Genomic DNA, 72089 nt, shown 5'->3' on the forward strand with positions numbered 1-72089 from the left:
TGAGTCTCCTCCTGTCCTTCCTGACTTACTGAACTGGCAATGAACTTCAGGACATAATGGCAGAACTTTAGCTAAAAAGCATAAATGCAAGCTCTAGGTGCTGCAAAAGGCAGAACCTTACTAAAGCTGTACTACACAAATACTAGATTCATACTATTTGGCTAAAGAAAGTATCAGGTTAAACATTCAAGGCTAAACAAAAGCTAGGAGGCAAATTTGAACAGAGCCCTGATGTTCCTCAGCTCATTCCTCCTGCAACATGTGTACTTTTCTCATACTTTATTACATCTCAGGTTAGCTTCTTCTTGCTTACTTGTTACTTCACCAGTCCCAGCTTCCTTCTTTACATTACAGGCTTGAACATAACCTGTTTAAGACACTACAGTGTTTATTGATTAAGCAACAGGTTATTAAGAAACTAATAAATAATCTGAACACACCAATGTTAGTAATTTATTGTTATATCACTTTTCACATTACTATACACAATAATACATGATATTTTACACAATAACATTTTTTGTCACTCTTTAATTTGATGATTGTTTTACTTTACTGAAGTAACCATTCTTTGAGGCATAAGGCACTATTGCTGTCTACTTCCAGTTGCTGCCTCCAGACTCCTCCAATCATCTCCTGTTACTGCTGGCTTGGACTATTTGGCCTCTGTTCACGTATTGTTCAGGATAGTACCACTTGCTCGTTCATTTATGGATGGCAGTTTAATCATAATTTTTCTGGAATATTCAGGATAAACGGAGTCACCTATGCTATTTAGGTTTATTCTGGCAAATATTTGAGCACTGAGTAGCGTGTGATCTGCCCTGTTACCCATATTATTTTTTGAAACAAATGTAAAATCTACTAAAAGTTTCATGTATTCCACATAGTTTCTGCTTTATATAGCATGTGCACAAACGCACAAGAATCTGAGGATGTGTGTTTAGAGAATTTGTCCCACTAGGTGACTCTAGCAGTGGAAGTTACTACAGCCTGCCAGAGGTGAGCAGCATGATGGGCCAAAAGTGGCACAGCCAGAACCTCAGTGAGAAGTGACCCAAGGATTGTAGCCCAAACACTAATGTTGCAGTAGTGATATGCAGAAATTGTTAACTTGCTTTTAAGGTTCACCAGCTCCAGAAAATGTACAGAATGCAGTTGATGGCAAGAAATCTGGATGGATTATACTAGGAAACATACAGAACAGGGCTGCTTAATGTGCCAATGCTGATCTAGCCTGGGCTGAACAGAAGCATTTCTGGGGTTAGAGAATAAGACTCACACAATAAGTCTAACATTAAATGTACAGATCCAGACTTAGCACCAAAACTTACAACATCAGACTGTGAGGCATCACAGAATGTGAGTGGAGGAGTCCCCATTACACACATTGATTATTGTCCCCTTGAGAATAAGAATGGAGAGTTTGCTTGGGTTCTCCTGAATGGTGTTGTGGTCTCCTATTTCCAGCTGCCCATTGTAATGGGTGAGAGACAGGAATAGGAAGGTTTTTGAAGCAAACTCCAATTTACACACAGACACACATGTATACCTTTAGGGAGTTAAACCTGTGGAAACAGAAAGGAGTCAGGCCATGGGACAGACCACTATATTACAAACTCTGGAACAGCAGGCAAGAGAGAGACTTCAAGGCTGTAATGCCTTATTGTGTGGACGTCCTTTGAGGACACCCTCTACCATGGACCAGGGGAATGGGGAGTCCCACCACATACCAGAAGAGGAAGGCTATGCCACACACAGTAGCAAGAGAGCTAACAAGCTCAGAGCTGTTGATATTGCAGTAGTGACAGAACTTGTTTCTGAGGTACAATTGACTCAAAACTTATAGGAATTTATAGATTAAAGTTGGCATCATGAACTGACCTGCAAGCAAACTAGAAGTCTTTGGGAAAAGAGATAATGTATTCGTTATAGACAGCAATGCTAATCAGATAAGAAATTGTGCTCTGAACTACTTGCATACTGTTAGTGGACTTCAAAGCAATCTCAGAAAGGTCTGAAATCATTCAGCAGAATTTATAATGGAAAGAATAACTGCACAAGGTTCATATCAGAGCAATGAGAATAAAAGCTACAACCTCTTAAACAAATGGAAGCAACTGGAAATCTCTGCTACCTTGCAATCCAGGAACAGCTGTGCTTTGCTAATTCTGAAATTCAGGGTGGTCATATGCCTTCAAAAGAAAGGAAAAAAAATTGCAAGGTCTTCTAGAAGTTTTCAGCTGATATACATCTAATATTAGGTGTGAATCTACTTCCATTCACTGCTCATAAAATGTTCAGTCCTAGAAACCATTAACTGCTGATAAAAGCAGTTACAGAATCAGGCCCCAGATGGCTCTGATGACCTAGAAAGTCAATACTGGTTGTGAAATGTTCTAAATGTCAAAGTTAATCTTAGCATCCATGTCAAGTAGGACGTCCTTTTTCTTTACAGAGACATTCTTGAAAATGTGAGCCAATACAAATCAATGTAGACTGATAGTCCAATTAAAATTTGTCGCTTCCCCGCCCCCCCACCCCCTGAAATTTGTGGATTATAAAACTGGTCTGTGTAAGGCTGTGAAACTCCTAACAGTTCCTCTATTATCTGAGGAAAAAGGGAATGCTGGGAGAGACAAAAAGAAGAGCTGAGCAGCAGAACACCAGACGAATTGGTGTTTGTAAAGGAACTGAGATGTCCAGGAAGCCATTAATGATGTTGAGGCCAATGCACCACCCCTCATTTAGCAGCCTGCAGCTGAGCAACACTTTTCCCTTCCTCTGATACAAAGGGGAAAGTTTCATTCTGAGAGAAGAAGTGCAGACTGGGAGCAAAGGTGGCCACTCTGTAGTCCTTCTCCCACTCCTTTCTAGCAATTCATTACCTCTTCTCCATTGCCAGAAGGACAGAAAGCAGAATAAAATTTTGGAATGCTCTGAAGAGAGATTGAGAATTTGCAGAGGGCAGAGAAAAAGAATGGGAAGAAAAAGGAATTGGTGGTGCACATATGAGGATGGAAGAGGTGACCAGACCAGGAGTGTGTGAGTGGCAGAGAAAGTCCAGGAGGGAGGAAAAGGACATTTTTCAGAAAGAAGAATAGGAACAGGACGGTCTTATAAAAATGTCAATTAACTGGGTCACTCCATCAGCACAAGAAAGCTGTGGGGTAATACTAACACCATCCTCAGTTAACATTTCTGCTGCATTTGAAGACTTGGTGGAGAATGGAAAAAGATGCAGTCATAGGATTTCTCCACTGCCTATTCATTGCTTGCTACAGTTTCCAAGCATTCATTAATGTAAAACAGATATTCATGAAAAAATCTGCATGGACTCATAGCACAGACATTTATTTGTTCCAAAACCCGCATTGATAGTACTTTGTTGGTGGTTATTCACTATGCATTTGTGTTCTCTTGGCTTTCAAACAATGAGAAACAATGCTATGTGTCACTGACAAACAATTATTTCTCAGAAATACCTGACAGTAAATAAGCAAACAAGTAATAGGAACCTTTCCGTTTTAAAGTATTCTTTTAATTCTCTGTTCTGTTCTTACTCTATTGGGAGTCAGTAAATGGCACATTTACAAATACTTAACTAAGCACACAGATGATGAGACTTTGGAGTATGTCCACCGAGCTCCATGTGGTGTCACCTGAGCTAACTCTGAGTGGGCACAGACCTGTGCTGATGTGTGTGCAGTGTTTCTGATACTTTAACTGGCTTCTTCAGAGATCAGTAAATAATTTAAAATTTATAGGAGCAAAAGATGAAAACCAGAGGAAAAAGGTTCTTTAATCTGCTCATTGAAGAGCAGAGGAGATCATATTTCTAGCTCCTTGACCAACCACTATATGAAGCATCCATGAAAAAAAATGTGTTTATAAGCCTTGAGGCAGAGATTGCAGCCTGTTTTTCTTCATCCAGGTCAGTGACCCATCACTGAGCTTCAGAATCATGTTTCTTCCTGTTCTCACTTTCTGATTTGGCACATCTCTTCTTCTCAGTTGTACATCTTCAGCAGAGTGGCTGGAAGTTGTATACCCTTTTCCCTTTCCCATTCTCCCACCAGGGTAATAACAGCAAGGCAATAGGAACTCTCTGATGGTACATGGAAGGTGTCAGCTCGAGTCTTCTCAGGTGCATCTGGGCCAAGCCCTGTAGTCTCTAGGTTTGTGTGTAACACGTACCTGACAGCAGCATGATGTGGTTTGCTTTGTTTTCTGCTGGTTTTGTTTGTTTGTTTTTAATAGGGACTTCTGCTCTGCTTTTTCATAAAAGATCCATGAGATCACAGTGCTATTACTCCCAGGGAGACTAAAGTGCTTTTTCACAGCCATAGCTAAGGAATCAAAGCTGTGAACAGGGAAAGGACTAAAGACCTAATAGTTTTCAGGTACTTCCCACTCAGGAACTCTACGCATCTCCTTGATCAGCATGCTGCTGCAGGCAAACATTATTATGGTGGACATGCATTTAGGATCATGTGTCTCACCTCATCCCTGCAAGCTGAGACACCTAACCCAGGGTTCCAGATTTTCCTCACAAAAAAATCAAAGAGTTTTGGAGGACAAGATGTAAATCTGCTGTAATTACACCACTTTACTTGGATCTAGCCCTCATTGTACTTAATGATCATGCATATTCAGCACACAGTATATAGAGATATTCAACAACATGGAACTCAGGAAACCTGCATTTGATTTCATGTTCATTTCATGTGTGTTGTTTAATCTTCAAAAAGTCACTTTTCATGCCATTTCTGTTTTCTCCCCTTCCCTTCACGAGTATTATAGATTCTAAAAGTTTTGAGGCAGACTTATTTTTTATTATTATGTTTTTATGGTGGCAAACATGCTATGCCTTGATTCCCACTGGGGACTGTAATGCTAATAGTATCTCTGGTGTTGTTCAAGGCAACCAGAACCACAGCTTTTAAAGAAGGGACAACTAATACTGCCCTGGTACCTTTCTGTATCCATCATGAATGTACTGAGGAATACCCTGAGGGCCACTCTGGCCCTGTTCATGTCAGTGATGCACAGAAGCTGTTAAGCTTTTTATTCAGCCAGCTGCACAAAAAACTGAGCAGCAGCTGGCTCTAAGACATGCTGAAGAGATGCTCTGTGGCCAGAGCATCGCTGTACTCCAGTGGAACACACATCATATGACAGTCCTGTAAAAAGGGCCATGCATCCTCAGATCAGCTCTTAGGACCCCAAGATATAGGAGCTTGAAAGATGGTCTCAAAGTCATAAACCACTCCCAATAGGTGCACTGAACAGAGATTCTTCACAAGCATCTGCATGCAGCAATACCTGCCAGATCCTCAGCTTTTTGGATGTTTTTTTATATCTGCTTTTAAATTGATACAAAAGTGTGTATTTCAGTAAGGTATAGGTCATATAGTCAACATTTAGGCATTACTTCACCAGGAAAATGACCTCCAGCACATTCACATCAGGGTTCAGTTCACCTTTGCAACATAATCAGTAGCTATCAGTCAACAGAAATGTTAAGCTAAGTTGTAGGACTGACCCTGGTATTCAGTGTTTATAAAAGTGCTGTCCCAAAAATGCAGCTCTGTGACACATCCCATATAAGTTTTTTTGCCATGGCTCAGTCACAGGAATCAGGAACTGAGGATATTTCTCTTTTTCTTAACTAATTGAACTGATAACAAGGAAATTAATACTCATAGCAATTAGTTTGCAAGTTTCTGCTTCAGAGTTTGTCTCCATATCCCTGCATTACCTAAGCAAAACAAAGTGGATATTGTCTCAGATATTCAGCATTTCATACCCAACAAAAGCTTGCCATGGCTTTAAGTTAGTTTCACAAGCTTAATGTTGTATCAGCACACTCTTTTGTCTGTGAATGTAATAGCTCTATTACTGACATATTGGGGGGGGGGGGGGGGGCAAGCTTCTTTGTGTTTGTGAAAGCCTGCAATTAATCAGTTAAACATCTAGCTGCAAAGTCATAATTTATTGATGGTTGCACAGAGGATGCTGAAATGGCAGTATTAGTGAGTTGATAGATTTATACAGATTATATGTGTTCTATATGTTCATATGTATATTTATGTATTCACAAGCACTAGACACATTTTGTCCCTGTAAGTTTCTGAATATAATTGTATCAAGTTGTTTATTTAGCAGTCCAAAACTTTCTTAAGAATAATAGGGGGTAGTGGGATTATCATAAAAGGTAAATATTTATACTACATGGAAAAACATGCTCGTTCTGTGTTGGAAGTTTTCTAAAGATCTTGTTGATGTTGGCAGATTAATTGCATATTTGATTGAATTTTTTTAAAAAGGACAGAACAAACCTAAAAAAACGGAAGTAAAGTACAACTTAACTATACTCAATGTTTAGCATTCTGCTACTAAAGTAAATCTGCTGCTCTATCAGTTTGATTCCTAATTATATATGATTCCACTACCACTAACAAGCCACAAGACATTCCTGCTATTGAAAAGAATATAGTTTGTGTATGACTCCACTTAATTCCACTTCAGTTCTCTCCCCCCTCCTCATTTCTTTTCCATTTTGTTTCTATGTCATCATAACATGAATTGAAAGACATTAAAGGATTCATAAAATTATGCTTCATTTTTAATATATATTTAAGCCCAAGAATTCAATTTTCAACAGTATTTTGACTGTCTATAAGTAATTTCCAGTGCTCATTTTCTTTTCTATAGAAGCACTTTTGTTAATTGGTTTGAACCAATTGGGTTTGTCTTAGGTACAATTTTATGAAGCTGATATAAATTTTGTTCCTGTAACCTGACATAGATTAGAAAGCTATTTCCGGCTTCTGATGAAAAGTATTCTACTGACTGTGATATACTCAATCTTGTTACTTTCTGGGAAAAAAAAAAAAATCCTCATCTGTAGTGTACATATTAGACAGGAAAAATGTTTAAGTATGTGGGGTTTTTTCTCATATGAAAATTGGACTGACCTGAACAAAATAGCACCTTTGACTAAGGTTTCTGCCACAGAACTCTGTAATGAAACTTTTATAATAGGTGTCCTGATTTAAATGAATAAAACTACATATACTGTAACCTCGCTGGCATCAATGTAATTGATCATCTGAGTAAAGATTTGTAAGTTTAGGCCCCAAAAAGCAGGTTTCTGCAGTTCCAGACTGTCATACTTGACCATTCCAGATAATCCTATTAATCTCAGCTGTGTTCACGTACATTCAATCATTCATTTTTCTTCCATTGAACTATACTGAATAGGAGTAACTCACAGCAAGAAAAGATAACAGGAAGTGAAGCTGAAACACGTTCATAAAACAGAAGCAAGTTGCAAGAACATTTGCCTAATATCTGCTTGTCTTTCCATAAAGACCATGAAATCATTGCTCTGTTATTTCCCTAAATCAAAGAGCAGCCCTTCTGAAGTACGTAGCTGTGTTGCTTTTTGAGCTCTTACATTTAGGGAAGACTCCAGATGCCAAATGAGTTTAGATGCAGCCAACCTGTACAAACCAAAACACTTCTTCCAAAAGAAGGGAAGACTGAAGTCGACAAACAGATCAAGCTGGTGACTTTGAGAAAGTCCTTCCTTCCTCTTCCATAAGAGTTCTTAAGAGTAGAGGCAAGATTTCACCCAGAACAACTAAAATTGGTCCTTTGTGATAATAACAATGTGTGAGAAATACTGTAAATGAATGAAAGGTGACAGAGGTTCAGGAAGCCACCTACTTTATATGCCTGCCTTCAAGCCTACGTGTCAGGGCATTTATGACAGTGGACTTAAAAATAGTCAAATACTTAACCACTTTATAAACAGAGCTCTTAAGCCCATAGGGAGTCCGCCTGCATAATAAATAACCTTAGAGTCACAGGTCATTTATGTGTACTGTAAAGTACATAAGAAAGAAAATACTATCAAAAATCTTGTGGGTGTTTTCACTTCATAACTGCTTGCTAGTAGGCAGAAGCATCTGTAAGCTTTGCAGATCTAGTTGGATCATAAATGAAAATGTATGTAAAAATATTTGGGTGTATGTCTGCTTAAGTATTAAAGCTGATGCCCCAGTATAATCTTGCACACATGGCTACCTTTGTAATGCACACATTTATTTGCCGGAATGTAAAGATGCAGAGACAGTGTTACTTTGATTCTTAAGGCTGAGAAATCTGTCAGGATGTTGCAGTATAAATCAACCACAAGCCTCCCACTGATACTATTGGCATTAGAATTTCACCCTTTTTCACTTGAAGGACAGTTCAGTGTATCTGTAAAATGGGTATAATGATTATTGCCTGCCTTACCATGTTGTTTGGCTAAAAACTTTTGACTGAGTCCTGCAGATCCCCTCTGTGCACAGACATCCATAACTCCTATCCTATTTTTAAGGACTGAGTCCTTGAGGCAGCAACTGTGCTGAGTCTTTGAGACCCTGAGAAATCAACAGATGAGCATAGTATTATCGTCATCATTAAAGCCAATAATTACAGCCGTGTTACAAAGTATATTCTAAAATCATTTTCAGTGGTGCTTCTAAACAAGTGCTTCATGCATCTGGCACACTTATTTTTGTCTTAACATGTTAGCCATTTGCTCATATTTTGAGTCATGGGTGCTCTAACTGTTCATGTTGGTGAAGCTCCGCCAGGAAACACTGCCAATTATCTAACAGAGATTTGAGGGAGAGGAAGGACTATTCTGCTTATCTATTCTCACCTCCTGTCATAATTCCTGCAATAAAGCTGTTCTTTTCTTTTCCACCACATAAGCAACTGTTGTCTAACCCAATAGTTTCAGTATCAACAGAGTAATATTTATAGTGCAGTCTAGAGAAAGAGACAGGAGGTCTGAAACAAATAAGGCTGACCCCAATTACCTTTAAAAATCCAAGTATGGCAAAATATACATGCATCATAAAAACATTCTTATCTTGTCACACAGAGGTGGAAGATGTTTCCTTGCAACATGTGGTGCCAGCATTAGGGTTTCTAATGTCACACAGCAAATCAATTTCTAAATTAAAAAAAAAAAAAGTAATTTCAGGTTTTAAAAAATCTGATAAGAGTTCTCCATCTGCCATGTGCCACAGTTGACAGCTGCTTCCTTTTGCATAGCTAAGATCAACCTGACCTTAGCCAGTCAGTCTGTGTAGGGTATACAGGCACTGTTGAACATATTAGTGGAAAAGTATTAAGGCTTGGCAGAATTTTTATTCTTTGCCTTCTGTCTTTTGCTCTGATTAATACCTATCCCTTTCTATACTGTTCCTGTCTGTCTCATATTTCTTCTCTGTGGTAGATGCCTTTTAAGAGTAGCTTGATTCAGCTGTAGTTGACCTTTTATGGAGCAGTGCTGACTCACATCAAGTTTTTATAGGCCTGCTAGTTTCTGCACATATGCGGAGCAGGGGTCCTCTTTGACCTACAGGAGTTATAGAGAAAGAGGGAGATTTTTGGGGAGGGAGGTTTGGCAGGGGAGTACTTTCTTTTGAAAGAGCAATGCTTTCTTAAAAACAAAACAAACAAGCAAATAAAAAAAATAAGCATTTTCTTTTGGGGGAGAAAGAAATCCTATGCAAATCCAAGAGTGGCAAATAACTAAACAATTACAATGATACAATGAGTATAAACATAACCATGTTTTGTCAAATGTATTAAGACTGACTGTAGCCCTAACAGAAAAATATTTTTGAGAGACAGATTGGAAAACTTTTGCAGTTGAGTGCCAAATCATCATCATCAGTGGCAGCATCTGATTTGTCACAGTCTCAGCATCAAACACAGACAGACACAGCATCTCCAAGAAAGAAGCTCTATTCTGTTTTCCTGCCCTGCCTCCATCTTCCCTCTCTTCATTCCTCATTCTGCCATGCTCTTCTATATTCTTTTTGCCATCAGTTTCTTTCCTTCTTCCTTATTTTCTCAAGTTCATATGGCACTGCATTCAATTTCTTCAACATTTCTCTCACCTCTGCCCCTCTGTGGTTCTACTTATTCCTCCATAAATTTTTGCTTTTGCTTCTCCTACACTTACTGCCAAGTTCATCCTTTTTTATCTTTTCCTTAGCCCTCATTCTCTTTACTGTAATCACTCCCTGCACACACATTTTGGCCTACCACATGGCACAAATGCATATGGTCTTCAGATCAGATCATATCTAGCCTCTTTCCAAGGCCACTCATTCATTTTGGTGTTCTTGACAACAGTGGGAATGACACGGCCTCTTTACTGATTGCACTTGCAGCATTGCTCAGAGTATGTGTCATGAAGTATGGTCTTGGGGCTAGAATGCATTTACTGACCTGCCTCCTCCAAAGAGTTTTTCTTTTCTTTCCAACCTTTCATGAAACCAAGTGGACCAGTGCATAACAGACAATATGCAGAGAAACTGGAAAATCATCATAAAGACATCCAGTTTCCTCTGATCTGTAGTTCATATACATTGTATGTCAGATAGGAAGTTGATACCATTTTAAAATTCCTGATCTGCAAAACATATAATTGGCCCTGAAACTGTTAAAGTATGCACCGTACTTGCAAGGTCTTCAGATGCTGAGTTCACCCTGTACATGTTTGTTTACACAGGAAAACAGAAGCTTCATCACACTATGTGGATGCAAATAACCATACAGGCAAAAATACATATTCTATGGAGAAAGACAATAAACAATGACAGGCAGCTCAAGCTCTTGCTACACTTACTCATGATACATTTCTTTTCATGAGCTGGGGCTGAATGCAGGATTCTGAGCAATACAAAAGGAAACCACAAGTAGCTTTAATAATGATTATGCGCTCCATATGAATGTCACAAATGTGTAACACATGTATTCGTGGTATCTATTGCATTAATACTCTGATTGTCTTTCTGTCTATATACATATATAACCCAATACCACTGTATTGTATGATAAACCTTTCATCTTCGTACGTAATGGATGGCACATGTCCCACTAGTGGGAAAAAAATGCTAAGCCGTAAGTATGTTGTGCGTGCTTCTTCTTAATGTAAGATTTATGATTTATTGATGGCTTTTATTTACCCCTGTTCAAAACAGAGACCACTGAACAGTGGACAATACATAAAATTCACATACACACCCCTTTCTTTTGCTTTCATGCATGAGAAATGATTGTACAAAGGGTCACGGTCCATCTTTAATTCATCCATCTAACATGCTGATTGCACTACTTTCGCTCAGGATTCTCCTATTTTTTATGTAGCCACTTTAACAAGTTTGTGTCTGCAGTTTTGGAACTTGCAGGGTTGGCATTATGCAAATGTTGTCAAGGATTTTTTGGTTTGGTTTGGGGTTTTTTTATTATTTTTCCCTGTTGTACTGAGGCAGTCTGTCCTCAGAACAAGTATAATAAACTGTGTGCATTGCAGGGATATTCATGTGAGCACACCGAACTTGCAGTATTTATGTACACTGAGTTCTAACTGTTCCCTGTTTAGACTTCACCTCCTTTTTGGGTCTCTTACTGCTTCTCTGGTCATTAATTTTGCAAGATTTGTTTTCAGGATCTAAGCAATAATAGCTAATTTAAAAGGGCATCATTTTGTGTTTGCACATATCTACTCTCTTTGGCTAATTAACTCGACCTCTCTAACCTCCATGCAGATATCCCTGTGTGTTTGTTTTTAAAATGCATATAATCTCTCCCCCCCCCCCCCAGGTTGCGGCTGTGAATTCTACCGTGCTCTTTTGGGAAGCAATAAATATACCTTACGATGACCAAAGACGGGTGGTGTATCCTCTGGTAGGTCTAAAGCAGATCACTGCCCATCAGACAAGTAATCCACTACCAATCGCCAAACTTAATTTCTTCTAGTGGCTGTACTCCTTCATTTATTTGGCGTTATCTCCCCTTCGCTGCGGTTATTGCGCCTTGTTGGGGGGGGAGGGGGGGGTGTCTCTCGAAACCCTGTTGAGAAGGTCAGCAAGGCGCAGGGGAGGAGAGCGAGCCTCTCGGAAGGACGAGCGGGCAGTGCCTCCCGCACAACCATATTCGAAGTTGGTGAGAGATTAAAGACGTCGCTGCGAGCAGGGGTAGGGGAGAGGGTGGCGGTAATGAAAGCCTAATTGCCTCTGAGGGAAGGCGCCTTCGCCCAGCCGGGAAGAGCCCTTTGTACGGCAGCTGGTGCCTCTCGCCCCGGGAGGGGCTGCAGCTCTCTCCCCGCCGCCGCCTCTGGCCCCTCGCCTTGGCCCCGGGGCGGGCGGCCCGCGCAGCCGGGCGCCCCCGCGGAGCGGCGCGGAGCGGGCAGCGCCCACCCGCCGCCTGGCATGCGGAGCCGAGCGGAGCCGAGCGGAGCCGAGAAGAGCCGCCCGCTCTCTGCCGCCCGGCCAGGCGCCGCGGCCCGCGGCAGAGCGGGCCCGCGGGGGTCCCCCCGGTGCCCTCCGGCCGGGGCGAGGGGGGGCAGGAGGCGGGCAGCCCTCTCCGGCCCGCAGCCCTCCGCAGCGACCGGGGGCCCCGGCAGCACCGGCCGCCCCCCCGCCCGCCCCGGCTGCTGCTCGTGCTGTTGTGTTACTGTTACTGGTGTTGGTCAGGAGGATGTTATTAATAATTGGGGGGGGGGTGTTTTGGGGTGGGTTTTTTGTTGTTGTTTTTCCCCGAAACCACGCTGCAGAGCTGGGGGCCTGGGCTCTCCTCTCGGGACTTGAAGAAGCGACCGTTGCAGCAGCACTGGTCCGGGACGCTGCCGGAGGTTATTTTGTCGAGGAAAATTTCCAGTGGGAACGACACTGTTTACGACGGGGTGGGAGTGGGGTGTCGCCCACGCACACTGGTGACAAGACAGACTCGTGGGGGACAGAGTTTTCCCACTGCCCTACATCCCCCCTCTCCCAACAGCTGGTCCCCGGACGTGGGCCGGGCGCCCTTTGGGGCCGGTGCAGGGCTGGCTCGGCTCGCTGCTCCCCCCTAACCCCCGCACGGCGCCCCACGGCCCGCGGGGAGAACCAAAGGGCCCGATCTCCGCCCCGGCGGGACCCCCGCCAGAGCCGGGACTGGAGGCCGCCAGAGCGGGCCTTAAACTCCCTGGCTAGCCAGAGATTTCTGCTCACCCCGGAGACAAAATCGCCGCTGTATTTCCTGTCCTCGAACACTTCCTGACACGGGAAAGATAACAAAGGGGAAAGTTTAAAGCAATAAATATCCCCGACCCGCCGAGCCCCCCGTGTGCGCCCGCGTCTGCTGCTGCTGAGGCCAGGCGGCACTCGGCTGAGGAGAAATTGGGCTTTTCCAGTCCTCTTTCGGACCCCTCGGCCCGACCTGGGCTCTGCCACATTCTTAACGTCTTTGGGGGTTTTTCCTCCCCTCCAGAATTTTGGGGGGGTTATTTCCCCCCACCTGCCAAAGACCTTGCCTGCAGTCCCCGTTACAGTGTGCCCATTTCCGACCGTTTTAAAGCGGGGCCGGTGCCGCTGGCCAGCCCTGTGAGACAGTTAGTGCGACCGGAGAAGGCTCTAGGAGGGAAAGGATGGGTTGGGGGTTTTTTTCTTTCTTTTTTTTTTTTTAATTTTTTTTTTTATTTAAGCGGTGGCGCGATTTAATAAGCCAAATTGTATTACTAAAGCCACGAAGGTTTCCTGGGCGCGGAGAAGCCCACTGACAGGTTTTCTTGTGTTTTGATAGATTTAGTGCTGTTACGGTACACTTCTCCCTCGCATGCAGTAGCTAAGACTTGAAGATTAAAGATCGCACACCTCTAGATGAGTCAAAGCCTACACCCCGGAGCAGCTAATACATTCCGTGATTGATTTCCCCGCTGCGTTGTTTCCCGTTTCAGCCTTGTGCGAAACTCCTTTCCCCTCTCGCCACATTGCACGGGCTCAGCCCCGGTCTCCTGGTTGCATTCCGCAAGGCAGCGAGGGGAAACCTGAATCTCTGGGAGCCCAAACCCGCGTTCTTCTTGCAAAGCGTCTTTCTGGTCCAAAGCTCCTCAAGAAAAGTTTTAAGCCGGAGCTGACTGCAGGAGCCTTTCTGCGTGCCCGACCGGCGAAGCTGCGCTGAGCCACCGCGGTGCAGTGGGGCAACAAGAGCCCCCCCAGCCCGAGTGGCTGGGGCGGGGGGGGGACACGACACGGATCTGGCTGCCTCCCGCGGCCAGGTCGCCGGCTCTGAGCCCCGGGACGGTGACGGGGGCCCGGCGGGAGGGCTGTGGAGGCCCCCCGCTGCTCCCTTCGCGCCCGGGGCTCGGCCGCCACAGCCCGATAATGCCCAGCCCTGGCCGGCAAGGGCACCTCGCCCAGCCGCTAAAGCTGCCTCCCCTCCGAAGCCAGCACCACCTCTTTAATTATTTCCCAAAGCTGATTTGATTCTACCACCACCACCTTTTCTTTCCCCCGGCGAAGCCGTCCTAGTTTTCGCTAGTAAGCAAACTCAGGACCGAATTTATAGCTGTTCTTTACGGGACAGAAAGGGTTAATCGCCCCTGTCAGTTTGGGGGTTGGTTTTTTTTTGGAGGGGGTGTCTTTCCCCCCCCTTCCCTCCCCTCGAGTGCATATAATCTCATTTAAGCCCCTCAACGTGATGAAAGCTATTGATTGCTGGGTAGAGCCACCGACTCTTAGCAGGGTCCCCCAGTCTCCTGTCCCCCCCAAAAGTAAATAAGCAAGAATTATTTTTTTTTAATGGAAAAAAATAAAATTAGCATATATTTTCGGAAGTGTCTCAAACATGTACAAATCCCGGTTTATGTCTTCCCATTCACGTGTATATTGATACCATAAAAGAGAAATCCTTCAGCAGGGTTTTTCTCTAAATACGTTATTCATTGAAACTGGCAGTCCCACTCATTATTCCACTCCCTTAAACCCGATTCTGATGCTGGCTAAATATAGAGCTTCTCCTTCCTGGGAACGCGAATCGAATACACAGTAAGCAAATCAGTAGCACAGGAGGGGGAAAAAACCCTTGATCAAAGCCCTCCTTTTCTTCCCAAACCTGGTTTGTTGGGGCGGAGACAGGTTTCTCGTTTATTGCACATCATTTGCAAAGATCAAGCCCAAAATGCAATCACCTCTCCCAGAAGTAGTAGTTAAAACCCCCAAAGTTAGGGGGTGGGGGTAAGCAGAATTAAAACCAGATTGTATTGCTTTCAGACAAAGGTGCACCGGTGGAAAATAAGGTGCGTTATTTCAGAGCTGGGAGGGGGTGTATTTTTATCAGGTCAAATTTTTAAAAGAAATACAGAGATCCATGGCGAAAAATGCAGAGGACGCAGCACGGAAAAACACCTTCCCCCTTTCAGTCTCTCCCATAAAATCCGCGGATTTTTTTTCCTCCGTCACTGGGATGACTCTTTTTTTAATTTTTTTTTTTAATGACTCGGATCTTTTGCCAGCTCGCAGCCCGTGACGTCACCCGGGGGGGGGTGTGTGTGTGTGTGTCTCGGCCTGCCCCGTGCTGGGCTGGGGGAGAGGATGATCTTCGCAGAGTCCTAGACGGAAAGGCACAAAAGGTCCGAAACTCGCCCACCGCGCGGGGCCGCGGCCGATCGCCCCTCGGCCAGCAGAGGTCGCCGCGCCGCCCGTGGGCTGCCCGGCGCGGGGAGAGGCCGGCTGGGGACCCGGTGGGGGTCGGTTCCCCGTGGAGGGCCATCCCCCGCCACGACGGTGCGGCCGCTGCGCACGCCAAGCACCGCAAAGCCTACGGCCGCCCCCCCCCCCGGGGGGTGTGGGGGGTTTTGGGGGAGCGGCGGGGGCTACGGGGTGCGCGCGGCCGGCCGGCTGTGGGCCGCGGGGGTACGGGGAAGGCGGGGGGAGTGGGGGGGCACGGGCAGGATGGGTGCACGGCGGTGCTCCCGCGGCCCGGGAGAGCGGCACATAGGGACGACGCCGCGGTCCGAGTAGATTTAAGTGAAATTGGCCATTACTAAAGCTTTGCCCCAAACACGTGCCAGCCTGACCGAAGCTGCCAGCATCAGCAGTAATTCCTGATAACTGCTTTTTGGTTTACTCAGCTGACACGCAGAATTATAAAGTATAGGTATACTCGGTCTCTTTTAGATATATGCATGTCCATGCACACCCCCACATATATGTATATCGCCAGTGTCTTGGGTTTAGAGGTGATCAGCTAGCAGAGTTGCATTTCCCACTGTTTCTTTAAACGTCTAGTACGTAAAGGAACTGTGTGTGCGTGTTTACAACCATATCTTTACCTCCTGACACTATCTTGAGATCACTTCAAGAAAACTTAGTTATCTCTACAAGTGGCAACGCTGGGTCCCACTTCTTGTTTGAAATAAAGCTGGAGGGTGTGTTTGCTCCCTCAGCTCCTGAAAGGAAAACCCCTTGCAAACCAAGTTAAGGTTCCGAGGAGGTCCGTTGATTCGTAGGTGTCTCACCAGCAAATGCGAGTTTCAGAACTTTTTGCTGGACGTTTCATTGCAACCAGATTTCCCCGCGGGAAGATATTCCGCGTGTATATGGCTTTGCCTCTCTTTCACCCGAACTGGGTTGCCTTTTAAAAAAAGTAGGATTCGAAAAAATATATTTTGCTGATCAGTACTGATTGGAGGGCACTTACAGACTACGTTGATGAAGGCGGTGTAACAGCCCATATGGAACGGAACGCAAAAATGGGATCTAAACAAACTCAAAGGGGACGTTTAAGACGGGGCGGGGGGGGATTCAGCAGGGTTTGGGGTGGACACGCTCGGGAGCGGGTACAGTTTCGCGCACAGACCGAAGGAAAGGCACCGCGTAGCCTAAGCGGAGCCTGCCCTTTGAAAAACATACACAAAGAAATCCGTGCCCACAGGAAAGTCGCGTTTTGCCTGTCTGGGAAGCTTTCAGATAACCGCCCGCTGGAGCCCTCAGCCCCGCGGGGATCGGTGCCCGGCGGAGCGGGCTGCGCGGTGCCGTGCGTGGGTGCGCAGCCAGAGCTGCGGGTACCGCACCGCACTGCACCGCCCCCGGCTCTCGGGTCTGGGCTTCCCACATCGCCTCCAGGGAGCCGCGCCGCAGAACCGCGCAAACGGCAGAGTCCGCGCCTTCTCCCTCTTTTGGTTTTTTTTTTGTTTGGGGTATTTTTTTTTCCCAATTTAATAGGAATTTTTAGGGATTCTTCACGGGGAAGGGCAGAAGTTCTTCACTTTTCTCCGCGAATCTCCATTCCCGGCCAACCTGCGAAACCATCTAAACACAGGATGCATTTCTACTTACAGATTGGGGGGGGGGGGGGGCGGGGGGAGAATCTAAAGGGTATGGGAAAACATAAATAGAATGTGGGGGAGTGTTGCCAGACAATTTAAGGCAAACATTTGCACCTTCTTCAATCTTGTGTTTAACAGAAATACATGAAGACTTTATCCACGATTTTAAGAGCGAAGGAGGCTGGGGGAAAAACATAAACAGTCCCACCTCGTGGCTGGGGCCATGCCCAGCCTGCCTGCCCTCCCCGCTCAGGGCAGCTCCGTCTGGGCAAACCCGAGCAGTGGCTCCCGCCTAGGAAAGATAAACTCTCGGAAAGGAAATAATTGGATTAACACCAGCCCCCCCCCCCCCAAAAAAAAAAAACCAAAAACAAAAAAAAACCCAAACCACAAAACACATTGTAAATATGGCACGGGAAGCCCGAGAGGGGGAAGGGGTGGAGGAGCCCGAGCGGGGCCGGGAAGGAAAATGAAAGGTGTGACGGGAGATAAGCGGCGGGGATGGAGGAGAGCGACAAGAAGAAAGTATAAAGGCAAATACAAATGAGGAGCGAGGAAAAGTTGCCTCCGAGAGCCCGAGCCGGGGCCGCCGCGCCGCCAGACGCTGAAATATGATAATCAGAACAGCTGCGCCGCGCCGCCGGCAGCCAATGGGCGCCCCGCAGGCGTGACGTCCCCGCGGCATGACGTCAGGCCAATGGCGAGCGGGCTGAGTTGGAGCAGAGAAGTTTGAGTAAGAGATAAGGGCGAGGCGAGTGCCCGAGCCGCCAGCGCCCAGTTCGGCACCGCCGCGCCGCCGCACCGCACCGCACCGCACCGCACCGCGCCGTTCCCGCACCGCTCCCGCACCGCACCGCGCGGCCGGACCCCGGCGCCGCGCCCCGCACCGCGCCTCGCTGCGCGCCCCCTTCTCTCTTTCCGCAGCCCTGACAGTACCTCCCACGCCGGTGGTGTTTTGGTTTGCCTTTTTTTTTTTTTTTTTTTTTTTTTACCATTTCGAGTCTTTTTGTTGTTGTTGTTGTTACTACTTTTTTTATTTATTTTTATTTTTATTTTTAGCGACAGCTCTCAAACCTACTTTGGGGTCTTAAAACGAAACCGTACACCATTTCACTGTGGACATTACACCCTCTTACAGATATGGGAGACATGGGAGACCCACCAAAAAGTAAGGCGGAATTTTTACCGTTGTTGGAATAAATGTGCTGTCTATTGTAATCGTCTCAGACAGGCGAACTGCTAAAGAGCTGAACTTCATTTGAATGGTAGAGAAGGTGCCTTTGTTGCCATGCCTGCATGCTTGCTGTGTTTTAACCTCGTAGCCTTGCACGTTAATAGCCTGGGGTCCTGCTCTCTGTTAAAAGTTTGGGGAGCAGGCAGGATTTTAATGGGATCTCCAACCACGGAGCCTTAAATGCTCCTCGTGCTAGATTGCGGTGAGGCTGTCTCACTGCCCAGCACCTAGTCTGTCTAGGGGAATTAGCATTAGACTTGCAAAAGAGAGCAAGTGACAATCGTAATGATGCTTGTTCTTGCTAGTAGCCTCGAGTCCCCTGTTCTGTGGCAAAGGGCTGAATGGGAAGCGCACCTAGCCACGCATTCATCTTTTCCAGTCAGAGCCTCTTGAAAAATGAAATCAAACATATAGGGGCTCTCCCCGTAAGACAAGGAATCCAAGCAAGCAAACAATAAAATAAAAATAAAACAACGAGGGAGTTTGGAGTTTTGATTCCGTGCAAGGCTTGCGAAATGAGGACCTTCACCCCGAAGACTGTTCACGTCTGCATTTTAATTTGTGTTCCGCCTCCTTTCTAAAAGAGGCAAGGTTTTGATGGCACGCTTCAATTACCATCCAAAGGTGTAATACTCTATTAAAAAAACCAAACAAACAAAAAAAAAAAAAAAACAAAAAAAACCCCAAAACCAAAAAACCAACAACACTCCCAGAGTACGCCCTATAAGGGAACGACACTAAAAGTGTGTTTATCTCTGTAGGAGACTAAACGGTTAGTCAATCATGTATTTATTTTCATTTCAGAAAAACGCCTGATTTCCCTATGTGTTGGTTGCGGCAATCAAATTCACGATCAGTATATTCTGAGGGTTTCTCCGGATTTGGAATGGCATGCGGCGTGTTTGAAGTGTGCAGAGTGTAATCAGTATTTGGACGAGACCTGTACGTGCTTTGTTAGGGATGGCAAAACCTACTGTAAAAGAGATTATATCAGGTACGCCATTTACGTTGTTTAATTCTTCTTTGAGTTTTGTTTTTTTTTTTTTTTAACTTTATAAATCTGACAGAGGCAGGAACAGGAAAAATGGTGAGAAAGAGGGTGAAAAGACAATTGTAATGTTTTTAAGTGATTCTTCTGTAGATAGACAGGCGAGGAAAAAAGTTAGAGGCGTCAAGTTTTTTATTCCACAGATTCAAATGCAAATTTCTGTACAAACAAAACTACGTTCGGGAACAGCTAGCGACTGTGTGGGACCCTCCTGAGGACTTTCACAATGCATCCTGTGATTCTAACAAAGTGGGAAATCGTACGTAATGGAGAATATTTTCAATAGTGTAGGTATTATGAGTAACACGGATCTGATCGCTTTTTAACAGAACCTGAGAAATGCACCTCTCTGTGTGTTTGTAAAGGCATAATGGCATTCATAAGAATGTATGTATGCCGTAAATACACTTCAAGCATGTATGCCGTAAAAATAAATACACGGGGGGGGGGGGGGGAATAACCAACACCAAAACCAACTATTTAAACTAGGCCTATCAAAAACAAAAAAGCCAAAGAAAAAAAACAAAACCAGAACCGACGTGTCCTTCAAAATGAAGGATCCTTTTATAGAGAGGTTAAAACCTAGATCGAAATGTTTCTTCGCTAAAATAACTGACATTTAATCTTTTTAAATATTAACCCCTTTGGTGATATCTGACTGCCTTTTCTTTCTTATCTTATCTGTACTGATGAATTAGACAGAGCAGATCAAATTGCCCATCATCTGTTCGCGAACAATTGGGTATATTTAGATAATGGAACCGCTTCCTTCCTCACATTAAAATCTGGTAACTGATAAAATGTGAGAGTTGCCAATCCTTACACTACAGAGAAACCAAACCAGGAATTTTGAGTGTGTTTATTATTTGTGGTCCTGGGTCATGTTGATCAGTTTCAGTGTCGCCTACTGGGTTTGCCAAACCAGAACTTTGTATGACGCTGAGGCATGGACAGTATTTTTTTTTTTTTTTTTTTTTTCTGAAAGTTTTGGAAGCAAGTACCTACCTAGCCACCTGAGATAGCTTTTCTAGTTTCTTTGTAATTCTGAATTGAAATAAAGCACTTGAGTCTTTCCTTCTCCAGTGCACAATCCATAAACAGAACATTCCTTCAAGCCACGTTGTGAGATTATTCTCAAAGTTTTACCATGGCAAAAACCAGCCCACTCTTTTTGGTTTTTTTTTTTGTGGGGGTGGTTGGTGGCGGGTTTTTTTCCTCCCTTTCTTTACTTTTAAACGCACTTTGGAGCCGTGCTTTCAAATGTTGTCCCTTCACTAATTTCAAAGTAAAGGAAAACGTTTGCACTGAGATGGGCTCACTTACCTCCTGCTAGAACTCAGCCGTCGAAATTTAAACAAACAACAAAAAAATGCAGCTCTTTAAAGTTAATACGCAATACCTTGCATTTGCTACAGTTTTAAAAGTAAGATGTACTATGTGTAAGTCGACTTTAAATTAGACCGTGAGCCAATCTATAATTGCCAGACGTTTTGGCAACACCTCCCCCCCCCCCCCCCCCCGCCCCAAGTTTTCTACCTATTAATTCATACACTTTGCGATGGCTCTGTTCTTTTGCCGTTTAGCTCTTTGGGGTATTTTTGTTCTCAAAACCTTCAAATTCGGAAATATGTAGCTCTGAATATAGAATTAGCACACCTCTATAGGTGTCCTAATATATATAGCGGCTAAAGATGTGTGTAAATAAACATCTCTACCCACAAGCATACATTGCAGACTGTATCCCTAAGGAAGTGTACTGGTGAAGAAATGTATGGGGATGAATATTAGCTCAGTCTTAGGATCAGCTTTTACAGTTCTGCGCACGGCGTGCCTGCATATGTGCGCCTATCCTCACATTTGCGGGAGGATGTTGATTTTACTTAGTACCGAGGAGGCTGGCTAAGGAGCACTCGGTGGGAGCCGAGAGGCTGCTCAGTTCTAGACACCCGAGTTGGAGCATTTTCTCACCTTCATCTACCGATGGGTGAACTGTCCCCCTCTCTTCCACGGGAGAGGAGGAACCCGCCACCTATTCCAGAAACCCATTATTTGCCTTGTGGGGCTGTCAACGGGCAATTGCCCTTTCACTCCTGCCGGGGGGCTTGAGCCCCGGCTCAAGGTGGGAGCGTCAGCAGTAGGGGAGACGGGGCAGCGAGGCTGAGGGGGGGGCAGGCTGCAGAGCCAAAACACCCAAAATGCCGTGTAGCAGGCGGCGGGGGACGAGAGTCACACTGCTATAGATGTGTGTATATATGTAAGGGGGGGGGGGGGTGTATGCATGCCTATATTGTATAGAATGAACCTGGTGAGAGGGGAAAAGGGGAAGACCCGCGGCCGCTGGCAGAGCCACCCCTGCCGCGTCCCAGGGGCGAAGCTGCCGGCAGGCCGGGCACGCATGAAGCGGCAGAAGTACTGAGTGGGTTCCTCGCAAAAATAACACCATTTGGTGAGGCTGGCATGTTTGTGCGTGATGAGCGGATGGCAGCTCCGCCAGCCTCGCCCTTCCCCGGTGTACCCGGGCGGTCCGGGCCAGCCCCGGGCCAGGCGAGGTCAGGTCCCCCCGCCGTGAGGAGGGAGGCAGAGGGCAGGGGCGGCCCCTCGCCTGCTGCAGCCCGGGCGCAGGGGCCGGAGGGAGAGAGGTCGGCATCTCCTCGGGAGGGAAGGGGGTCGGTTTTTTGTTTCTCCTTCCACCTCCGCCGCCCCTTCCCTCCCGCCTCTCCTTGCCCACCGGTGTGTCCGGGTCCCCACCGACTTTGACGGCGTGGGTAGCAAGGCACCGACATCAAACGAATCCGTTTTGCTCCTTTCCTCTTCTGGCTTCTGTGTTTTCAAGGTTTGTTTAACTAGTGGACTGCGTGTGCCGCGTCTACGCGGGGCCACGGGGCTGCCCACGAGCGGGAGTGAAAACCTCTCTCTTTCTTTTCCCCCTTCCTTCCCCCCCCCCCCCGCCACTTCCTTGCCCTCCCCCTTCCCGTGCTCTCCCTCCTTCCCTCCCTTCTCCTTCTTTCTGGGCTGGGCCCTGCTCAGGTTATACGGCATCAAGTGCGCCAAGTGCAGCATCGGCTTCAGCAAGAATGACTTCGTGATGCGCGCCCGCGCCAAGGTGTACCACATCGAGTGTTTCCGCTGCGTGGCCTGCAGCCGCCAGCTCATCCCCGGCGATGAATTCGCACTGCGGGAGGACGGCCTCTTCTGCCGGGCGGACCACGACGTGGTGGAGCGGGCCAGCCTGGGCGCCGGGGACCCCCTCAGCCCCCTGCACCCCGCCCGGCCGCTGCAGATGGCAGGTACCGCCCGCACCCGGCGCCTCGGAAGCCCGCGGGGTTTGGCAACCGCCCGGCCCGGCGCCAGGCGGGGGGTGGTGGGTGGCGGGGGACGGACGGGACACCCGGCCGCTTGCAGCGGGGTCCCGCGCCCCCCAGCAAAGGCGTCCCCGAACGTGCGCGCCCCGCGGAGAGGCGGCGGCGCGCCCCACGCCCGGCGCCGCCGCCGGGAAGGCCCGCGTACGCGGTACGCGTGAGGCGGAGACACCTGCGGAGGGGGCCGCGCCCCTCCTGCTCCGGCCGCGCAGCGGGCGCGGGAGTCATCCCCCGGGCCGAGCCCCGGACAGGCGGGAGCCCGGGTCGGGGAGAGAAGGGAAGAAGAGCCGCTGCGGGGAGCGCAGACCCCTCTGCCTCCCGAGCACGTGGAACGGCTCTTCTCAGCGCTGGTGGAAGCGGGGGCCGAAAAGAGATAGACTTCATAACTACAGGCGAGCACTTAGGCTGTAATTTAAAACTGTCAACAAGCTAATCTTCGGTAATTGCCTTTTAAAGTGACTCTGCCTTCTTGAAACGTTTTATGTGATTCGATGAGAATTTCACCTTAAAACTCAGCATTGCAACTTCAGGGTCGCCCCGCCTTACCCCTTTACTTACACTTTTAGTTCTCGACGGGTACATCAGATACTCGGAGACGCTTGGGTCTAGGAAGGGGCACGTCTCTGAGGCAAACTAGGCTGGGCAATACGAGGTTGGCCGGCGTTATTGCTGTGCAGGTAACTGTAACTCAAAAGGCTATTTACAAACACAGCTGTGTTCAAACGGGACCGTTTCCTGCTTCTGAGCTGCTTTCAGGTGACAAATCTGTAAATAGGGAGAAATAATCCCGTAGCTGATCACGGTAGAATTTTAGAGAGATTGTGCCTGCTCCCTATAGCGTGTTTGTGCATGTCTCCGAAAGGCATATTGTGTCGGCAAGTACAATACTGCTACAGATTTGAAGCCTTCCTATTGTCTTCATCGCATTTGCTGATTTATTGTTATAACCAGAAAAGTCGGAACCTGACTGTACAAAAGCAAGCACTTCTTAGCTAACCAGACTTTTAGCAAAAAAAAAGAAAAAAAAAGTGTTTTTATTTTTCCCTTGACTAGGTCAAATTACATCTAGATAGCTACAGCTACACAATACACAGAAGAATAGCAGAATCACACGAATACTTTTAGCTCTTGATGTGACACTACCCGTAGGTTTGCATTTCTTGGCGGTTTCCACGAGTTGCTAGGCTTGTTCGCCTTTAAAAAAATTGGGGAAACATTCATATTTTTTAAGTATTCATCAAAAGTCGACACAAATTCACCTAGCACCTCTGCTTTCTAAGATACACCCCCGTGTTCCGAGCTCTGGGATAAGGGGCTCTCACGGGATTTTCCTCCACGGTCACGGTGCAGGGGATTTGGCTTGTTTTGTTTTAATTTGTAAACATCAAACTGCCGAGAGCTGTTGCACGTTATCGTGGCCTCTGGCTAAACTGAGCTAGATTCAGTATACAAGAAGCAGACCCAAATTATGATTAATTTAAGAAGTATTCTTTCATTAATTTTTGGGCCAAAAATCTGTTTTGGTGGTTTGTCAGGAAATAAATACTTAAAACCTTCCCCCTCCTTTCCTGGCGCACGCACACCTTAGCGAACTCTCCCTCCCCTGTCAAGTCTCACGCAGGTTCAAGCTCCTGTCATTAAGGGTTTTAGGGGGGTGGTTTGTTTTTGCAAATTAATTATCTGTGGAGTCAGAAATGTCAGTCCTGTCACTCCACCAGCGCATAAAGCAGAGGAGGCTGCAGGAGCTCCGATAGATCTGACTGCTTGAATGGCCTTTGAAAGAGGGTTCATCACCCGCCCCCCCCCCCGCCTTCCCCTGTCCCACCAGTTTAGATTCATAGCCTCTGCAGACTCCCTGCTTCCTACTCATGGGGACCCTGTTCCTCCCTTCCCGTTCCCTTACAGCAGAACCTATCTCTGCCAGACAGCCAGCTCTGCGACCCCACGTCCACAAGCAGCCCGAGAAGACCACCCGAGTCCGGACTGTCCTTAATGAAAAACAGCTTCACACCTTGAGGACCTGTTATGCTGCCAACCCCAGACCTGACGCCCTCATGAAAGAGCAACTGGTAGAAATGACTGGCCTCAGCCCGAGGGTCATCAGGGTTTGGTTTCAAAACAAGCGGTGCAAGGACAAAAAAAGGAGCATTATGATGAAGCAACTGCAGCAGCAGCAACCCAATGACAAAACTGTAAGTGGCTTCAGCCTCTGACCGTGCACTGCCTTCCTTCCCAGGGAGAAACGCCTGGGCTATGTCCAGCCCGGCCAGCCTCTGGGGACGGTTTGAAGCTTTTGATTTTGTGGGAGCTCCCTTAAAACAAAGAAAATTATACCATTTAACTATTACTCGTTTCTGCTGTCAGTGCAATTAAAACAGACCACAGCGAGAAGCCGATATAGGCTGCTCAAGGGAACATGTCTTTTTGCGGGGATGAGGATACGCAGTGGATTAGACTAATTTCTCTGCAGCATGAATTGCAACCTGCAGAGTTTATGGGGTCTAATAAGCCCAGCCTTGTGTAATATTTATATTTCGAATGCAAAGGAGTCCTTGAAGGGGAAAATGCCACTTTCACTCTCTTCAATGGTTTTACACAGGAGTAAACCCAGAAGTAAAACCCATGAGTAAAAGGGATATTTGATGTATTTTCTTAGCACTTTATAAACTACAATGTGTATGTGTGTGTGTTTGTCGGTGCACTCACTATAGAAAAAGACAAATGCAATGCAAAGTTTTTGGAATTAGCATCGTGTTTACAGGTTACTTAATATACATATATATATAGTTCTCACGCAGAAATATATTGAGGTTTTGTCTGCGGGCGTATGCACGTGTGATGCAAACAAGAGGAAAGCTCGGTTCAGCAGAAGCAAACTGGCTGTCTCCATTTTAAGCCAACTTTTTTTTTTTTTCTGTTCTTGTTAGTCCACTTGAAGAAGAGTCTGTTATTCTCCCTGTGTATATTGACTGACCTGAGAATGACTATTAATTCATAAGGCTGCCTAGTTAAGTGGAATTTAAGGAGTTTCATTTTACCCTGTTGGAATGCAATAAAACACGATGTTATTAACTCGCCTGAACAATCTATTCGTCGAGGCTTGGAGTTATTTTGTACACAGTGCCTGCACCACAGGCTGTACTGGGAGGGCTGGGGTTTCCTTTCATTTTATTTTTTTTTTTTTGCAAAGAGCGCGGTACTGACGTACCCCAGGTTTGTCGTGCAGTGGATATACGATCCAGTTAAGGTCACGCAGAACAAAAACAGCTCCGATGCGAAATAGAAAGGGAACATGATTAACCGTTTCTTGTGCCGAGCCGCGCATCGGCAGCCAAGATACAGAGTGCTGGTGTTTAAGAAAGCTTGGGGGGGCGGAGGGGGTATGCCTTAAGAGAAATAGGAGGATTAAAGGGAAAGAAAGTAAACTTCCACCGTGATAAATGCAGCGGGTAGAAATAGGCTGACCTAGAGTAGAATAGAGTAAGACATTCACAGCAGATTAACAAAGCAAATACAAGCGACTGTATAGATAAGATAGAAAGCAGTTTATTGACTCAGCGCTTATATACAATAAAGTTAACCAAGCTCATTAACATCTTTTGCTGGGCTGTTTACAGAATATCCAAGGGATGACAGGAACTCCGATGGTGGCTGCTAGTCCGGAGAGACATGACGGCGGTTTACAGGCGAACCCGGTGGAGGTGCAGAGTTACCAGCCGCCCTGGAAAGTACTGAGTGACTTCGCATTGCAGAGTGACATAGACCAACCTGCTTTTCAGCAACTAGTAAGTGTCGGTTCCCAGCCGGAGGAAGCCAGCCTGTCCCCGGGGCAGAGCAATGGGGGATTCTCTAAACGTGCCGGATGCCCTCAGAGAGATGAGCAATCCAGACTGGCCGGGCTTTCCTGAAAGTGCAAGGTGGGCATGATGGCACTCTCTAAATGCGGCGAACTGAATTGATTTAATAGGGCTTGGTGCAAAATCTACCTTAGTGCACAGCGGTGCTCTTGTCGAGTTGCGTGGGAGCTGGATAAGGCCCGACACTTGTCTGAGACTAAGTCAACTCGCACACTCCTGAAAACATCTCTATCCAGAGAACTAAACCATTCTTCACATGTCATTTAATTGTATGTACATTTGTGAAAGCAGTTTCTAAAATTTGTCCCTCCCTCCTTCGGCCAATTTTGCCTTTATGCTATAAGGTGGATTTTAAATATACGATTGTAATGTCAGCCTGTACCCTTTTTTTTGTCACACAAACATGAATAGCTTAACTAAATTTTTGAAGGCCTTTTTTTTACGCATGTACCACTAGATATAGCTTTATATATCTCTATATACACAAATACACACAAATACATATATATATATATAGCTTAGATTAAATGTTGTTCTTTGGAAAGGGAATTGTTAGTATGTATTCATGTGAAAAATTCAGACAATATAGTAAACTGCCTTAAGCCAAAAGAAAACAGACCTTTTGGAATAAATTCTGTTCTTAACTCACTTCCTTATGCCTACATCATTTGGCAGCTCATATGGGACCATATAATCTACAACACTTAGGCCCAACAGAAGTTCAGCCTTACAGTTCAGCCTTAACTCAATTTCCTGGCCTAAGTGTCTTAAAACCAGATCTTTAAAATAATAAGGTACGTTGTGTATGGTTTTTCAGTGATTCAGAATAATACTTAATGATGAAAAATTAACATATAGACCCTTTTTTAATTTGTTGGGTATTTTTTCAACATGAAGTGACGGATGATGAAGGTTTGTAGCCATGTCTAGAATTGTTTGCAGACCTCTTCAGTTTAGTATCACACTCTCTTGCAGGATCAATTTTCTTTTGCCCAGTGGCAGGCTGCAGCGTGCTTCCCTCCCCTGGCACACTGTGCTCGCTCAGGAAGCTGCAGCACAGCAGCAGAGCTGTTTGCATCATCTTACCTCTAGAGCAACCACTGGTTTTCCTGCTTTAATCAAGCTGTCAAGCAGACACAAGAAAAATTGATCTCCTTCGGCTGCCTCACTTATTGTGCCTTAACAGAACAGGAGACTTTAAAAACCTTTGATGCAGTGAGTTTTTGTACGGAGTAGTTAAAAAAAAAAAAAAAAAAGAGGCAGAATGGAAAATGGATAGCTCAAATACACACGTGCATATAAGTAGATAGATCATTAGGCAGACAGATGAATGTTGATATATATTGGACATAATGTCTGATACTGAAAAGAGTTAAAGAAATGTGGATGGAACAGGCGGTTCATAGACCGTTCAAGGCACGTCTCTAATCTGGAAGGGGCCTTAATCACAGCATCGGCCAGCTAAATAGGTGCCAAAGAAATGCTTTTGGATTAGCAAAGCTCCACCCTTCAAATCATGCCTTTTCCCGACGCTGCTCCTAAACTAACGGGAGCCGCGGGGCACATTAGGATGGAGAAGCGTGACCTTTTTTATCAAACCGACTCTCGTTAAAAAGAGATAGCACTTGCTTCAAATCACAAATGAAAGAGGATGGTTTGTTTCAAGTGCCTTCTGCTCCTGGGTACTCCTTCCAGGTTTATTTTAGTATGTGCACAAAAGGGGAAAAAAGTAACCTTGCAGTTTTGTGTCAAAAAACCACATGCACTCTTAAATAATTGACTAGAACATCCTGTTGGGATTGCCACTCTTGCAAGACAGGGAAGAAGGCCTAATTAATAAGTTTGTTTGTTTATTTGTTTGATTTTTCAGTCCTTTTTTTAAAAAAGTTTTTTTAAAACCTTTTTTTTGGTGATTTGGTCGAGGGCCTGAAGAATATTCCTTTAAAGTCAATGGGGAAGCTAAACAAAGAAACACAGTGACACAGCCTCCTGTGGAGATGTATCAGGCTGTTTGGCTGCATGCCTGTGTATTTATTTTTGCGTTCTTTGCTATTTTTCTTTGATTGTTACAGTTGTTAACAATGCATCTTTTCCTTATTTCTCTCTCCCTCCTCTCTCTCTCTCTCTCTCTCTCTCAGGTTAATTTTTCTGAAGGAGGACCCGGTTCCAATTCTACTGGAAGTGAAGTAGCATCAATGTCCTCTCAGCTGCCAGATACACCCAACAGCATGGTAGCCAGTCCTATTGAGGCATGAGGAACATTCATTCAGATTTCTGTTGTTTCTGCCCTTACCCTCAGCCCTGTTGGAGAGAGTGGGAAAGTGATCACATTGGGACTCCGAAATTTAGGGGGAAAAAGTATTTCACAACCCTGTAATGAACCTAGCAAGGAACCGCTCCATGAAAAGAACGGAGTCATGTTTGAAAAGACAAGGTAATATGGTAGCAACACTGTGAAGACAATCATGGGATCTTACTATAATAAATACTACAAAGAAAAAAAAAAAAACAAACAAAAAAACCCCCAACAAACCCTGCGCTATTCAATGATCAGAGGAGGATCGAAAAGACGTTTTCAAAACGTAAAGGATTTGTACTCGTGGATCTCAAAAAAAAAAAAAAAAAAAAAGAAAACAAAAAAAAGAAAAAAAAAACTTTTCATTTGACTGCACATCTTGGGGAGAAACCAAGGTAGAGGGATTTTCTATCCAGTCCCTCCCAATCTGAATGGTGCTGTTTCTATTTTGGTGATTGCCTTGCCAAAAGGAGCTCCAGTAGGTTTTCCATCATCAGGAAAGAGACGATTTAGCCCTGCATTGTTGAAAGATTCATTGCAGGAAGGTGGAGCTGCATTGGTTTGCAATGTTGTTTCTAGTTGACTCTTAACAAGGGGATGTTTCCTGGGTCTCTTCTAGCATGTACTGTAGCGGGGTTTTGATTTTGTTTGGTTGAGATCCACTGTCTATCATGTCTGAAGCGATTAAAAATAGGTTTTTGAATTCTTCTTTAAAAACCAGTTTATAAAAGCATTGCAACAAGGTATACCTCTATTTTGCCACAAAGCGTCTCGGGATTGTGTTTGAAATGTGTCCGTCCTGGTACCTTCCCCTCCCCTAAAACTGTGTGTAGTCATTGGTTAAAACGACTGTTTTTCTCTCTCTTTCTCTTTCTCTTTCTCTTTCTCTTTCTCTTTCTCTTTCTCTTTCTCTTTCTCTTTCAATAAAGAGAAAAAAAAGTAAAAAAAAAGAAAAAAAAAGGAAAAGGAAAAAAGAAAAAAAAACCCACCCTTTTTGTTTGCTCTTGCATTGCAAAATTATAAAGTAATTTATTATTTATTATCGGAAGACTTGCCACTTTTCATGTCAATTAACTATTTTTTTGTTTGCTGAAGTAAAAGAAAAAAAAGAAAAAAAAGAAAAAAAGAAAAGGTTGTACCGTGGTCTTTGAATTATATGTCTAATTCTATGTGGTTTTTGTCCTTTTTTTTTCCTTAAATATTATGTGAAATGAAAGCGCCATATGTAGAATTATTATATCTTCAGGACTATGTCACTAAATAAGCGTTTGGAATAGAGAAAATAATAATAATAATAATAATATTAATATTAAATAATGAACAAAGTTCCCTCTTTTAAATATTTACAAGTTAGCAGCTAAAATACCTGAAATAAAATATTGCATGCAAAGCAGGTCGTTAGTGAATGAAAGGAGTGTGATATTTTATTGCAAGTATTAACGACCAGCTTGTAAATTTCCGTTTCAACAACTATATCAGGGCTAGTTGGATGCCTTAGCTTTCAATCGATAACGTTAGAAACTCTCTTGTTCCCCACCCCCCCATCCCTTGCCCTTAAAAGTTATATTACTCTAGGCATGATCTGACATAACGTTAAGACATCTAAAGAACTGGGAGCTCAGGCTTTTTGCTGAGTTCTGTTATTTTTAAAAAATAATAAAAAGAAAGTGCTGTATACCAAAGCCTCGTTGTTGAGATTGTTGAAGTGACCTGTACTTTAAGTATAAGCTCCTGATAAAAGGGTCGCTTTTTGCTTAACAAGTCAAGTATGACCATTATTTATCAGTGTCTGCTGTTAAAACGATTGAAAAATGCTGCAAAAGGAATAGTTTGAGGGGATATTGCTGTGAAATTGCACGAATGGTGTTCCTTATTTTCTGTCGACTTCCCTCTCTTCACTCCCTCTTTTCTTCCTTTTTTAATTTGCGGGGAGAGGGTGGTGAAAGCTAGAAACGTGGGCGATTTCTTGGGGATAAGTAGAAAGAAGAAAAAAAAAAACCAAACATAGAAAAGGGTTGGTTTTGCTCCAATCCAAGTGCTCCCGGCGAGCACAAAACAAAGGCTCGCCTTAAAAAACCCTTAACAACTGGAATATACAGAGATTTTTAGTCTGACAAAGACAAGTTGGTTTGCATGACAGTTACTCCAAACCCTAATATTTTCTTAACATAACCTTCTTTTTCCTCCCTCCTCACCATCTCAGCCCACCCTGAGCAAGCTCAGCTATGGAGATAAACCATTTCGACAGAATCTAAAAAAAAAAAAAAAAAAAAAAAAAAAAGAAGTTTAAAGTCTAATACAAGGATTTCAATCATCCTGATTAGAAACTGGATTCATTTTGTATGCTCAAGTGTAATACAGTTTTGAGTACTTGATAAATATTTAAATAAATATGAAATCTACCTTAAACTGTGTGATCAGTAACCGTTGTGTTTTCATGCAGGATTAGAGGCTCGGTACGACGCTTCGGGGGGCGGGAGGGAGAAAGGGTGTCATTTCTGCCCGGTGGTCTAACGTGTAAGTTGTTTGAGTCGCCCTTACTGACGGGAGGGGGAAAAGGGGGAGTCTGGAGACCGAGTCTCCCACTCGGGGGGATCTTTAATTGCCGCTGAAGACCTGTAAGGTCAGGGTAACAGCGGGCCTTTGCGTTCGCCTTTTATCGCCTGCAGGCTAACGCGTAGGTGGGAAGCGCGGCCACACCGCGGTGAGAGGTGCAGGGTTACTCCGGGGCGGGGGCATCCCGCGGGACAGCAACCTGCGCGCCGGGGCGTTGCTGAGAGCCCCCCCCTAGCCCCCCGCCCAGGGCAGGACCTTCGGGCCGGTGAAGGTCTGTCGTCTCCGAGGGCCACGCAGGAGGGAAAGGCGAATTTTGGCTGTCGCTCCTGTGGCTCCCTGCTGGGGGGGAACCCCCCCGTCCCCCCCGCCCAATCCCTGCGCCGGGGACCCCCCCCCCCGCCCCATCCCTGCGCGGGGCCGGGGCTGCGCTGCGCGGCGCCCCGCGGTCCCGGCGCGCCCTGCCGACGGCTGGGGCTGCCGCAGAGATAAGCGGCCCTCCGGGAGGCAGGGGTTTGCGTTTTGGCTGCCAACGGGGCGTCTTCCTCCTCGAAACACCCAGGGCAGCGTGTCGTCGGAGAGCTGCAGCCGCGCTCCGGCTCCTCGGTTCCGCGGCGGGCTGCGGGCGGGAGCCCCGCTCGGATGTGCCTGCACCCGCAGCTACACCCGGGCTCCTGCCTGCGCCCCCACGGAGGGCCCGAGTCCCCCTGTGTGTCCCCCCCCGACCCTGCTGGGAGGGGCTGTGGTGGCTTCTGCGGCTGCCGCTCGGGGGTCTCTGCATCCCCGCGTCCCCCCGGCCACCGCCACCCCGCTCCGGCCCGTCCCTCTGCGCAGAGCTGCGGCCCCGGGGTCACCCCGCAGCCTCTCCCCTCGAAACTTCAGTTAAACAAACCTCGTCGTATCTTAAGATTATTTCTTTTGCGGGGCGGAGGTTTTTGGTTTTTTTTTATGGCCTTTGGGTCCCTTTTCCATGTCCTATGTTTGTGGCATATTTCTTCCCTCCCCCAGACCTTCGAGTATTATCCGCCGTGGAGCAAACAGAGACAAACTTTCGAGCGGTCCCTCCTAGTGCCTTCAGGAGAACACCCTTCCTGAGCTCAGGCAGCAGGATTTGTGCAAGGGAGAAAAAACATCCTCTTCATGAAATGCATGTCCTTATGGTGCTCTGTGCAGGTTCCTGCTCTGGTTCCTCTTTCCGATACGGCCGAGGGCTGCAATTAGCAGTCCCAGGTCCGCCGTTTTTCTTTTTGCTGCAGCCTCTCTTAATAATGTAAAACAAGGTCTGCTAAAGCCTGTTGTAATTTCTCTGAGACTTTTGTTTGCACACACAGAGACCAATATTCAAACTCTTCTCATTTCAATATTTGTACCAGGTTAATTAGCTCTCAGCATCTCCAGCCAAGGTAGCAGTGAGACGCAGAAGCCGGGGACGTGAATTCCAGCGTTGAGATCAGTCGAACATCTCAACAGTAAGTGCTTGCCTTTACATACATATGTATACATACATATCTTAACAAATCCACGCTGGGGTCACCCAAAAAATGGGCAGCGGGGAAACGACGAGGCCCCCCCGGCGGTGCCGGCCCTCGGGTCGCCGCAGTCCCAGCGCAGCGCCCGGGACGGAGCCGGAGCCGGAGCCGGAGCGGGTTCAGGGTCTGCGGTGCCGGGCGGGTTTCACGAGCACCCAGACACCCTCGCCCCCTCTGCGCGCCCGAAACGCCGGCAGCGTTTTACGGTGCGAGGTGCGGCTGCTGGGCGCTTTGCGTGCTGCAGCGGAGCTGTGAGTAGTTAATAAAGGGGCTGGAAAGAGATCCTGTTTACTGATTGTTCTTGATTGTTGTTTTCTTGATAACAGAGCAAGCCACTGAATGACTGTTTGAGCTCAGGCGCCACAAACATAAACTTAACAGCTCCCAGTGTGCCGGCCCTGCCGGAGGATCACTCCTCACCTCCCGGGGCTTGTGAAGTGCAGGCGGAGAAGGCAGCTCCCAAGGAGGCAGGCTCCGGGGGGGCGGGGGAGGCTCGCCTGTATGGCCGAGCTTTCCATATTGCACGGTATCTGCCGTCATTAGCCAGGGGAAAGGGGTGTAAAATTAATCGGTGCCTTTCCCCGAGCCTCCTGCCCGTGCCGGAGGTCGGGGCGGGCTCCGTGCCTGTCTCCGCAGCATCCCAGGCGAGAGATGCAGCTTTTACATCAGGCTGCTGTTTCCTTCGAATTTCGGTGAATTTTCTTGCTGCGGCCAAGCGCCACGGAGCAAGTGCCCTGGGCTTGTCAGGGGCCGGGGAGGGAGCGCAGCCTCGCCGCGGCCGGCCCGCACTCCTCGCCGGGCCGGGTCTCCCGGGACCGGCCGCACCGGGGCAGCAACGCGGCCGGGCGGACCGGCCGCTCTCCGCCGCCGCCGCAGCTGGGTGAATTTTACCTGCAGCTCTGGCTTTCTTCTTGGGGTGTGTGGCGGGGGGAGAGAAGGAGGGAGGAAGGTTGCAAAACAGGATTTTTGCTGGAGCGTCTCTTTTTTTATTATTATTTTTATTGTTTTCTTTTCTCCTGGCAGACAAAACAGGGCAAGGCGTGTTTGTTGGAGAGAGAGAGGGCGGAAAAGTTTTCCAGAAATAAGTGACACGGACCAAAGCAGAGCTCGGCTCCTATCTCCGGGCAGACCTCGGGCGGCAGTGGGAAGAGGAAAATAGGGTGTTACTGTGGCTTTTCTTTAGGAGGGCTGTTCAGGTCGGTAGATCTCCAAGGCTAATCCAAACAACCCGTTTGACTTGTGAGGTCCGGAGTCTAGACAGAGCTGGTGGCTCGGCGGCTCCTTATCTGGTTTTGGAATCAGCCAAAAGAGACTTTTCTTAATGTCCACAGCAGCACTGGGATCTGCCGGGGCCGGGGAGCCACCGCACCTCGCAGACAGGACAACAAATACACCCACCACCTGGAGGCTTTACAGCCCGCTTTGTTGTTCCCGGGCCGGGGCGGCTGCGGCCCTGCCTCCCCCCGCCCCCGGCCGCCGGGCAGGGGTGACCGGGGTGCTCCGCAGCAAAACGTACACCCCGCTGCTTGCCACCGCAGCTGCCCCTGTTGCCCCCCGGGCACCGAAGGGCCACCTCCGAGGCTGGACGTGGCAGTGGCCACTGGAGCCCCGCTTGGGGTCAGGAGTGCCATTTTTTTCCTTTTTTCTGCCCCCCCCCCCCCCCCCCCCCCCGTGTGTGTGTGCGTCTGTCTGTCGCTACTGGTACTTCTTTTTTTTTTCCCAGTTGGAAGTTTTGCGGAGAATGCGAAAAAAATACCCAAACTCCCTTTTGTTCACCAACTTTAAAGAATGATCGGAGCAAATCAATTAAGAGAGAGGAAGTCAGTTTAGATACAAGATCTTACTTGGGAGTAGAAAATTGCCTTCTGTATTAGTCCCTTTATGCTGGGTTTGTGGATATTGCAAGCTGTAAAGCTTGTTTGAGGCGGTTGGGATCAATAAAAGCATTTAACTCAATAGCAAGCAGCATTTTGGAAGGTAGGGAGAAAGAGGCATCTTTTGGTTGGACGTCACTCTTTCTATTTATTCACTTGTTTTCTTGAGCTTTCAAACTGCTGGCACGTTGGGCGGCTGGATGGTGGTTTTCCAGGTTTCTGAACCGCACATGAGCCCACTCACCGCCTCTGCTGCTTCTCTACTGTAACGCAAAACGGTTTGCTGCGAATCTATGCGATTCCTCTCCGAACTCTGTGCTGTTTCTCAGTGCAGTTGAGTTCAGGGCTGTGATAGCCCATTTTGGAGGAAAGCAAGCTGATCGCTGTAACTGTGATGCACTGATATGCTATTTGCAGCGGATATTGTAATTGAGTCAGCTAATGTGGAATTATGAAATTTGCCAGTGGGTAGGACTCTTTCTCTGTGCAGTTTAGAAGGTTTGTGGATAAGTGCTGTTTTCTAGATTTAGTAGTTGCAAATTTCCTTGTGTACAGAGCAAATTATACTGCAAGGCTTGTGTAATAACTTTCCATCAAACACATTTAAACCATTTTAAACTCCCAATAACTCAGGGAATTCAGGATCAAGAGAGCAACATTTCCTAGAAGAGGAATCTTAACCATGATCCTGGTACTCCTTTTTTTTTTTTTTTTCTCATGGGTAAAACTTCATGTTTATTTTTAACTGTCACAAATACAAGGTGTTGTTTGAAAAGTGTTAAACTTAGCAGGTATATAGAGATAATACTGACGTGTCACTGTGCATGATAAAGTAAAATATGGTGGGAATTAACTTGAAAAGTTTATGAAGGTTTTAACTACAGCCCATAAATTAACCTTTTTTTACAAAGATACGATGATATGTAGAAGATCTTACAATATATATGACACTTAAGAAAATACTCTAATATTTGGAGCCCAAACATTTTTTTCTCAACTTGAAGGCACAAACTGAGGTCCTAGTCCTCGAAGAGCTTACTGTAAGTAATCTGAAGTAATTAATATTAGACCATTCTAGTGAATCAGGAATTGCAGGAGCAAACTTTCTAGTTTACACAAGGCCTTCTGTGAAGGTAGTGAAAGATTTGCTGCTAACCTCTAGCGAAGCAGGAATGTGTAGCTCCCAAGGCTCAAGTCCAATTTTCACTGAAGTTAGTGGCAAAAATCCTCTATACCTGTGTGTATAAAACCAGTACTGTGTCTTTGTAGGGAAAAAAGTATTTTCCTTTCCACCACCCTCTTTTTTTTCCATATTTGACCTTAAATGACTGTGTAATTTTCCATTATAAGAGAAAAAATATCTTAAGCTATTGGTGCATCAGTAAAAGCATCTTGCTTTGTGTAGTAATCAGAAACAGGAGACTATAGCTCATCTGAATGTACAGAATATTATAAAATAAAACAGCCACTCCCTGTCTCCCTTACTGCCATCTAAAGGAAATTTCATACATTGTGAATTCTGTGGTAGGAGACTACATAGAAATTACTTACATGATATTTTACAGGAGACAACTCTTAGCAAAACTTAACAGAATTAGCTCCACACCAGCTCTAAGTTCTAATTAACATGTATTTCACCTTTATGATATGAATCAAGGAAGGTTTTGCAGAATTCGGCCCTACCAATGTGACTCAAATTCTGGCTTGTTCTGAGGCAGGCAACTGCCCAATTGGCTGTTGCAGAATGATGCCAAACTTCACACACAGCACAGTCAGTGGGATTTGAGGTGTGCTAAAGATGCAGGGTTTCCTTTAGTGAAAATGAATTGAGAATACTGAGGTTCTTTCTCTGCAGCAAGGATTTAATGATTTTAACACTTGAAAGGCTAGAGTTTTTTTAGTTATTCAAGGAACGTTATTCAGGGCTGGGCCTTTTACCATCTGAAAGCTGTGGGTAGTTTTGATAATTAAGTCAGGATGAGCAGGATTGAGCACTTAATGGCCAGAGACCTCAAATTTTTCTATCACTTTGAATGGAAGTGCTTTAGTCCAGCATTCATTCCAGATCTTACTGGTTTACTGGTTAGTGTAAACTGGGGAAACAACTAACTCCCAGTGTTCATACAGGAGCAGTATATTGAAGACATTAAACCTGTTTGCTTCATCACATTTTTTAAATGCTACATTTTAAAATCTGTGTTCTTGTGGTTCACTGTTTTTCTTCTAATGAATTAATTTCCAAGGCATCTTTGCCTGTCATTCCAGTAAGCACAGCTGTTTTATGCCCTGATCTTAATTTTTTTTCTGAGTAAAGCCCCAATGGACTTTAAGAGAGTCACGTGTTCTCAATTCAGTTGAGCCCATGCTGTTTCAAAGTTAGCAATCTCTGCCAATTACATAGTGGCAAAGGCAAGAAGATTTTTGCAATGAGCACCACATATACTTCTTTGTGGTAACAATACTATTATAAGGTATTTCGGAACAGAATAATTGTCCTTAAAGTAGTCCTGGAAGTGAAATTTCACCATTTGGGATTTTGGTTCTGTAGTATGTTGGCTCTTCAAAACCGGCTACATTAGGGAAATGGCTTTGCAGTTTTGATTTAACCTACTTAATCATTATCACAGAAAAAAAAAAAAGCCCAGATGATTAAGAAAGATTAAGAAAGGCAGATACCACTTCTTACAACTATCAAATCAAAATTATTCTTTGGCAGTTTGCGATTTTTCCTGGTGAACATTTTGTTTATAAAAAGACATTTCTTTCTGAAACCATTAGGTCATTCAAGCAGGGATTCATCTGAGGGTGCTTATGGCTGTTCCACAGTTGTGCAGCATCTAATAGGGCCATGCTCCTCACAGGTCCTTAGAGCAATGCTGTAACCAACATGGTCAATAATAGTAAACAAAAGAACATGGTGACGTTAATACAACTCCGCAGTAATAACTGGCTAATATAGATGTAAAGCCTTGTGTCTTATAGGTGCTGAATTCCCACAAAATAATTTTTCACCACTGCTTTTATTCCTGTTTCTATGGCAAAATTTTTGCTAACTTTGACAGGAGAATTTGGTCTTTTAATTCAGCAAGTGCCTCAAAGAAAAAAACGGGAATTAAGAATGAAATAGCATGACAAGTAGCACTGCAATTAGCAGTACAGATTTTATGCTGCAAGGACTGAGTCTGGATGGAAAAACACCTGAAAACTGGAAGTCTTGTACTGCAGGATCAAATGTTTGGTGGACTATTACAGTCACTAAACCAGTATGTTCATTCTTCAGAGTTTTATCTGTCTTCAACTATTTAGCATGATAACTCTGTATCTTATATTCCAGAAAGTATTTTTAGTTTTGATATACATCTGCATTTATTGCTGGACCAAAGACAGTCATTTAAGAAGCTGTTGATCAAGCAGAGAATGCAAAAATTTAACCAGTCAATGATCAATTAAGTATGGCAAGTTATCTGCTCCAATTCTTAATCATGTCTTTTAGTCAGGTGATGTTAATCTGATTTGCCCTTTAGTTAATGATTGTTTTATACTTTTTTTTATATTGTAAGATATTTATTATTTGGGGATAAGAGTGAAAAGAGTCAGGGGAGGTACAGACTTTTGTGAATATGGAGTCTAAAAGGAACAAATAATTAGTGCTTCCAATTACGTCAGTGAAACTCCCAGGGGCAGCAGAGTGGTAAATGCAATTGTGAGGGCAATGGAAAAGGGAGAAAAGGGGAGGATGGAGGCGGTTCATGTCTACCTGTGACATGACACAGAGCCTGTAACACCCAGATAATGCTCTCTAGTACTGAAGCCCTTTTTTCAAGGTGCAGTGCAGCCTCGGGTGGGCTTGTGAAGGGACTCACAGCTAGTGAGAGGCTGCAGAGCTCCTCTGGGAAAGTACAGTTTCCCACTTCTTTGACAGAGGCTGAGGAGTCCTTGGTGGGGATAGTTAGACAGGTACTCTCTTCATAGGAGGGATGCTGAAAAAAGTTGTGGCAGAATAGTTCCCAAAGCACAGAGCTGCCTCAAATTCACATCTGCACAGGAAGAGGCACTGACCACAATGAGAGCTGATCTCTTGGTGATGGATAGAGATCAGGTGTCTCTGATGAACTTCCTCATGCCTTTGTTACAGTTGAAATGAAGTATTGGTAGTTGGTCTGCAGAGATTACAGGGGAGATGTGGGCTTGTGTTTCAGTCAAGGCTTTGTCCCTCCCTGTGAAAGCCCCTCCAGAGCAGTTGCAGGGAGGCCACGGCAGCGAGCTGAAACTTGCCTGTTCTTAGGAGTGTGGCTGTCCACCCTTACGTTAATGCATCACTGCTCTTCCTCTCCCTGCACTGCTCAGGCCGTGACCTGGAAGTCTCCAGAGGTGAGAGAGCCTGGCCCTGGCCAGCTCCTCGCCCCGAGTTCCCACACTCCTTGGTCCTGCCTCCAGCAAGGGCTGTTCTTGCTCTGGCGGTGCAGCCCCAGCTGCGTGCAGGGTGCTGCAGCCGCCTTGGGTGAGGCTTCACCTCAGCTACCTCCGTCTCCTCAGCCAGCAGGGGATCCATACACGTGCTTCAGGATGGGATGTAGGCCTCTGTCCAAAAAGCTGGGACATGAGACTTAGCACACGGCACCCGCTGAGTAAAGCCTGTGACAGGAAAGGGCCAGCGTGCTTTCCGCAGGTGTCCCGCCCAAGCACCGGGCTTGTGAGGAGGTGCAGTCTGGGGCCATAACATGACTCTGCCGCCTGCTGCCCGGAGAGGAGCTGCAGCTCTGTGCTAGTGCCATGCTCGGCATGCCTGAGACCCTGCACCGCCGCCAAAGCTTGGGAGATATCACCCTTCGGGTGTGAGCTTTGGTGGGGCAGAGCATGTGCTGCAACAGCTACTTTTGGACACCTGGCTCTCTAATGGAGTACAGTCCATGGAGCAGCATCTTGTGCTGTGGTGGGTGGGTGGGGAGAGCTGAGTGCTAATGACTGGGGTTCACAGAAAAACAGCTACTGCTTATTATGCAGAGGGATATATCGCAGATGCTACCCTTCTTTAGGGCGTAGGCCCAAGTGCTACTAGAATTCATCTCTCTCCTCTCAGAATTTACAGCCCAGGCACTTTCTTAATAGCACACACTTATGTCTTTTGGTTTTTTCCTTTTTTTTATTTGAGGGATTCAAGGTCCTCATAATTTTTAGCTTTCAGAAGATGCCTGGAGCAGTAGCTTCCCCTACTCTAAAAGTGATCCGTGCCTTCAGCATTTACTTAGGACAGGACAGACCTGGGTTCAGATTCCCACCACGCCTGAGGGGATGCAGCCATGCATCCCTCCCCCGGCCAAGGCAGCCCTATGTATGTATAGGGCTGGTGCGTGTGTGTGTGGCGGGGTGTTTCCATCCTGCCCACTGAAGCTATTCTACAGCACAGGGAAGACTGGAGACAAGAAATGAGAGTACGAGGGTCGAAACCTGTGTCACGGGAAGCAAGTTTGAGTCCATTTGGAGGATGGGTTTTGTTTGAGGTGTGTGGCCTGTCAGGAACAGGCAGGCCTGGGCATACATGCAGGCAGAGCTGTGGGTGTTTGAGAAACTCCAACATAGAAAACTGAGGCCTCTCCAGAGGTCAGTTGCCTCTGGGAATGGTCATCAGCGGAGCAAAGTTTTGAGTATCCCAGTTCTGGGCCTAAGTGCTTAAATTGCACCTAAGCCTCATGCTGGGCACCTCAGCACCTCTTTGGAAGGCCGCCATTGTGGGGGGTGTTTGCAGTGTGCTGACAACACCAGCCAGAAGGGGCCCAGAGCCTCGACAGGAAGAAAGATCTGGCCAGCTTCCATCTTCCTAGGGTGTCAGGGCGGTGTGGTGGGGGTTGCACGAGGGAAAATGGAGACCCTTGATCTCTGCCTCATTTAACTTGCTCATTGCTGTCAAATGCCTTGCCCAGTGTGTGGGTGAGACTGAGAAATGGCGGAGAGCTCGCTGGCCACAGCTTGGTCTGCATAAGACTTAAGGCAATGCCACAGGCTGGAGGAAGCTGCCAGCAAGTGGGACAGAGCTCGTACCTGCCCTGCTCACGGGGGTGTCTGCCAGTTGCCAAGCTAGAAGCATTACTGAGGCTTTGGATGCTGCTAGGTGATCCCATCTCAGCAAGTGGAAGGCAAGCTTCCCTACAACACTCCCCCATCATCTTCTGGTGAGACATTCATTATTAATACTTTTGGATGAAGACCTTGCTTTTGTGATCCGTGCCCTGGCACCTAGGTTCTTGCAATGGTTTCTGTTACAGCACACACATCAGTCTGTGCTACAACTTGATCATAGTGCTACCTCTGCTTACTAAGCAATGTATCTCACTGGGAACACGAGACCAATGTTCCCAGAGCTCTGCCTAGCCACTGGTTGGTCTCTGGGTGGAGTTTTAAAGTACAATTTTGACCTGTGGAGCGTATATAGCCTGACTATATGAGAACATGGCCATCTATCTGCACAATCTGTCCACAGCTGCAATCTGCGCTAGTTGGTGCTAAATCAGAGCAGCCACAATATGAAAACAGAAGAGAACCATCTGCCAGCCAGTTTCTCCAAGTGTCTGCTTCTAGGCCTGTTCTCTGGTCTTGTCTGTTGTCAATGTAGCCAGAATATGCTGACCTGCAGGACATGACCAAGTTTTTTGGGAGGGTGAGGAAGAGGGGATTGCAGAGGAGGAGGCATATATTTGAGAAAGATGGGTATATATAAGGTTTTGAGCCCATCTTTGGGAAGTTATTTCCTAAGTTAGAGGTGAATCTTTATTTATATGGTTTTAAAAAATACTATATTTGTATCTGTAATAGCTGTAATCCCAGAATTTCTCTTCGAAGACTGAGTAACCATTGTATTTCTTCCTAGAGTACTAGTGTACAGGGTTTCCTCTTCTTGAGCTCATCAGAAACTCTCTGTCCTATTTATATTGGGGATACCACTGTTTTATTGAGAAGTTCCCAAACTGTTGTACTTGCTATGCAACTCTTCAGTGCAGTGTGTGAACAACAGAGCAGTTCCTGTGCAAGAACTTGACCTTGCACAGAGCTCTAAGGTACTCTGACCTCTTCAAATTAAGTTTGGTAATCTTTGCTTTATTCAGTTCTACAGAGTGAGTCAAACACCAGCAGCGTTAGACAAGCAGACTTGTCTAAAAGCACATTGTAAGTATAATTTGGATAGTAATTGTAATTTGTAATGCAGCTGACTCCATGAATATAAGGAGACATCTCTTGGCAATGGAAGGCTGTATCAGAGAGTGCAAAAGAATCTCAGCAGGGTTTTTAATAGAAACTGTTGCTTGGATCATTTAAAATGATCCTTTAAAATTTGATGGAAAGGAGTGGTGGGGTGTGCATGGTCACTACAAATATTCAGCTGCATGTGGAAAGAAATGCTTTATTTTACTTTTATTCATTCAAAACTAAAGCAACAAAAATAGGGACCGGGATGGGCAGAACAGAAGAGCAATGTCATGGGTTTTTTCCGGAATAACGAGGTTTTAATGATTATGAGTTCATTCTGATCATATTTTTTATCAGCATGTAATAGATATGCTATGAAATAGTTCAGTGTCATCTAAAACAGGGTTTGAAATGCAAATGAGCAAACCATAGCAGTTTTCCTTCCTCTTCTCATTCTACCTTGATTAGGTACACTGTTCTTTTTGACTTTTGTACCACACCCACAACACAAAGAGGTTGGGTCATGGTTTGAAGATCTGATCCAGGATGTTTAAAAATACCATGTATCTAATGACTAAGATAACCCTCCCCAAAGACATTTTGAAAGAATTTATCTTACACTTATTCACCAAAATGTTCATTCTGCTTGCCCCTAGCAAGATTCAAGGTTGTAAAGAAAAAGTTAGGGATTTTCCCACAAGAAGGCTGTCTGTCTGAGGTTTCAAGATTCTACCCAGTATAGCATTATCCAGCAGCATATCAGAGTATAAGGCTTTGTATACTTTTTAAAGAATTGAGTTCAACCCACCCAAGCTGCAAGGCTGTTGTAGGCTTGGTTGTGTTTCTCCTTCTCTTTAATATTAAATAAATTTGTAGTCTTTCCTTCTTTCAGCTAACTTGTGTGCTCTCATTTGAACACAATGTTTGGTTTTTAAAAAATATTTACAGTGTTTCTATCATTTGTCAGTGTTATGAGACTATTAATTCTTTGTCATGATGTGTTAGACTGCAAGTTTACTCAAATGTGCAGACTAACTAAAATGATATATTTTAAATAAAACTACATAATCAAATATATTCTAGTTTTTCTGTGTCTGGGGATCTACCAGAGATGGATGGTGACTTACTACTCTCACTTTCGTACTGCTCAATTCCACTGGTTTGAATACAATTTGATGGGTATAAATCAGAATTTGACCCTGAAGTATCCCTTAGCTGTCTGATGCAGTCATATTTGTAGGAGTGTATAACGTAAACCAAATGTCCATGGAGACTTCTATTTCATTAAACAAAATGCTCTTTCCCTCAAAAGCAGCATTTCTCTGCCTCTGCCTGGAGCAGGCAGCAATCATGCTTCAGCTCCATACAGCAGCAGCAGAACAAATCCTAGACCAGGTGAGTCCCAGTACAGGTAGCAAAACAGTAAGAAAGTCACTGAAAGAGAGCAGCCACACACTGGTATGACCAGTTACCAGTACACTTCATACATCCTCAGTGAACTGCTTCCTTCTGTTGGGGCAGTGAGACCTGACATAAGCTACTGCTCTTAGCAAGAGTGATAGAGTACCAACTTGCCACCATTTCTGTTCCACTTTGGATGATCAGTTATAAACATGATCTTACACAATGTCTCACTGGAAATGGGACCCCCTGTATGTTCCTGAGGAAGAGATGAATGAGTACAAGCACTTGTGCTTCACTGAAGTCCCTTATGAAACTGAAAATAGCATTTATGTTGTTCCCCATTGGAAATACCTGTAAAAGTAGAGTACATTTGCATTCTTAGCAGATAAACAGGTTCTGTGCCTATGCTCCTGTATGCTGAAGTTTTAATTTTAACCCACTTTTTGCTTTAATAGGGTTTTTTTCTGTAAAAGAAAGTAATAGTGTACTACAGTACTGTGTGTAAAATAAAAAGCAAAGTATGAAAGGTCTGTTTTAAAGACCCAGAATATTTTTAGAGGGAAACTACATTTATCTCAGTAAAGACAATAGTTCCTAAAATATTCTTATAGAAGACATTGAGAGCTCCTCCACCATAAAATGATGGGCTCATTTTATGATATAGGATAAAGATAAAGACTAAAAAACCTATTCAACACTTGAGCTACTCCAGTTTATCAGGCAGCAGGTATAAAAGCAAATAATATGTAGTATTTTTTCAGGCAACATATAATTAATAACTATGCTGTGCTCACTGTCACATGATTTTATGGGTGCTGAGAGGAAAATAGATTCCAAAAGCAATAAAATCAGTTCACACAGACAAATTTTGGCATCTAGAAGAATCTGCCAGGATGGGTCACTCTGTATGTATCTTGTTTTCTTATGCTTTTGCCAGAGACAGGATAGAAGGACCTTGTCTGGTGTGGTGCTGTAGTTCTTAACATGGGCAGGACTCAGTCTTGTCTCACTGAATGGTGCGGAATTTCAATCTACTGACTTCACTGCCAGGATGATTGAGCCCTTGCTATTTGTAGGCTTCAGCCTCTTTATTAAAATAAAGTTTTGACTCATTTGTACAGAAGTGGTGGTACTTGACATCACCCTTTTGTCTTTCATTGGAGGTGATGGTTCTTGACATTTCTTCAAAGTTCTCCTCCTTGAAAGACTGGATCTACCTTTTTACAGACCATATAATTCCAGTTTATTTGTTCCCAATAAGCTATACAACTGTTAACAGAGATTAAACATTCTGTTTGAAATTAAATTTAATATTTCAGTGTAGTAAAATATGTCTAAATCCTTTAAAATGAGTGATAGTATTGTAATATTATAAACAATTATCTTAATAATTATTTGACTGTTTCCTTATATGTGAGTATATATATATCTATCTGAAGTATCATTTTCATTTAATTATCCCTGAAATTTTAGTTTGAACTCTGCAAGTCAAAAAGAATTTGGGAGTCAAAATTTGCTATAACTTCCCCTTTTGCAAACTCTAAACAGCTTTGCTACTCTTATTTCTAGCAGTCCATAAAAACAGCAGGTAACATTATTTTGTTGACTACTCCCTTTGATTTTTATTTCCAATCAAATGGTACTGGATTTTCTAAAAACACTTCTTGTATGGTCAGTTACTTTTCATTTATGTCACATCATATATTAACAGTTCCATGCAGCTTTTTCAAACTATGAAGGTTTGTCTACCTTGTCTGTATTTTTCAAGTCCTACATTATATATAATTTATTAATGACTCTGCTCTTTGTATGCACAGAATGTACCCTTAGTGAAGGTCATTCCTAAGGAAACCATATTTCAGAAACCGTGATAAGGGCAACGCCTCCTTCTTATCATTCAGGATTTTGTCCAAATATATGAACTTAGGTATGAACTGAATATAAGCTGATAGGATTCTGCAAATAGAAGAGTTTGGATGGGTTTTGTCACCAAAACAAGTCAAGCAAATGACTGGATCAGAAGTAATTCAGAGAAGAATGAAACCCAGGATGTGGGATCTGATCTCTTCACCATCATGGTACATATAATGCTACCTCTAGCCTGGAAATTTTTCTGCACTAACTACAACAATATGCTCTCATGCACTGCAGCAATAAAACACTAGGACGTGAGACAATTTCAAATGAAAACTGCATTTTCTCTTCTATTCCCACTGGAGAAAAAAGAAAATATTTTGAATTATGGCATTTAGAACTCGACTAGTAAAATCTTTACAAGAGACCACTATCGCTATAAACCACCGAGACTCTTTACAGTTATACTAAGAACAATTCTGTGGCATTTATGTGAGTTCTTGTTTGTTAGTGAACTTGGCCTTTTGAATAGATCCATTTTTAACAGCTGTCACAGTTACCAGGGTAATGGTATTTTCTCCTCATCCTGGTTTGCTCCTGCTGGTGGTGGATGTGGTCTCAGTCTACATGAGGAAGCTGAGCAGAGGTGTAATATTGACACACATGTCCTCTCTGGTGTTGTGATAATAAATGAAGGCAACCGACCTAGGAACAGGGACAGAATTCCTTAGGTCTCCCATTTCTATATCAGCTCTTGATCAAAATTTCTCTAAGTAACCTGGTTCAGTACTTGCATTATTCTCTTCATGACTGTGCAACCACTGGTCAGCCTTCTTAAAAAAGCATTTCCGTTGTAGCAGGACCAAAGCAGTAGAGAAAAGGGATTATGGTATACTCAACAACCTTTAAGTACAACACTTTACCTAATAAAATGTCTTTATAGCAGACAATTTCCTCAAATGACCCCAAGCCATGTTAAGTCTCAATATGATTCTCTCAAGCTATTCCTTATTGTCTCGAAGTAGAGATTCTCCTTTTTTCTCTTCTGGGCTTTGACACCCGTGGAATTGTTTTGTAGGTATCTGGAGAAAATGTAAAATGTCCAAAACTAACATTTAGATACTGTCTTTTAACTACCGTTAGATTTGTGTCATATAATACCTCATCTGATGAAACTGCTTCCTTTACCCTTCTTCTGTAAATCCTTAGTTTAATAAGAACTTCTAAGCCAATATGATCACAGAACAAACATCCCACTGACCTAATTGACACATATTCTTGATGAATTATTACAGGCTTACTAGCTTTGAATCCAATTACAATACAAAAATGAAACTGTAGGCCAATATCTGCCCCTTATTGTGGAGTCCCAGTAACAGGAACCATCCAAGTACGTACTGAAGAACAGAACTACTCCAAAGTATGAATTTGTCTCAAAGATATAACATGAACAGGTGGTAGAAATGCTATCTCCATAAATTCTTTTCTTTCTTCTTCATTGCTCAATATTTTACTTCGCAAGTCTTCTCATTATCAGAGTCCTTCATGAGCCTGGTGTTTATGCTTTTTCTTGTCCTTTGCTGAGAAGAAGGATATGGCACCATCCTAATGAAAAGATGTCCTAGGCAGTTTTCCTGAGAAATGCTTTGGATGAAATTACACATTTCTAGGAAAATTTGTGGAGAATGCCAGGACATGACATGAATAAAATTGGTTTCAAAGAAAAGTACAAGGAAAACATCTATATCTTTTTTGGTTTTAAATCTATCAAGGCATTGGTGTTTCTTGTACATTATGAATGTCACTGAGATTTGTTTATTCAGTGTTTTCCCAAAAGACCTGAGCACATTGCTGTGTCTACCTATGGTACAATATCACTAACTCCAGTCACACATAATCAAGTCCCATGTGAATAAAACAGTGGGAGGAGAAATTAAAGTTGTATCACAGGGACTACACTTTATTAATCAGTAGTATTTATGACTCTAAGTCAGTGCTGCAAATTTTTATTCACCCACTTGCCCTCTGCAGGTTTTTTTTTTTTTTGACAAGGTTATAAAACATCACTAGATTTTTTTATTAGCGTTAATCACAATGGTAAAGGGTAGTCAGGTATGGTAAATTTTAGTCACAGGTGTGTGGAGCTGGATTAAGATGACTACTATTCAAACATTATTGACAAAATTATTTTCTCAGTGATTTTTCTCTTTTTTTTAATGAATACATTATTTGTGAATGCATTGTCTGGTTCCCCTAGAGAGATGATCAGTTAATATTCCTCTTCCCTACTTCTCATGCTATTTTTCTTATCAAATAGATTGATTATGCAGTATTAATTTTCTGCTTTTACTTAGTGTGTTCCACCTTTTTTGTATGAAAACCAGGATCTGAATTCATAATATGATACAGAGAAAGGATGTGACGCTTTCTCCATATGCTACTGGAGAAGCAGTCTCAGATGGCTTCAGCAAATGCCAGTGAGATTCAGGAGTGTCTGACACCAGCCATGCCACAGCTTGGCAGGGAGACAGCCTAGTCCTTCTGGTTTTCCTTAAGTAGCTGCATGGTTCCTCTTGCGTTCTGCAAAATACAGTGAAGAGGGTGTCTTTTTTTTGGATAAATGATTTATCCTACACTTAATGATGTAAGTTAGCCTGCACTGGACAGCTTCTAGGTCCCAGCCTGACCCCTCTCAAAAGATACCACCTCACTTCAGCATGAACCTAGGACTCTTTTCCTGCTGTCTCCCGACATTCCAGTTTTAATTGGCCTCCTTGGACTCCTTTTACCTGTATGGGAAGATATGCAATTTCCTGGTGGCTAATGCATAGTGAGAGATCAAGCTTGCCTCTGGAGACTCATGGAAATTATAGAACCACAGTATTACCCGAGACAACTGTTTTCTGGCTTCTACCTATTTAAGAATATGGTCCAAGTATGGCTTGAGTATAGCTTACCCTAATAACTTTAAAACATGTGTTACTGATGTATCTTTATTCCTGGCTTTGGATTCCATTCTCACCTTCCTAAGCTGTAGCACTAGGCTGAGGATGTAGAGGCAGTCAGTTCTCAAAAGGTGGTAGTAAAATCACTTAATTAAAGAGCTACAGGAATGTTTCTCAGGAAAACAAAATACGCAATGGGTATAATTTCTGTAGTGTACAGTAGCTTTGATACAAGTTTACATGGGTTACCTGCATTTACATTTATCATTTAGAGCAAATCCCTACTTTATTGCCACATTTATTTCCTTTCCCCTTCTTCTTTTTCCCCTTCCCCTTCTGTCTTTATTTCAATGACACAGTGATCTGCAGCATGGCCATAGTGAGGTCACAGTGTGCGCTCTCTCTGTGGGCCGGAGGGCTCCTGTAGGCACAGGCAAAGCTTACCACTCTTGGGTAGACAGGCAGCTGCACTGCCCATCGCATGATTCATTCTGTCAGCATTGCTCATATGGTCACATAACATGGACAGTATGCCGAGAGCCTCTGCATGTCATGGTGTCTTTTAGATCAGATGAGCTGATTCTTGACAGAAGATAGGTTGGACAGAAGTGTTCCAGTCAGCCATTTGTGTTTCTACTGATATTTTCCCCTTCCTTTCCATGTGACTGTACCTCAGCCACTCATGATACAATTTATTAGCACTCTGGAAAATTGCTGGTGTGAATTAATATTGCTGACCTTACATTCTTGTACAGACATTGATGAAATTTACTGCAAAGTCTGTCTCGTCTATTCCAAATGAGGGATACATATTGTGAGTCATATTAAAATCTACTTTACTTACATAAAGCTTTAAAAAAAAATCTTCATTACAGTTTTATTACACTTGCTAACTTATACGAAAATAGAAATGCACAGATAAGTAAAAAAATCCTCCAAGACAAAAAGAAGTGAGACACTGACTTCTAAAGCTGCAAGAATTAAAATAGGATATAAAGTAGCTCTGAACACAACCTGACACTACAGGTGCTGTAGTGATGGAGGTGAGATAAATGCTTCAACAAGCAGAGAAATTGTAAGCTCTTTGAGAAGAGAATCACACCTTCCAGAAACTCACCTTCACTTTTCAGTGTCTTTTACTGTAGGTTTGCTGTATTTTGTAGCAGTTGCAAGAGAGTGAAAGTGAATCCAGTATGGAAGAAAGATTTACTTCTGAATAGAGTGCAGTAGATCACCGTCCTATTTAAAGCTTTGTTGCTTGCCATCCTCAATAAAGTGGCTGTTTAAAAATGAGATGCTTATGGTTAGTCTAAGCATGGATTTTTCACATCTGCTCCATGTCACAAAGGCACTCTACCACTTGTTACACCTGAGTATCCCCATTGAAATCACTGTGACAGTCACCTGTGTGTAATTGAGAGTAGAATTTGGCCCCCTGTGTTGAAGTTGCTCCTTTGAAAGCTGTTCCACCTCCTTTGGCTTAATCCTGCCCCATTAGGGGAATGTAATCCCACTCTTGTATAAGTGTAATGTGACTCGAGTTGCAGCCTGATAACTGGAGGGGGGAACCCAGAGGCAGTGTAGCTTAAATTCAAAGCCTCATTATACATCTCTCCTGTGGAAATTACATGAACAGTTGAGTCAGATAAAGAGCACATTCTCATTTTTCTCTCATGTATCCCTTTCATGCTCTTGCAAATCCAGCAGAGGGACTGAGCATCAATACACTATACATGTTTTCTTTCTCATGTATTTTAAATACTTTCTTGATTTTAGAAAGTAAGTGTAATTTTAGGAAAAAGATAAGATCTTAAAAACTGGAGCAAGAATACCAAAGAAAAGAAAAATTGAATCATTCAAAAGTTATTAAAAGATTGGAAGGGACCTCTGGAGACTGTCTGGTCCAACTCTCTGTTGAAAGCAGAGCTTTAGATTAGGTTTTCCAGGGCCCTGTTAAGCCATGTCTTCAATACTCCAGGCAAGGGAGTTTCTACCACTTCTTTGGGCAGCCAACTCCAATGTTTAATTGTTCTCACTGTGAGGAAAATTTTTCTTACATCCAGAGAGAATTTCTCCTGAAGCAACTTGTTCCCATTGTCTTGTCACCATGCTCCCTTGTAAAGTGAGTACCTTCATCTTCTCTATAAATATACTTAAGGTATTGGTGGAGTGTGATTAATTTCCCCCTCAACCTTCTGTCCTCTAGGTTGAACAAATTCTTCATATGTCAGGTTCTCCAGTTCTGTAACCATCCTGGTGGCCCTCCACTGGACTGTCTCAATTTTTTCAATATCTCTCCTGAATCTGGGGATGAAAGCTGAACACTTTTCCAGGAGTGGCCTGACAAGTGCTGTGTGGAGTGGAATAATCATATCCCTTGATCTGGTGATTCTCTTGCTGATGTACCACAGGATACTGCTGACCTTTGCTGCTGCCAAGCCCGAAGTTGCTCCAGGGCAGCTTGTTGTCTCACAGCTATTAGATGTACTAATTTTCCAGTTGTCTTTTCTATGTTTCTGCAACAATATGAATCAAATAAGTCGTGTTAGTCATACCAACCATGACATCAGATTTTAATTCAGTTGAGATTTACACCTAATTAGGAATTTGAATCCAGTGGAGAAAATTAATTCCTTTTGTTCAACCTTGCTTAAACTAACATTGAACAAGATAGATAAAAAGAATGTTTAAGTAATCAATCATAGAATCATAGAATGGTTTGGGTTGGAAGGGACCTTAAAGATCATGTAGTTCCAACCCTTCTGCCATGCACAGGGACACCTTCCACTAGACCAGGTTGCTCAAAGCCCCGTCCAGCCTGGCCTTGAATACTTCCAGGGATGGCACATCCACAGCTTCTCTGGGCAACCTGTTCCAGTGTCCCACCACCCTCACAGTAAAGAATTTCTTCCTAATATCTAATCTAAATCTACCCTCTTTCAGTTTAAAACCACTACCCCTTAAAGGGTCCTTCCCCATCTTTCCTGTAGGCCCCCTTTAAGTACCAGAAGGCCACTATAAGGTCTCCCCAGAGCCTTCTCTTCTCTGGGCTAAACAACCTCAACTCTCTCAGCCTTCCCCTACAGGGGAGGTGCTCCAGCCCTCTCATCATCTTTGTGGCCCTTCTCTGGACCCACCTGAGCAAGTCCGTGTCTTTCTTATGTTGGGGGCTCTAGAGCTGGATGCAGTACTTCAGGTGGGGTCTCACTAGAGTGGAGCAGAGGGGCAGAATCACCTCCCTTAACCTGCTAGCCACACTTGATGCAGCCCAGAATGCGGTCGGATTTCTGGGCTGCAAGCGCACATTGCTGGCTCCTATTCAGTTTTTCATCCACTAATAACCTCAAGTTCTCCTTTATAGGGCTGCTCTCAATCCACTCATTGCCCAGCCTGTATTTGTGCTTGGGATTGCCCAGACCCATGTGCAGGACCCTGCACTTGCCTTTGTTGAACTTCATGAGGTTCGCATGGGCCCACCTCTCAAGCCTGTCAAGGCCCCTTGGGATGGCATCCCTTCTTTCCACTGTGTCGACCACACCACACAGCTTGGTGTCATTGGCAAACTCACTAAGGGTGCACTAAATCCCACTGTCCATGTTGCCAACAAAGATGTTAAACAGCGCCATTCCCAATCCTGACCCCTGAGGAACACCACTCGCCACTGGTCTCTACTTCGACGTCAGGTTGTTGACTGAAACACTTTGTGACCATCCATCTAGCTCCTTATCCACCAAGTGGTCCATCCATCAAATCCATGTCTCTCCAATTTAGAGGCAAGGATGTTGAGTGGAACAGTGTCAAATGCTTTGCACATGTCCAGGTAGATGACATCTGTTGCTCTTCCCTTATCCACCAATGCTGTAACCCTGCCATAAAAGACCACCATAATTGTCAGGCATGATTTGCCCTGAGTGAAGCCATGTTGGCTGTCACCAATCACCTCCTTATTTTCCATGTGCCCTAGCATAGTTTCCAGGAGGATCCCCTCCATGATTTTGCCAGGCACAGAGGTGATATTGACTGGCCTGTACTTCCCTGGGTCTTCCTTTTTTCCCTTTTTAAAAAAAACCCAGGGTTTATGTTTCCCATTTTCCAGTCAATGGGATCTTCCCTGGACAGCACAGCTTCTCAAATATGATGCATAATGGCTTAGCCACTTCATCCACCAGTTCCCTCAGTACCTGCAGAAGCATCTCATCAGGGCCCACAGACTTGTGCACCTTCAGGTTCCTTAGGTGGTCTTGAACCTGATCTTCTTCTATGGTGGGCAGTTCTTCATTCTGCCAGTCCCTGCTTTTGCCTTCTTCAACTTGGGCAGTGTGGCTGGAGCACTTGCTGGTCAAGACTGAGACAAAGAAGTCATTGAGTACTTCAGCCTTCTCCATGTCCCGGATAACCAGGTCTCCCATTTCCTTCTGGAGAGGGCCCACATTTTCCCTAGTCTTTCTTTAACCACTGACATACCTACAGAAGCTTTTCTTGTTGCCCTTGATGTCCCTGGTCAGATTTAATTCTATCAGGGCTTTGGCTTTCCTAACGTGATCCCTGGCTGCTCGGACAATTTCTCTCTATTCCTCCCAGGCTATGTGTCCTTGCTTCCACCCTCTGTAGGCTTCCTTTTTGTGTTTGAGTTTGTCAAGGAGCTCCTTGTTCGTCTATGCAGGTCCCCTGGCGTTTTTGCCTGACTTCCTCTTTGTTGGGATGCATCACTCTTGAGCTTGGAGGATGTGACCCTTGAATATTAACTAGCTTTCTTGGGCCCCTCTTCCCTCCAGGGTTTTATCCCATGCTTGTCTACCAAGCAGATCCCTGAAGAGGCCAAAGTCTGCTGCCCTGAAGTCCAGGGAAGCGAGCTTGCTATGCACCCTCCTCGCTGCCCTGAGGATCTTGAACTCCACAATTTCATGGTCACTGCAGCCAAAGCTGCCCTTGAGCTTCACACTACCCGCCACCCCTCCTTGTTGGTGAGAACAAGGTCTAGTATAGCACCTATCCTCACTAGCTCCTCTACCACTTGGAGAAGGAAGTTGTCATCAACACATTCCAGGAACCTCCTGGATTGCTTATGCCCTGCCATATTGTCCCTCCAACAGATATCTGGGTGGCTGAAGTCCCCCATGAGGACCAGGGCTTATGAACGTGAGGCTGCTCCTCTCTATAGAGGGCCTCATCTGCTCAGTCTTGTAAGCGATTTAATCTTCATGTGATTTAGGTGCCTTAGTCATTTCAGTACTGGAGGACAACCAGAATTACAACAGGATGAGTGAATACGAGTGGAAACTGGCTGCTTCAGGCTATGAAAACGTAATGAAAACTGCATCATGATTGGTGGGTTTTCTTATGCACCCGCTTTTTTGCAACTGAACATTGAATTTCTGCTTTTATTTTTGTATATATTGTTTACAAGCAAATAAGTTGATAGAATATTAAAGGCAAAATACACCTGTGTTGAGGACTGGAAAATCTTTTTAAAGTGCCAGTGACCCCATAATTAGGGTGAATACAGCAATGAATAGATGTCACCATAAAAGTATGAATATGCATAAGATTGCAAAAAATTTAAAATATTCCCTTGTGATGTGAGTGTATGGTGGAGAGCAGGACCTGTGTAGTACAGAGGCATGAACTCAGATCTCACCCCACCTTCCTTCCACTTGCTTTTCCCAGTTGACCCCCTTATAAGGAACCATTTTGTTGGTGAATGAGAGGTGGTTGGGCATGATGCCAGCTATTTAATTTGTTTCTCTTCCATTTACTACAGAAATTGCCCTTACCTGCTGTGGCCCACCAAGCTCTTTAGGCTCAGGGGAGAACTTCTGGCCCCTTTTTGTTCTTTTTTCTTTTACTAAATCCTGTTCAATCCATTTCTGAATGAGGTGAGACTGAAGAACCAGGGAACCTTGGTTATACTTTTGTCATGCTTTTTTCTTCCCGAGCCTAAGGTGAATTAAAGAAAAACAAATGTGTTTGTGATAAAAGTTAACCAACTAACCATCCCTTTCAGAAAAAGTATGTCAAGATTATTTGCTCATTTCACTTTTGCCATGTAGAAGGTGTTTTTTTAAGATTTTAATTTTATTAGATTGATCCTTTTCTTTCCCTCTTTAAAAAAAAAAAAAAGTATTTACTTCATTATACAAATCACCATGAAGAACTGTGTAAAGATGAGGTTATGACAGGTTATCTTAGTAAAGAATCAAGTTGTGAAAGAAAAGGAACTTGTCTATTTGAATAAATTTGGAGGTATTTTTTCTTTTAGTTTCTCTGGTTCATCCCCCCCCCCCCCCCCCCTTAAAAAAGGGATTCCCTGTCTATCTTATCTGACTAATTTTTTTAAGGAGGAATTTATCTCTCTGGGAGATTTGTTCAAGGTGTAACATTTAACCCTTGCACAAGGCCAAAGCCAGGTAGGTCTCGTGACATTCCTTTGCTTGAAATGGAATTTCATTCTAGGCTTCAGTGACTGTGTATGAAGGACAGTACCTCAGTGGTGGCATAGACAGAGTCTGCAAAATGACCTGAGCCCTGGGCTGGAGAATCCACTTTTTGTATTAGATTCACCCTGGCCCACTTTTACCACTGGAACTCTTTTCAGTCTCTCTGCAGAATGTGCTAACTTTACCTTGAAGACTGGTATGTTTACCACTACTTGATTATCAAAGGACTATCAACCCAATTCTAATATTTTGTCAGTTTAAAATGCTGTCAGTTAGGACAATAAAATGCAGCACTTAAGTGAATAGAAGTTTTAGGAACTTCTGGGGTGGAGTTTCACTAATCTTAGTGATATCATGTCCTGAAAGTTTCAAAGTTTTTTCTTAAACCTCCAGCTGCTTTATACAATTTCTCTACAGTAGTTATTATTCAGCCAGTCAATCAGTTGAGAAAAAAGTAGTAAAAGTTTTCAGTTTCTAGTACTTACCGCTGCAGGAAAAAAACCAAAACAAAACAACATGTGATATGGACTTTGCCTAATGATTTAGAAACCAGAAGGTAAACACAAAGAAACTAACTGTATTCACTAAAAAAAAAGCTTTTTAATGGTAAGTCAGGACTCGAGATGCTTAGACTCATGCTTTCTGAAGGTTTGGAGTTGGATTAGGTTAAACATTAATTGTATCCTGGATTAAACTTCAGATAAATGCACTTTAGAACTTGATATTTTGCGTATCTGAGTTCTTGAGTAATGTCAATGTATACAGAACACCCTACTTGTTCTCTTGCGAGCAGGTTGTATGAACATTCTCTCCTGTATACCTACCTCCCTTCCTCTTTGTTTTGTTGTTCACAAAACTCCTATTAGCAAATACTGTGTGTAATTAAAAAAAAGCAAATCTGCCAAAAAAATGAAACATTTAAAATTTTTTTTTCCAATTATAACAGAACTGGCAGAACTCCTTGCATGTTTCTTTGTGCAAGTAATGATATTGTTAAAGACTTCAGCTTTGGGAATCTTATATATTCCAGGGGAAATCCCAGGACCAGAAAGCACAGAGGAAAGGGTAGCTGTATGGAACTTTAAAAGTCCAATGAGGCTGTGAAGCATCACAAGAGAGATGAAAATAAAGAACTCTGCCACTGGGTCTTGAAAGAGACCTTTATTTTTTTTTTTTAAAAGGCAAACAGCCTTCTCTCTTCTGATTGCTCTACTGTATTGGCAGGCAGGAGACAGTCCTTAGAGAATTCATTGTCTCCTGCTGTTCACATGTATGTTCTGAACAGTAGGAAACTTACTCATTTCCAATGCACACTTTATGGTAAAAAGAGGAATTTGCTCCATTTTTGTGTTCTTACTCCTATAACTTCCTTTCTTATGATTTGAAAAATGTCTAAGCAAATGTTGGCAAAGGGATGTTAGTTTTTGTAGTGCAGACAAAAAGAGAGCAGTTTAGATGGAAATCATTGCAGCTCTTCAGCTCATTTCCTTCCTATTATGAAACATGGAGTTGGAAAAAAATCTTCCGTGATGATGGAACACAAAATAACCAAAGGAGATGAAGAGGTGTGTGCACAATATCAGCATGCCTCATGCTTTGGCTTGCCAAATTAACAGCTATATTATGTATGAATTATCGGCACAGCAAGTGAAATGAACTGCCTATTACTGTCTCATGATATCTGAATTTTAAAACAGGGTAAGGTTAGACTCATTTAAAAGAAACTGTCAGGTTCTACACTGAACAGTTATTCCTTGGTTATGGCAGAAATCCAGGGCTCTACAGCTGTCATCCTGCTTAGGGCAATACTCACATGAGGAGATAACTACCCACTTTTTATAGTACAAGGGCAGTATTTTGGTTGGGCTCTGCCCTTTTATATGGACATATTGCCCCTAGCCTGTGACTAGAGGCATATCTGTTTTGTAATAATAGTGAGGGATACCTGTATTTGGTTATGTGATGAACGTAACTCCAGTCATTTGACAGAAGGATATGTAAACCATTGAGAGCAAAACTAATAGAGGGTAGACATCCAGGACATGCTGTGAAAGAAGGCACCAAGGGGAGAACCACAGTCTGGATAAACAGATTGGATTGAGTCTACAAGTCAGAAATTCACCACTCTGATATTGTAATTTGATATGCAGTTTTCTTTTTAAAATCAGTAAATTCAAGTACATTTTATCTCTTGTTTTTTTGAAAAAAAGGAAAAGAAAACTTTTGGTGCCCTTTAAAACTTTTTTCTTTCTTATCTTATCATTTTCCTTTCATGATTTTGTGAGTCTCTTTAAAAAAAAAAAAAAATTTCCTGCATCTAAAAATGTTTAATTCTTCAACCCAGAATTTACTCCCAGGCCAGTCTAAGCACAAAATGAACATTCAGCATTTACAGTTACACTGAAATGTAATGGTTGTGCCTCAAGACTAGTAAAAGTATCCTCAAGGTTAGTCAAAAGTTTCTGAGCAACCGTTTTGGGCTATCTTCAGACTCAGGTGGGTATCACTTCCAGCAAAGAATGGATTGCCTCTGCAATTGAAAGGGCTAGAGGTCATTAGATTTTAATTAGTCTGAAAGTTGGAAAAGCCACAGAAATACATGATGTGGGTCAGCTGCACCATATGCATGTCACACACTTGCTTAAGACCTTACAGAGGTCTTTGGTTCACATGTGAGTACAAAAAGCCTAGAAGACTGCAGTACTCTGTGGTATCAATACTGATGTGGCAGACAGTGAATTCAGCTGGCTGAGTTTTCCATTCATACTGAAGCCTCCTGGAGCCCAGAGTAACACCTCTCTTTCTTTTTATGTTACTTTCACAATTTGCAGTGGAAGTAGGAAGCAATTAGGTCAGCTTTAAAAGAATGCAAACCCATAATTAATGATGTGCATATACTTGCAATAGGAACTTGTGACTTCTCTGATTAACAAAAATGCTTCTAAACCTGAAGCAATTTTCATCAAGCTGATCTTGTTCAAACTAAATTAAGCAATTCTCAAAACAGGGTTCACAGCTGGGTATGATCATGGCTTGAGAGCAGAACTAGAAGATTGAGGGGAGATAGAAATGTGCAATGAATGCTGGTTGATAATGGTGATTCTAGTTATTAGAAAAGGTTGGTATGCTGTTTTCTCTTTTGGAGATAACTGTAGGTATAGAGACTCAGGGGAAAAGTCCCCCATATCCATCAGTCTTATGGCAGGATGGAGACATGTCTTGGTTCATATTTTACTAAACACTATGCCACCTTGGTTGTATGTAATAGACATATAATAAGTTATAACAATCAAAGTAGTTGTCAGCGAAGTGATCTGGATTATTCTGTTTTAACAGAAAATAAAAGGAAAACCATAAAAACTATTGATATTGAAAAACTCAGGAGCCCCCCCTAAATAAAGATACTTCTAACCACATGAAGGAGCATGTAAAAGTAAGACTGGAAGAGACCGGTGATCAGATCTTCTTGATCACAGAAAAAAGCAAAGAAAAAGTCAATAGAAGTCTAACCCATATTCCTAAGAGTGGCCTGCATAAGAAGCAGCTGCAGTGGTATAGGACTGTAATGACTCCAGACTTACACTTTCCATTATTCTATTACAGATGGTCATACAGAAAGAACCAAACTTTCCTGTTCCCCCAGACACATCTACCTGTAAAGCTGCCTTTTCCATCTAGGCAGTCCTCTAAAGATATGACAAAATCAGATATTGAAGAGGGACTTATATGTAAAATTTTGGAGGGTCAAAATCTAGTCCTACAATACCATACTCTAACAATGTATATATATACAAGCCCAAACTAGCACCCAAATGAAGTGTAAATGCAGATTTTCAGGCACAGTCTCTGTTATCTGTTAAGCTTTCTTCTTAGGGAGCCCCAGATGCTTGAGCTTATACAGAAATGAAGAGGCTTACCAGTTACCCAGCACAAGGGAATCAGCAGAGATTCACTGGTAAATTAAGAAACATCCAGGAAACAGCAGAAAGTAATTGTAAAATACGAATATATAGATTACAAACAAATGAACAGCCTGTCCTGAGCATAAGTAATATAAAACTTCTTACCCGTAGGCTCTATTTCTTAAAACTAAATTCCTCTCTCCCATGAAATATCCATTTGCAGCCTTTTACTTTTACACAGGATATGCAGCTGATAGGCCATTGTGAAATGCTGTGTACATACCGCACCTATTACCTCGTCCTGACATCTGCCTGTACTGGTGAGAATTGACTGGTGAATAGAGTGATGAAGAGGAAGAAGCAGACCTTGTTTCATCACTTCAAATAGCCTACAGGGGCCATGCAAGAAATATAAGTAATGAGAATTGGCTAACACACAGGAGACATCTTAAAGGCTTAAAACCAGGACTTAACATAAAAGGGAAGAAATAATAAATTTTGTATGAAAAACAAGGTTATTAGCACCATTATTGTATTTTTATGCTTTTACTAAGATTATTCCAGGGCAAGGCTGAATGGGGGCAAGGGTTTTGTAAGGCATGTTTCATTCCTGGAGCCTGGGGGATTCCATATTCAGCACTCATCAAATTCATCATCACCTTCTGATGAAACCTTGGTTCATCAAATCAAGGTTTCAAACTTGAAAAATAATAATGAAGAGCTTAAGTGGTTCCATTTCTGTTCAGTACAGTACGTGAATACCTCTCTGTGTTTGTGGTTAGAGATGAGGTGAGCCCTGTGGTCTGGCAGCTCTCCACAAATCACCTCTGCCTTTCCCAGACATTGCTCAGGATCCAGGCATCACTGTCTGAAAGCACTAGAGTTTCACTATCTTCTGCAGGACAATACTACAAAATACAGTGCTTCCCACAGCCTGCCCAGGCCCTGTGGGAAGCTGGTGGGGAAGCCATTGCTGACCTTCCCATGGTGGTCTTGGGAAGGGTGGTTCAGTCAGGTTCTCATGCCCCGTCCCCAAGTGGGTCTCAGCTTTACTACCCTCACCCTCATGCTGTGTAAAGCAGAGTCATTACGAGTCTGAATTTGGAAAAAGAAGAACTGTTAGTATTCTGACTGTTAAGAAAATGGATGAAGATGTGCAGTCCTTCATAGTAAAGGTCTCTTACTTAGTTTCACAGAAGATAATTATGTTTTTACAACCCTTTTACTGTACACAGAGAACTAAGAAAAACCTAAAGAGCTTTAGAACACCCAAGGGGTAACAATTAGTTTGATGGGGGAATCTGGTCATTTGGATTTTGTCTAGTCTTATTAAGTTTCAAAGAAAGATGACCCTATACTTTACTAAAGACATGTTAGAATGTGGCCAGAGCCCTTAAAATTTCAAAACTGTTGGGTTTGTTGTAGCTCCTCATGCTGCACTACCGTGGCTGCTAGCACCGATGATACATTTATACAGATTTTTCAAAAGAAAAGGTCTGTGTGCAGGAAAACAGACCTCTATGGATTTTGTGTCCAGTGGAGTATGGGGTTGCATTGAGAATCTCTACCTCGCATATACAGTAAAAATGGGAATGTTTATGTTTTATTTGGAATAAACATATTTTAAAATTATTTTACTTTAAAAATACTTACCAAAATAAATTCAACATTCTGTAAATTAAAAAATGCTATTTTGCCTTTCCAAAGATTCTGATGTTACCTCTCTTACCATGTTTACATTTCTGGCAAGTATGATTTTATTGGCTGAACCAAGGCAGTAAAGTATGATGGACCAGAGTTGGTCTAGGGGTGTATTCAAAGAGAGAGAAGTTGCATGTTTTTCCCTGAAGTCTGGCTTCTTCTTTCCTGCTCCTGTGAACCTTTGATGCTTGATGCCTTTGGCTTAATGCGTAGCCACCCATACCAGAGAGGAAGGAGGCTGTGGAGATTAGTCATGAAGGACCTGCTGTCCCAACATGTTTTAAGAGAAGGACAGTGGAAGTGGCTAGTGGAAGACACGTGGGTGTGGAGTAAACTGTGATGCCTTCAAATTGATCCTGCTGGGTGCTGGCTTAGAGAGAAGTTTGACTCATTTTCTAGTTAATGAACTTTACAGGAAATGGCTACCACAGCCAATTTTACTGATGGTTGCTAGACAAAGTGGACCCAAGGAAAACCACTGACTCCCGGACAGCGGTATGAAGCTGGTAGACTCCACGTACCATGGTACAAAGCTGGTAGACTCCACGTACAGCCAGGTAAACGGCACCCAGCGGCAAAGGCTACAGGAGGATCTGGAAGGTGTGTCTCCACGGGAGTCCCTGCTGCATTTCCTCCGGCTCTCCCAACCGAAACGCCTCTCTGCAGTGTGTCCGTCAGCCACCAGGTGTCTCTGCCTAATGTCGGGTAGCGCAGGCTTCTCTCCGGCTGGTGAACAAAGGAGGCAAGGCTGGAACTCGAGTTCATGCCTGTAGGTATTAGTCCAAGTTGCTTTGCTTTTATTTAAAACACTTGCTCTTCAGTAAAAGCTTACATTGTCTGACTCTCCTTCTGATAATGGTGGGTTACAGGTGAGGAAGCAATGATAGTAGGCCTTTCCAAAGGACTTTCCAAAGCCCAAATAGTATTGACATTATTAAAACTGGTTTCTATGTCTTTTTCACCATAAGTCTATGTTCAGGATTTTTCTTGTGTTAATCACAGTTTAAAGTACCAATATCACTTTAAGGGAATTTTTATCTGACTGCCCACTATATATTTAAAATGTATTATTAAAAAGATGAAAGATATTTAATGTCAAATATCACCTGCAAGTACTTGAAATCCTTATATTTTGAAACTCACAAGTTACTACAAATTTTCTTTCAATTGCTTTTGCATAAAATCCTAGATATTACTTATAATTCTGGTTTCAAAACATCAACTTTTTTTTTTCTTTTCAGTTGGTGCAGAGCCAGCATTGCAGAAGGGATGCAAACTGGCAACAAGCCTAAATACCAGTGGGAATACATTGTCTGTGTTAGATTTGTATTCTTAAATACTACCTTAAAAGCTCTGTGTAATGATTATTGCAATGATCTTGAAAATATCAATCAGAAACAGAGCTAATAATTACTAAGCCTGTAACAGAACATGAACTAATTAGACTTAACTGCAGATTTTGTGTGTTTGGTTGTGTAATTGATGAAAACACTTTTCAGTGACTTGCCTGGCATGAAGAAAGGCTGCTTGTTTCTGTTAATAAGCTTCTTAATGGAATACAGAAAGAAAGAGAAAAACAAAAAGTGAACACAACCAATTAGTTGTTTACATTTTGGAATCTCTACCTAGTATTGAATTGTTTTGTGGGCAGAAGACTTTCAGATGCACACAGCTGTCCTGGAATATAAAACTGTTCTTCTCACACCAGTCAGGATTAAGACAAAGTCATTTTTAAGTGGGTCATTATGAATTACCCCCCAGAATCTGTATTTATTAGAACATATTTGTTATGTAGAACAATATATGTAGTTCTCAAGCTGTTATACTTTTTGCCTCACATTTAATTAGAAATACTACCAGTTTTGGTGGTAAAATTATAGTCTCAATCACATCAGCGCTTTACTTTATTCTTGGATTGTATATTTGGTGATATCCATGTAGACTCACACAAAACTTGCCTATAGTTAGAAATGTGGAAAGGAAGGGTGATCCAGCTTGCTCTCTGCAGTGCATGCTCTGCAAGACTAAAAGAAGAAAAAACCAGTAAGGCTTAAATTTTGTTTCTGCAGGCAGCAGGTATGACTCCAACTCTGAATGTGCACAAAGAACAGATGTGCAGAATAAGAAGGTGTCATTTTTTACATCACCCCCTTTCATAACTGAACAGCACTTTAAGAATATTTAAAGACCTGTTAGCAGGAGAATATCCTGGATCCTCCATGTCCTCTGGTTGTTTTGGACACAATATTAAAAGTAACACCCAGTAACTGTCCTGTAAGATCAAAAGAGTGACATGAATTCTTTTTGGCTCATTTTCTGACATCATGTTAGGAGACGATGCCAAATGCACAGGTGATGTGTAAGTCCATGTAAGTTAAGTTCGCTTGAGTTTACTCAGATTCTCCTTCACTTTTCTAGGCCCAGTGGGCCAAAGGCACAGGTGAATTTTAAATGAGGAGATATAAATAACAAACTGGCAGTTGGCAGTGAGTCCTTCTGCATGTTGGTCAGAGAATATGCTGCGAGTATGCAGAGCTGAGATGTAGAGAAGGTCCAAACTGATGGAGGGGCCACAATTTGGATGATCTCAGATTTCTGGAGATACCTGCTCAGCTTCTGTATAACTGATACCCAGTTTTGAGTTTATGATTATCTGAAGACAGACTATACACAGAGTACTGAGATTCTAGCTTCTGTCCTAAATACAGTTTCAGCCTCAGATATTACTCCATGCTGTGTGAGCTGAGGCTTGAGGTTACTTAAAAGTAGTGATTAGTACTGAGACTGAATAAACAACATGACAAATTAACATGGCATGTAAAAATTATCCCTTGTTGTCATTGTTTTGTGCAGGCAAATTAAACACACGGTAATCAAACCAGCTTTGATCTGAAGACATCTTGTGTACAAGCAACACTGTCTCTGTCTTTATTGTAAAAAAAAGAAAGGCCAGAAATAAGAGAAAAAAAAAAAATTTGTCACTGATTTTCAGCTGGGTACTTTCATACATGCCAGGCATTATGAGTCACACAGCAACACATTTAACAGATTAAACTCACAATTCCTCAATTTTTGTTAGGATCAGATGGTAGTATGAAGTCTCAGACAGGTAAAGTAACTTATGCCAATATTTCAAACTAGGAGCCACAAGTGAGAAGCTTAAATCTTCATTTAGATGCCTAAATAAACATGGTCTGATTTCAAGTATTCAGGAAAAATGCTTAGTGAGGTCAATTTACAGGTTCCAGCATCTTTTGAAATGAAGTTTGAAGGCAAGCCTTCCTAGATAGCTATAGCTGAACACTTTAAGCTTGGCTAATTTTAGTGTTTCCACCAGTAAAATGTTTTAAAATATTAAACTGAATTTTATGGGCCACAGACAGGTTCTTATAAGGCATTATAGATTTATTTGGGAAAAACAACTGAAGAAAAGGGTAGAGCATCGAAGTAATAAGTCTTTTAGTAGTATATATCCTAACTATTATTTACCATAGGACTATCATAACTAAGTGAAATGTAATTTATATTTAGCTGTAGAATCTTATTTATGGCCAACATACTTACTGTGATATTTAAAAAATATTTTGTAGCTGATATATGTGCAATTGTGTTAATATTATTTTAAGATTTTTCTAGGCCACTCTTGTGCTGCTGGAAAATTAGGTTTGCTCTGATAAGATTTTTAAGACTGATTCAAATCAGCCTGAAAGGTTTTCACAGGACATGGTGTTTTATGGTCTGTTCTCTGTTCAAAACACTTATAAAAAGAAAATGTCTACCTATATTCTTCTTGGTAGGAATGCCAGGAACAGTCAGCCGAGATGAAATAAAACTACATGGACATAGCTACATATACTGTACCTTTTATTGCACTTGGTACAGGAAGTCGAACCCATAGGTCTCATGTATGCTCCCCAAAATATTAACTACTTCTGTTTTATGGGAATACACAAAAATCACACCAGTGAACAACTGGAGGTAACCTTTCATCAATACGTTGTTGTTAGGTAGTGGTTGGCTTATACCATGAAATCAGAGTACTTATATGTATTATAATTCTTTTTTTCCTGTCTGGTATAGCTACAGAAATTCTCATTGTCCACATAAATGTCTAATTCTCTATGGCTCCTTCTCAGATATTTATTTTGGTAATGTCTTGCAGAAATGGTTTCTTTGATTTTGTTCTAATTTACTTAAGATTACCCCCCCACACACACTTCTATATGATTATTGATCCTTATCTAGAGGATTCACTGTAGATTTATTTGTGAGAAAAAATACATTGTCAGTTCTCCCTATGATATTGTCTGTGTTGTCATGCGCAATCTTTCTATTTCCTCTCCTAATTCAGCAGCCCTAATCTCTGAACAGTTCTTCTTATAGCTGAACATTTCTTTATTGTATTTTTTGTCAATAAAACTTGGAATCATTCCACTAAATTTTGGGCTCCGAACTGAAGGTCTTGATTTAGGACCCACCCAGCTGTAAACTCCTGTAATGTCAGGGGAAGATCTTTAGAAGTACAGTTTTGTATACACTGACTGTAAAGAGAGCATGGGATGACAAGGCTTCTAATCTGAGTGTCTCAGTTAAGCATCTAAAGTTATGGATATGGTCTTGAAGGGTGAGATAACCCCCCCCTTTTTTTTTGTAACTGATCAATTATCAGTCATGTTTGATAACCTGTTGCTCTAATATAAGTGTTGTTGTGCTAATAACCAGTGGTCCACTCTGAGCAGAGTTATTGTGGAGCTGTTTGCAGAGACACCTAACTACGTTGATCAGGAACTCTGGCACTTACTTTGATCTCTAAGGAATAATATCACCAAATTTTTATGAACTATACACATGTTAAAATTTTGGGAAAAACTGCTCCACATACAGGACCTTTATATTCTGTTAGCTTATTTAGATTTTGTTTTTTCCTAGTCTCTTTTAAAATGCTCAGTAACTTTTGTTGGGATGAGTTACACATCTGCAAACAGCTCTGGCTAATTCACCATCTCTTTCATGATGTTAAATGGAGCCTGCCTGAACAAGTTACATTTTGCATCTTAATTATAAAATGACATGAATAGAGTTTCCATTAAAACTTAATACCAATTATTTCTGTCTGATTTAACTTGGAATCTTTATTGACACTGGTGGTCTGTTCTTGGTATTATTTCTTTCAGTGTTAGTATTACAATGTCAATAATTTGCTCAGTACTGGTCAGGGCAAGTTTTTAAAATGAAGGCATAAATACTACTTACGACACCTACTTTCTTATTAAGCCTGCAGCAATTCCAGCTAGGGAAAATAAATGATGCCAGCTGAGGAACTAGCCCTTAAAAATTAAATATCTGATGAATACAAAAAAAGATCCAGGAACTTTCACTGGAAAAGCAGTGCAAGAAGCAGGCATTACCTCTGCATGCTTTTTTTGGTCTGTGTTTATTTGCATAACTCCCTTGGGAGGCAAGCAAGTATTTTTTCAGTTTTAGGGATGCCAGCATTTTCAAGCTGAACACAAAAATTTAAATATTCAAATCCACATACAAGCACTTGAAGAAATATTTTACACCTCAGGGGCACTCACAATTTTTAGTGGAACCACATGGAGTTCTTAAGAGTTTGCAGAAAATACTCGTTATGCATTTATGCACCTCTCTAGATATTCTGCTGCTACTCAAAGGTTTCAAAGACTTTCTTAAATTAATACCTTGCCATTTGAGAAATTTTTTAATTTTTGATGAATGATGAAAACTTTTTAGTGTCTGCTTGCTGTTTTGATTTTGTTCTTTATTTCATACTTCTTCATGCTTTCACTTGCTTTAGACATACCTGGCATCTAAATTTTAATTATATCTATTCATTTTACCTGTGTCTCTTAACACTTTTCAATCAGCATATACTTTCTCTGGAAGAATTTTGTGTTCAGATTCTTTTTAATAAATTTTATTGCTAAATCTTGTTTGCCTTATTCATACAAGTATTCCTGCAGAAATCAATTGTACTACTTGTGTGAGAAAAGCAAGCAGTTCTTGCCTTTATTTGGTAAAGCAACAGACTTGAACAAAAGCAGTACTGTACCTGCTATGGGCAGCCAGAAACAATGACGAGCTCCTTGATAAGATTAGATGTAATTTTAAATGCAACTGGGACAAAGAATCCCTCCCACCAACCCCAACTCCTAGCTCTCTACAGTAATTCCACTGCAGCAAAGCAGTTGAAGAATTACTGACAAGAGCCAGACTGCCCGGTAAGCACCACCTAACAGACGTGGAAACATGATCCGCATCATTTTCAAGCTTGGCAGACATTTTGTGCTTCTTTCAAAAAAAAGAAAAAAACCCCAATCTTTTAAACCAGGCACACATAAACCTTATACATTCCTGGTTTTACTGTTACAGGAAGACCTTAAATTTGAAACATCCTTATAGATACACACTGAAAATACTTCTGTGAACCAGCTACTTGTGGCTGATTGTTTCAAAATAAACATATGTTCTGCATTGTCATTGCGTATGAGCAAATTGGTTTAACTTTAAAACAAAAAGGTGGTTTCCAGTCCCAAGCTAATCACCAACCTTTCACTCACAAAATTTATGCCAGCAAAGCTGACAACTGAGTCTGCAACTATGAAATGGGTCCAGGACTACATGCAACACAGATTCCCTGGCTGACTTCCTATTTGTTCTTTGAAGTAAGGTATTTGATTAACTCTGTCTTTAACCACCAAGAGAAACCTCCAACGTAATGTCTACTTATATCTTTATTTACAGTCCTGAGATAAGTACTATGCAAATCCACACACAGTGACATTCAGACATGATTTGCTTTTCAGCATAAATTCTTTATACCTTTTTTTTTTTTACTTTGCCCATTTAAACATACTGTTTTATATATGGGATGAATGTATTCAGACTGTAACCTTAAGGCTAATAATGTATGTTTAGATGACAATTCAGCAGCCTGATGCAGAGCCTATTGAAAGCAGCAGAATAATACCCATAGGCTTCAAATCAAACCCAGACAAAGGATAACAGAGCTAGATTAGGGAGTTCAAACAGCATGGGCAGTATTTCTGAATATCTGACAAAGGTGACTAAGCAGAGCAGGATAGGGTGTTATACAAGATGTCACCAATATCCCGCTCCAGAATTTAAACTTTTTGTTGAAGAAAAACATTTTTGCCCTATTCCCTAAAGAATATGAAGAAGTGTCCTCTGCAGCTTGCCTGGGACAATGGCTCTCGGCAGCCTGCACAGTACTTACTGGGGAGCAAATGGTGAAACATTAAAAGTGAACTAGCATGGATGTTAACTGCCTCAGTGCCAGTTAGCTGGTTGCCCCAATGGGTGGAAGGCACCAGCCTCCATCCTCCACCACCTTCTGAGAGCAGGTGTGCTCCAAGGCCGTAGTGGACACCGGTTGGTTTTACTGACTAAAAGTCAGGAAGTGCTGTTATCATTTTGTTAATGGCAGTGGCTCTTTCAATGCAGAGTTTTCTGGTATTTCCTAACAATTTTCAGGCCTTGGATTTATCTGGAAGTAAGTTATCCTTGACCAAGAAGGCTTCGTCCTTGCCTATCACATACTTTGTCCTGGACTTTGTGATCTGTGCTGTTCTGAGAAGCACAAGAGCCCTTACTAGATAGACGGTCTTGGCACACATCTGTGACACATTTGACTCAGGCACAAATGTGTGATGTGACTGTTTTCAGTTAACCTGGACCTCACTTCTCCACCTGAATAATGGAGATAACACCAATCCTGCCCTATCTCAGAAAGGCAGTGGGAGGATAAAAACCATTAGTGATTGCTAAGCACTAAGATATAATCATGATGAGGGCCAAGCAAGTACCTCCACAGAGAGTAAGTATCGAAATTGTTCGAGGCAAATATGACTCCATTTCATTTGTTACTAATGTTGTTGCTTTTCATTTTATGAAACTTAAGAAATTCACATCAGTTTAGAACAGTGGAGAGCAAGTATGTTAGAAGGGAGATTAAGCGAGTTAATACAGTTCATAAAGCACTTTAAAAAACTCAGTATTTTTATCCTCTACAAAAAAAGAAAACTGAGCAACAAAGACATTAAGTGGTGTGAGCGAGGTCAGAGAATTAGCTGCTAATGGGGCTGAAAAACATTGATGGGACTGAAATACAGCCCAGAACTCATCTTTTCCCTTTTCATTTTAAGAAAGCATAGCAATTCCAGCTAGGCCATGACAAGACAGTTTTCATACAGCATTAATGACATAGGAGTTTCCCAGTTCCCACATTTGAAACACAGAGCAATTCTTTTCTAAGATTTGTTTTTCATCGTAGCATCCAAGAATGTGAATAAGTTTTTGATTCATAAAACATAATTTAATATCTGAAAGCAGTATGGAAATGTGATTTTATTGGTTTATGTTTCTTGGCCTGGAAAATTTGCTGTTAGTATGCCCAGGAGAATTAAGATATGTAAATTTTCAATACTTGGCTTTTCTACCTTTATTAGGGTTCTGACAGATGAAGGTCTGCCTTCCAAGCTCTGAATTGTTCATACTGGTGACATCTGCTTTTTGTCATTGACTGTCCATGGGACAGACCCTTGTTTCCAAAAAAATGACTGCCCACTGTTATAAAACTCGTGGGAGCTTCATGTAGTAAGACAGACCCGTTGTGGCTGTGTCTAGGTTGCCGTCAGTAGCTGCGCTTGCGATCACAGAGACCTAGCTCCCGCAGAATGAGCTGTTTCGTTTCAGACTGGAGGAAGAGCAAGAAACTACCTGTAAATAACATGGGTGATCCTTCAGTGCCTCCTGTAAGTTAAAATGACAGTACACACTGAATGATCAAACTATTAAAATGACAGTATGGATGTAGCCTGTCTACCTCAGTGACATCAATTTTTGTTACTCAGGTTTAAATGAGTTTGTGGAAATACTGAAGATTTTTCAGCATGACTTTGGATGCCCAACATCAGATGTTTAATAGCGAGCTTTTTTCGGAGGAAGGGTGCTCAGCACGTGCTGATAGTTAGCACATGCCTTTTTGTGGTAACAAAACCCAAAGGCACCTAAGACCATGAGTCACTCTGAAAGCATGAACTTGGATCCCTTTTCCCCTGGAGATATGCGAACCCTTATTTGTGATAAATCTATATTTTGCACGCAGGCAATCTAGGCTGCAGCAGTTACCAAGAGTTAAAACAGGGAGCAAAACTTAAAAGTGCCAATGGTTTAAAAGTCACGCATTTCTGAGACATGCCTAGTCCTCCTGTATCATTCTCCGACAGGGTTATCAGAGTAACTTTCTGCATTCAAAAGAGCTGTGCTTCACAGCTCAGCTAAAGTGACCACAGCACAGTGTGAGGTGACATGTCGCTCCCTCGCCTTTTTTTTTTTTTTCTTTTCCCTTTAAGCCTCCCTGGATGGATTTGAGTTGCCTGTCATCGGCCGGGAGCCCAGATCTGCCAGGCACGGCTGCCTGGGACGTGTCGGTGAAGGGGATGCCCCTGGGCCTGTCGGCCGCCTGGGTGTGAAGGCGAACGCTGAGAGCCCCCAGCACTGGTGCCACCACGGACGTCAGCCAGGGAGAGGAGGGCAGCCCCGCTGGGAATGAATCCTGGTGCTGAAAGGGTGCACTTCAACCTTTCAGTTTGTACACAAGCCTCCCTGTAACGGCATTATCTGGCAATTGGCCTTCTTAGGCCTAATTTTCAATCCACAAGTAGGAGTTAGGTCATTGAGGATATCCTCACCATTAGAGTTACTCAGTTTGCATAAAGGCTCTACATAGCACTTGAGGAAGGAGTGTTGATTTTCAGAGTGTTGATTTGATCCCCAGCCACTGCTGCGCATGCGGCAAGGCAGCACGGCACCTGTGGCTGTTATGATCAACTAAAGGCAAGGTCCACCTAGAAATGTCCAGGACCATGGGTAAAGTCCCCAGACTTCCATAAATAGGGGTATGACACCTGCCTCACAGTTGAAGACTGTGTTCAGCCTAATGGTACAAAGAGTGCAGGGAGCATCTTGTAATGGTCACTGAAGTCACCAGTTATAAACGTGGAGGGAAAAAAGCAAATGTAGATATTAATTAAAATAAACTTGAAGAATGAAATGTATCAGATTTGTCGTGTATATTTATAAAGTACAGTTATGTTTGAAATTATAAGTGCTACTGGCACTTTAAAGGTCCTAATTTGGTTGTATTTAAGAGAGCTGTAGTTGGTAAAAAGGGATCAAGGAAAGTTATTAGAGATCTAAGAATATTAGTAATGATGCTGAAGCTGAAAGCATACAAGCATTAGATGTATCTTACCTGGCTCCCCTTTCATCTCAAAGCTACAGCTCAGTTCAGTTAGCCTAAGTGTGCAAACCTCGGAAAAATATATTTTTGTCTCAAATACACTTTCATTTTTGAAGGTATTTATATGAGAACAGGAGGAACACTTGAATTTTGTTTGTGGTTGGATTTATGATTTTCGGGCTTGCTCAAAAATAAAGGAGATGCAATTCTACCTGGAAAAATCCACTGTTACAGAATACCATAGAAGTTTTACTCACTCAAGCAGATTTAGTCTTGAACACTGGAAGGGAACTGCTTCACATCTTAATGTTAGCAGAAAAGGGCCCAAAACAAAATGTAATTTATGATCACTGAAAAGCAGAGAATATTTTTATCCCACATTCAGATCTACATGTTGCACTTGATGTCTTTCACAGTAATCAAACAAGTTATACTGCACACTAAACCTCAGTACTTATCAGTTGTGAAGAAGTTCTGCTGTCTTCCAGGTTCAGCTCAGGCTTATTGCTGATGGCTAATAGGCAGCTTACTATTAACATTGCATTTTTACCTGCCAGAGAACATTGAACTGCTGTGAGAGCAAGCACTGCTACCCTTAAAAGGACACCTTTTGCTTTGCTAAAAATAGACGTGGTGTTGTTTCACCACGTTTGTAAATTCCGGTTGTTGACTGAAACGACTGATAGTCAAGAAACAGCATTGACCTTGCCCACTTTTCTGTATATTATTAGGCTATTGTAAAATAAGATGAGCTTGAATTCTTGAATTACTCGTCTACACAGAAGTCCCAATGTGCAGGAACAGCTCAGTGCTGGAAGGACTGTAGATTCATTTTTTTATTTCACAGTTGTTTCTTCGCTCAGAAGATGAGCAACTTCAGCATAGGCAAAAAAAGACAAACCCCATCAAGTTCTAACACGGAAGGATAGACTTTTGAATCAAAACACAATAGCAGTGATTTCTCTGTGTTTGTGTAAGTAAGAGCTATTATGTTTAGTTTCTTCAATGCAGGTGTGGAAGTCTTAATCCAGTTCATTCTTTTGAGGACAGGGATTCCACCTAAAATCTTTTTTTTTTTTTTTTAAGAACTCCCTGAACAATAAACCATATATAAGCAAAGGAGGGACTGCACTGTCATTATTGACTTCTGTAGCCTGAAGCAGAGGACCTACATTTGGTACTAATAACAGATGACAGTTTTGAGTCTTTCTGAGATGTTGTCCCCTTTTCCAACCATTTAGGAAGTCCCCAGTAAGTACCAATGTATAGCAGGGATATGCCAGGAATACTACATCTCAATGCACTGTATTCAACGATGATATTTCTAATAAAGAAAAAAAAAATCAGGAAAACTTTTGATTTTGATCTATTCTGGTTTGGATAAAATAAATTCTTCCATTAAAGTACTAAAAATCAGTCTCTGCTTTTGATTCTTTAGAATTGCTTCATTGGTCACCAGAGA

At 43.0% G+C, this 72089-nt stretch overlaps 1 protein-coding gene across 1 annotated transcript; it reads left to right on the forward strand.

Annotated features, from left to right (window-relative positions):
• Positions 1 to 18307: 18307 nt before the first annotated feature.
• ISL1 (ISL LIM homeobox 1) lies at positions 18308 to 28920 on the forward strand. The gene is made up of 6 exons (XM_075019701.1): positions 18308 to 18335; positions 19206 to 19395; positions 22477 to 22736; positions 24714 to 25000; positions 26426 to 26593; positions 28804 to 28920. Exons 1-6 carry the CDS (start codon positions 18308 to 18310, stop codon positions 28918 to 28920), a joined length of 1050 nt encoding a protein of 349 aa, XP_074875802.1.
• Positions 28921 to 72089: the final 43169 nt, after the last annotated feature.

Source organism: Buteo buteo, chromosome Z, assembly GCF_964188355.1.
Source record: "Buteo buteo chromosome Z, bButBut1.hap1.1, whole genome shotgun sequence".
NCBI classification, from domain to species: domain Eukaryota; kingdom Metazoa; phylum Chordata; class Aves; order Accipitriformes; family Accipitridae; genus Buteo; species Buteo buteo.

Coding starts and splice junctions, on each gene's coding strand:
- ISL1 (XM_075019701.1), top strand. CDS start 18,308: ATGGGAGACATGGGAGACCCACCAAAAA. Junction 19,396..22,476: donor TGTAAAAGAGATTATATCAG/GTACGCCATTTA, acceptor GGCCCTGCTCAG/GTTATACGGCATCAAGTGCG. Junction 22,737..24,713: donor CCGGCCGCTGCAGATGGCAG/GTACCGCCCGCA, acceptor GTTCCCTTACAG/CAGAACCTATCTCTGCCAGA.